The 72,089-nt window shown below is 40.0% G+C and overlaps 3 protein-coding genes across 7 annotated transcripts; 1 reads left to right on the forward strand and 2 right to left on the reverse strand.

The window, feature by feature from the left end:
* The first annotated feature begins 40,850 nt into the window (after positions 1–40,850).
* Positions 40,851–42,381, forward strand: mrps25 (mitochondrial ribosomal protein S25). The gene is made up of 4 exons (XM_088332308.1): positions 40,851–41,092; positions 41,169–41,275; positions 41,457–41,544; positions 41,885–42,381. Exons 1-4 carry the CDS (start codon positions 40,959–40,961, stop codon positions 42,072–42,074), a joined length of 519 nt encoding a protein of 172 aa, XP_088188434.1. The 5' UTR covers positions 40,851–40,958; the 3' UTR covers positions 42,075–42,381.
* rbsn (rabenosyn, RAB effector) lies at positions 42,329–56,456 on the reverse strand. 5 transcript variants are annotated; one of them, XM_088332303.1, is made up of 13 exons: positions 56,358–56,445; positions 55,209–55,425; positions 54,860–55,110; positions 52,775–52,909; positions 50,349–50,449; positions 50,227–50,272; positions 49,989–50,150; positions 47,076–47,326; positions 45,727–45,797; positions 45,568–45,654; positions 45,395–45,497; positions 44,579–44,683; positions 42,329–44,492 (listed from the first exon to the last, which is right to left on the reverse strand). In XM_088332303.1, the coding sequence occupies exons 3-13, from the start codon at positions 55,029–55,031 to the stop codon at positions 43,479–43,481; spliced, it is 2,247 nt and encodes a 748-aa protein (XP_088188429.1). In that variant the 5' UTR covers positions 55,032–55,110; positions 55,209–55,425; positions 56,358–56,445; the 3' UTR covers positions 42,329–43,478. The 5 variants fall into 5 exon arrangements, with proteins under 5 accessions (XP_088188429.1, XP_088188430.1, XP_088188431.1 ...); XM_088332304.1 differs by having other exon boundaries at positions 55,181–55,425; XM_088332305.1 differs by having other exon boundaries at positions 55,209–55,277; positions 56,358–56,430.
* A 4,057-nt stretch (positions 56,457–60,513) lies between these two features.
* Positions 60,514–62,811, reverse strand: trh (thyrotropin-releasing hormone). Its single transcript, XM_088330043.1, has 2 exons — positions 62,442–62,811; positions 60,514–61,117 (listed from the first exon to the last, which is right to left on the reverse strand). The coding sequence occupies exons 1-2, from the start codon at positions 62,668–62,670 to the stop codon at positions 60,609–60,611; spliced, it is 738 nt and encodes a 245-aa protein (XP_088186169.1). The 5' UTR covers positions 62,671–62,811; the 3' UTR covers positions 60,514–60,608.
* Between the last annotated feature and the right edge of the window lie 9,278 nt (positions 62,812–72,089).

A 72,089-nucleotide genomic window follows, 5' to 3' on the forward strand; every position in this document is an offset into this window, starting at 1 on the left:
GTAAAATGTTACGCATTTTGGTCTACCGTCTGTTCTGGTTCTGACATATAAAGCACTTTGAGTGGTAGTTTATTGTCTGAAAAGTGCTTTATACAGGGAGTGCAGAATTATTAGGCAAATGAGTATTTTGACCACATCATCCTCTTTATGCATGTTGTCTTACTCCAAGCTGTATAGGCTCGAAAGCCTACTACCAATTAAGCATATCAGGTGATGTGCATCTCTGTAATGAGAAGGGGTGTGGTCTAATGACATCAACACCCTATATCAGGTGTGCATAATTATTTGCCAACTTCCTTTCCTTTGGCAAAATGGGTCAGAAGAGGGACTTGACAGGCTCTGAAAAGTCAAAAATAGTGAGATATCTTGCAGAGGGATGCAGCACTCTTAAAATTGCCAAGCTTCTGAAGCGTGATCATCGAACAATCAAGCGTTACATTCAAAATAGTCAACAGGGTCGCAAGAAGCGTGTAGAAAAACCAAGGCGCAAAATAACTGCCCGTGAACTGAGAAAAGTCAAGCGTACAGCTGCCAAAATGCCACTTGCAACCAGTTTTGCCATATTTCAGAGCTGCAACATCACTGGAGTACCCAAAAGCACAAGGTGTGAAATACTCAGAGACATGGCCAAGGTAAGAAAGGCTGAAAAACGACCACCACTGAACAAGACACACAAGCTGAAACGTCAAGACTGGGCCAAGAAAAATCTCAAGACGGATTTTTCTAAGGTTTTATGGACTGATTAAATGAGAGTGAGTCTTGATGGGCCAGATGGATGGGCCCGTAGCTGGATCGGTAAAGGGCAGAGAGCTCCAGTCCGCCTCAGACGCCAGCAAGGTGGAGGTGGGGTACTGGTATGGGCTGGTATCATCAAAGATGAGCTTGTGGGGCCTTTTCGGGTTGAGGATGGACTTAAGCTCAACTCCCAGTCCTACTGCCAGTTTCTGGAAGACACCTTCTTCAAGCAGTGGTACAGGAAGAAGTCCGCATCCTTCAAGAAAAACATGATTTTCATGCAGGACAATGCTCCATCACACGCATCCAAGTACTCCACAGCGTGGCTGGCAAGAAAGGGTCTAAAAGAAGAAAAACTAATGACATGGCCTCCTTGTTCACCTGATCTGAACCCCATAGAGAACCTGTGGTCCCTCATCAAATGTGAGATTTACAAGGAGGGAAAACAGTACACCTCTCTGAACAGTGTCTGGGAGGCTGTGGTTGCTGCTGCACGTAATGTTGATCGTGAACAGATCAAAGCACTGACAGAATCCATGGATGGCAGGCTTTTGAGTGTCCTTGCAAAGAAAGGTAACTATATTGGTCACTGATTTGTTTTTGTTTTGTTTTTGAATGTCAGAAATGTATATTTGTGAATGTTGAGCTGTTATATTGGTTTCCCTGATGAAAATAAATAATTGAAATGGGTATACATTTGTTTTTTGTTAAGTTGCCTAATAATTATGCACAGTAATAGTCACCTGCACACACAGATATCCTCCTAAAATAGCTAAAACTAAAAAAGCCCCACTCCAACTTCCAAAATATTCAGCTTTGATATTAATGAGACTTTTGGGTTCATTAAGAACATGGTTGTTGTTCAATAATAAAATTAATCCTCAAAAATACAACTTGCCTAATAATTCTGCACTCCCTGTAAATACATTTGATTTGATTGGATAGAGCATTTGGTTTGCATCTTTTTTTAAAATCATAACTTTCAATAGAAATAACCTAAATACTTTTTTGAGATACTCAAAAATCTATGGCGGGCCAGGATTAATTAATCCAATAGGCGGGATCAGGTCGGCGGGCCGTATGTTTGTCTCGGCTGATTTACACTGCAGTGTGACAATCGCAATTACTAGGTTTGACTTTGCATCAGAGGTAATTAAGCTCTGCAGTCTGGACTCGAATTTGAAAACGAAAGAGGGCCAGCTAAAAGAGGCGTGAAGACCAATATGAACTGGAGACCGAAAATTAGCATGCAAAATATTTTTGACACACAACCTTGGCCTTAACTGTTTTAACAGGCTATGCTGGCATAAGTTACAGAAAGTGAGAAGAATGGCTTTCTGTGACGACAAAGACCAAACTACTGTCTGGCACAAAAAAACACAAGTAATTCCTGTCGTAAAAAGAAACAATGCTAGTTTTCAGTGTAGATGAATACACAGCTAGTTTCGGCACTAAAAGAGACAATGGCAAATGTTTCCATTGAGCGAAGCAATGATAGCTCCTGGGAAGGAAGACAACTATGTTGGCTTTCGGCAAGAAAAAAGGGAAACGGTAAAAGGTTCTGTGCGCAATGGGGCACGACTCTCACAAATATCTGTTTGACATGTTTATGATGCAAAGTACCAAAATACATTTTGGTGGGATGCAATTTTAAAATTGTAAAACGTAATGCTATTATGCTTGCATCATAAAAATAACCGAGGGATTACTGTACAGCTATTCACAACGTATAGTTTGGTGTGCCCAATATATATTCCATACCCAATTGAGTGTGTTTTTTACATTTTTCAGTCAAATATATACATGTAAAATATATGCATTTTATGTAAACATTCCTTCTTGTGTAACTTCTGGTCATGTACTTGTAATCTATATGCAATTACGAAAAAAATCTATGCTAGAATTATTAGCAAAATCTACTGTATGAATACTACTATTACTACTACTACTACAATTACTACTACTACTACTACAATTACTACTACTACTACTAATAATAATAAAAATAATAATAATAAGAATAATATTAGGGCGCTAAGGCAGCTGAGTGGATAGAACGTCCGCGGCACGGTTCTGAGGTCATGAGTTTAAATCCAGCCTCCCTGTGCGGAATTTGCATGTTCTCCCCGTGCTTTCGTGGGTTTCCTCAGAAACTCCGGTTTCCTCCCACGTTTCAAAAACATGCATGTCGGGTTAATTGGCCGGTCCAAATTGTCTCTAGGTGTGAATGAGCGAGTGAGTTGTCTCTCTCTCTGTGTCCTGCAACTGACTGGCAACCAGGACAGGGTGTCCCCTGACCACTGGCTGTAGATAGCTGGGATGGGCTCCAGGGCCCCTGCGACCATACTCAGGACAAGTAAATGATAAATAATGGAAGGACGGATAATAATAATGATGATGAAGATGATGATGATGATAAAATACTGGTAATGGTTTTAACCAGGTTCTGAAGTAATATCCTTTCTGTGTTTTGAATGTTTGATACTTTTTGTAAAGATAGCTGAGAATTGTTTAAATATGTAAAGTAACAAACCATGATTTGCTATGCTAATTGTTCTTGGTATTTCATATGTAAAACATGATAAAGTTGAATACAAGATATCATACATATTGTTTTGTTTGTGTATGCAGCATATCTAAGTTACCCCAGTCCAAAACATTCTGAAAGTTTCGGAGTAATAACTTTTGTATTATAGTAGTTTGCCTTTTTGGGCCTTATCATAACTGATTGAATATCAAAATGAAAAACATTAGTCGATATTTATTGCATGTGTAACACTTGTTTACAACACTATGTGAGTATACTGCTTGTTCTGTGGTGACGGACTCGGGTTTCACAACCAGCGTTTGAACCATCTCTGATCACAGAGCAGTGGTCATGGAAGCTCATGTTACCTTGAAAGGTTCAATTAGAAGGCATCGTATAGGCGCTACGTGACATTATAGAGCAGCCATCAAGAGCAAAACAGTGACCTGTCCCCAGGAAAATACCTGCAATGACCGTTAACCTCTCATTTTAGTTGAAAGGGGTTCAGCACCAACAAAATGTATCACTGAATTTGAGAAGGAGAATTGACTAAATTTGAACCCTTTCTTGACTACATGCATCTCTCTACTCTGGATCAAATTTCTTCCAACATTCCAAAAACATGCATTGTTGGTTATTTTTAAACTCTAGCTGCAAGAAACGCGATGAAGCCAAAAGATGATTTATCGGAGATAACCTCCAATAAGAGCAGGAAAATGTCTTCCACTCGATGGCATAAGAAACATGCTCACAATTTTAGCCATCACACATTTGATCGAGAAGTAATAATCAGTTTTGTTAAAAAACAATAGTTTCTGGCTGAGACCTCCTACGTACCATATGCAATTTTACTTACGTAATCATATAGGTGAGTCTGTGTAGGTGTGCTTTTTTTCCCAGTGTACCCTGGTTTACCTCCAAAGCTCAAACAGCTCAAGTGTCAAAGCAAATAGATAACTGTGCTCACAATTCTCCAATGTGGAAGGTGACCGTTTGCCAATTCTACAAAGGCTGCCTCTCCAGCGGATTTAAAGATGTGCATATTACTCCTAGTGGGCATTAATCAGACCATAACTGCATTCTTTTTTTTATGTTTTAACACTTAACGGTACTAACAAAATTGGCTAGATACATAGCATTGTTTATAATTCATTGTAGTGGTAGTGGTGCATGTTTTTTGTTTAGCTTTTGTTGGAATTAAATAACAAAATGTACCGTTTACCAAATTGTTCGAATTAGTTATCCGACTCCATTAACCAAACACAACCTACATTCACCTAACAATTTATGCGCGCTCGTTTCTTGAGGGAAAAATAAACAGGAAAGCCTACATTTCCACACGGGGGCAGATTTAATTCCCCTAACAATTTAACTAAGTGTACTCCATCGAAAACGGACAAATTAGTGACGTTGGAGTCTCTGGGAAGCCTTTTTCTCAAGTCCTTTAGCTTTCTCCTATTGGCCATCTTCTCCCCGCAAAATGGCGTGCCCATTCCTCCCATGGGCGCGCCAAGGAAGCCCCCTGGGCTTCACCATCTCGTAGAAGAGCGTCGCAATGTCTGGGATACTCAAAACAACACCGAGCGTTTCTACGTAATCAGGGCCTTTCTGCGTCAACAGGGTCTGGATGTGCTGATTATCTTATCAGCCGTACGTCCCGTTCCCGCCGTTCCTGTTAACAACATTTTCCACCAGGGTGCCCTGATCTCGCACCACAACCCAGTCAGTGACTATTTTTTGCATTAAATGTAATTTATGTAATTTGTATTCAATCATATAAAAGCAGGAAGGGAGGCAGGTGTGCTAAAAAGGATAGTTTTAATAACCTTATAAACATGAAAAAGTGGAAGACAGAAGTGACTGGACAGCCTCTGCTACCGGCACAGTCAGTAAATACCACTTTCTTGATTATTGTCAGATGCAGGTAATGGGGAACAGCTGTGTGAGCCGGTCTGCCTACATGTTGGCACCCTCTGAAGGATGTTACTGTGCCTGATCATGACATTTAGGAAGTTATGACACGTTTGTTCTGTGGCTATGGCAATGTGAACTTTGCTTGTTCTGAGGATGTACGTGTTCACCAAAACTCATTAAACGTGAACATTTTGAAGATTTTAAAATCAATTTTGTGATTTTACGAAAATGATCTCACTTGTGTCACTAGAGATTAGAAACAAAAATAGACTCGGTTCTATATTTCAGTAAAACCAGGGTCATTTGATTGCTGATGCAAAACCGAGAGTTCTCATTGAAGAGACTGACAGCAAGCAGCACTTATCAGGATTTGTACGGGTGCTTGAAATCCTTGAAAACTCCTGAATTTTAATGTTGTACTTTCAAGGTCAAGAAAATGATTGGTTTTCAGGTGAAGTGCTTTAGAAGGCTTGAAATTGTTGCCATTGCCATGTTTCTTGGCAGTCTGAGTTCAAAGACCAAGCAATAAATCAAGACAAATGGTCAATAACGTGTGTGAAAATAATACCGATGTGCCTTCTCTGGTGGCTCGTCATTACAGCATTGTCATGTGAACCCTATTGGTTGCACCCAAGAGGACATGTGAATTTAGAAAACCGACTCTTTTGCCTCGGCTATTTCAACTCCCATACAGCTACTCAAATTTTTATTTTTTAAATGATTAATAATAATGAAACTGTGCATCAAATTATTTGGTAATTAATATTTTAATAGGTTTTGTAGATATCCCTGAAAAACACATCAAATATTAATTAGAACATTCACAGATCTTAAAAAAAATTGTAAAATATAAAACAATTTTAGCTTTTTACACATTGACATTGACTAGAATGACAATAAAGTAGATCTGAATCTGAATCTGAATCTGAATTGAACAGATTTAAAGTGTAACAACAACACAAAATCACTCAAAATGCAAAACCATAAAATAAAAAACAAGAATATTAACTCTTTATGCCATATATAAAAGCATTAAATGCAAAATAAAATAATTTACAATTTTATTTTAACCAATTTAGACACAGACCCTCTGAAAAACACGCCCCAAAAAAATTAAAAGATTGAACACACTCAATCAAAATAATTAAAGTGAGTTAAAATATGGCAATTTTTTTTTTGTTTTTATACATAGAGTACTTTCATTTTTTGTTCTGTTTTTTGTATTAAACACAATTATTACCCAACACCGATAGAGCCCTTTCCCGTGTTTGTAAACAAGTGTGACGTAGCCAAGCTCCATGTGCATTATTGAGGCAGGATGGCAGAAATCATGTCAGTTTATAGTAGTCCATTGACACAAAAAAGATCGTAGATCATAGTAGGAAACACTCCAAATAGCGCAAAGTATGCGGTAGCAGCAAGAAGGTGACTTTATTTAAATCGTCAAAGTAAAAAAAAAAAAAAACTGTCTTTTGATCGGCGCTGGATTTATTTCCTTGCAGATACTGAAAAAATTGGAAAATTGGCCCTGAAAGTGCTTGAATTTCTGCCATAAAAAGGTGTATAAACCCTGACTCATATTCTGGCTAGTGAGTGTTTTTTTCCTACTTATTGGTTTACTCAGTTATTTTCTCCTCATGCAACTGAAGATTGTGTTGTCGAATGAAATAATTCATTTCATATGACTCCTGACTGAGTACGTCATGTCCAGTCACCACTCCTAAATTGTCTTAAGGGCAGTTTTCAGAGATGTTGTGAGGCAACATGAGACAAGCCCCATCTTGTCAGCATTCCACAAGCCCAAAGCAGAAAAGATGCGTCTTGACAATCACAAAAGCAGGGCTTTAGAAATTGAGGTTTTTGTAATTAATCGAATGGTATGAGAAACTCCAATGTGTGCAAGATAAATTTCATACTGTGGGCTAAAATAGGATCTCTGGTGGTAGCTTGAGCATGCAACTTGTTTCAACAATTGTAGCATCTAAAGATTGAAACAGTGTATTTGTACACCAAACAAATTCACATTTTATGTAGAAAGTATGCATCCTTGCACCATCAGATTAAAAAGACAATTAGTGCACTAATCACTGCAGCTACCTGGTGAAACCCATGTGAGGAAAGAATATTGCGATATATAAATATATATATATATATATATATATATATATATATATATATATATATATATATATAAACTATTGTTGCCTACACCTCTCTGATTAACCACCCACAATTTTGCTCTTTTTTGTACGATTGAGAGATCTGTTATGTCTGACCACTTTCAGATCTCAATCCGTCTTGATAACTACAGTAATAAGCAATTATGGAATCAGTGTTGTTCGGTCAATGTTTGTTTACAGCAGTGTCACGACCAGAACGGACTTAGGACCCAGATGCGTAACATTAAACACAAGTTTATTGAGATAAAAAGGAAAGGCAGCGCCCGCGATCCAGTACTCGCTGGATGCGGGAAGCAAGCCGCTCACAGAATCGAACTTGTTCCGAATGCGGAAGTGGATCTTCCACAGTGGGATATCGTGGTGTCGATAATGGGAAAACTGTTCGATAGCCAGGAAGTTAGAGCAAAACGTGGTCGGGGTTAAAAAAACAGGTCGGAGCCGGAGACGTACGGGGAAATTAGGAATGGACGGGTGAAAAACGGGTGCAAAAAGCGGGACAGACGGGAGTCAGATTCAAAGTGCTAGCCTTGTAGAAACAGGTTTGCTGGTGGACTGGTGGGGAGCTTAAATAGGACGGAGAACCAAACAGGAAGCCCGCAGCGGCTGGCGCCAAACGAGTGGGCACAGGTGAAGTTAATCAATCATTATGACAAGCAGTGGTGATACTTGGTTGGTTGGTTGGTTGGTCTGTTGGTTGGTCGGTCGGTTGGTTGGTTGGTTGGTTGGTTGGTTGGTTGGTTGGTTGGTTGGTTGGTTGGTTGGTTGGTCGGCTGGTGAAATCCCTTGCCCACTAGGGCCATAGATGGGCCATTTCCTTTGGTGCATCTTGGGCAAGTACAGCCTGATGATACTTACAAAACAAATTAAAAATACAAATGCCCTAACGCACATGTTTCAAATTCAGGGCCCGCAGGCCAAATTTGGCCAAACGTGACCAAAAACAACATTTCCGACAATGCCTATTGACTACAATACCTGTGAAGTGATGGCTCAGCGCCACTACACGCCAGTGTTTCCATATACATGCCGATGAGTGGAATTGGGAAATAAATCATCCTAAAAATGCTTGTATCAAGAATTGCTCGTATCTTGTTTTTTTCTTATTTGTTCTCTGATTTCCCCTTCTTTTCTAACTTTTTACTTATGTTTTTCCTTGTTTTTTCCTTTTTTTCTTATTTATTTCCTGCTTTTGTGTTTCTTTTTATCCTAGCTTTTTAATTATTATGTTTTGCTTTAATGTTTTTCTTCTCTTTTTTCCCATTTTTCCATTTTTTATTTGATTTTGTGTCTTCTTTTGTTTCATTTTTTATTGCTGTCTTATTTCTTTTTTGCAATTTTTTCCCGTGTTAAGTCATTTTGTGCATAATGTTACAAAATAATTGGTAATGTATGGAATAAAGCAACAAACACAATCTGAAGTGCCGCAAAATCTGTTTCTCTAAAAATAAAAAAAAAATTAGGAAAAAAAAGAATTCCCATCACTACGTCCAATGCTGGGAGGGGCTGCACCGAGGGGACTGACGCACAAATTGTGTGCTGCAGGGGGAAGGAGAGTCAATACTAGTGGTTCACTGACATACCCGATATGAACGAGAGGTTATGTGCTGCCCAGACTGCGGTCAGTATTATACCCACTTTTCTCTATGTGGACACAGTGTGTCCGTGGGTCGCCAGAACACCGCCTACCCACCCCCTTATACCCCTCTGGTAACGCTCCTGGTAGGCTTGCTACTTTTGGATTGCCCTTGTCAATAAATAAGCTTCTTCATTTCACCATCTCCCTCTAGAGACACACTGTGATTCCAAACAAAGCAGCACTAATCAGCACTCCCAACAAGCTGGAATGCGACCAGTTTCTATTGGGGGAGAGGCTTAGTGGAAAAGGGAGATGGGGTTAAGAGAAGCAAACGAGTCCAGGCTTGTTTATAGAGTTTGCTTTGCAGAACACCTCCACCAAAAAACAGCAAGTGTTGGAAGATTGTATGAGAGCTGGTCCTTTCGAAAAGACAATTTGTCAACGTTTGCGTATGGTGAGAAACAAATAACCATACCTACTGTAATTGACTAACAGCAGTTTGAGACCAACACTAAAGTCTACTTCAAGCCAATGAGGTCTAAGTGAGATTGTTCACCCAATTTGATTTGTATCTGCTTTTTCATGACTGTCCATATAGCTCAGTATGTCTTTTTGTGAAGGTAAATGAAGATAAGAAGTAATCTTAGTTAATCTGATACCTTACTACTCAACGTTGAAAACATGACTGCAAGAAAAAACTACAATGGTGATCCAAAAAATGAACTCAGTTCTGAATTTTCCTATGTTTTTATAGAAGAAGAGTCAGTATGTTTGCATGCAATGACATTTCAGTTCAAAACCAAAATATTCTACATATTCTGGTTTTATAAAGCCATGTAAATGCACATAGAAAATTTAAACAATCTCTCTTTTGAACTGTTATAATTCACTCTTTCCATAATATTTTGAGTTATGTAATGCCCTATACCAGGCATGCCAAACATACGACCCACAGGCCGGATCCCGCCTGTTGGATGATTTAATCCGGCCAGCCATGAATTTCTAAGGAACAAGTGTCTCGGTAATTTTTATCATGGTCATTTTTTAAAATAAATGCAAGCTAAAAGTTCTCTCCAGCCGCTAGAGGGAAATATTGAGTTTGTATAGCGTGGTGAGTTGGTTAAGGTGTAAAACTACATTTACCCAACTGTCAACTGGTTTATTTGATCATATTAGTTTTTTTCTCCATTAGTTGTGAAAAAATGTGTTTGGAAAAGATCCCTTTGTATCCGGGATTTTTATATGCAGGGTAGGTCACTCATTAAGGCAACATGATAAAGCATAATACTGAAAAACGAAGAAAAATTGGAGTGGACATTCTTTTACTGATCTGGCCCGCCTCAGAACAGAACATCTGGATCCAGCCCCCAAAGGTACTGTGAGTTTGGCTTTGCTTCCCTTCGACCATTATTGTTCTTCTTCGTTGGTGCAGCAATAAATCTTAGTCATATCGTAGTGAAAGAATTATGCACGCTAAATGTGGCTAACTCACTAAAAAGGCCTCTGAAACATGCTATTTTTCTTTTAGATCGCAAGGCCAAAAATGACATTGTTATATCTATAGATAGCTGAGAAAGCTGTCCAGTGTTGCGTCCTCATTTGTGACACAAAGACTCATGGGGTCAAGGGATCTTCTGAACCGTGAACCGTGATAGCTATAGATATATCATGGAAATCTTTGCTTCCCTCAAGCAACGTACGAGAACATTTTGTGATCACACAAGACAAAATGAAGTACACTTTCGGAGCGGGAAGGAAACAACTATGGTACTCCTTTGTGGTCAGAGACATGAATAAAAACATCATTTATTTAATGGAAAAAAAATGAAACACCCATCGATTCTTGCTAGCATCATTATGGGAGGGTCCCAGGCGTTGGTTATCTCCTGAGCATGGCAGAGCCCATTTGTATTCTGGGAGTGTTGGCAGTAATCTGTATTCAAATAGATGCTGAAATATTGATAACTGAAAAAAATTGCGCTCCTTATTGTCAAATGCTTTGGGGAAAAAATGTTTTAGCAGCTTTGGTGGATTCCTAGCTGAGCAAGTTGGAACAGCTGCCACTTAGGTAGTAAGAGGAAGGGTGTACCAATGGAGAGAAACAAACACCTGAGGGCTGCCTCACGCTATCATGCCTTAACGCTCAAACAAATACATTGAAATTGTTGTAACAGTCAGAGGGGTCTAAAGCAAATGCTGTAATTCCAAATTTCATTTTTTAAATACTACATCCCCTTTTCCCATGCACTACTATTGGTAGGTACCAGTGAAATGCCTCACCTATCGTCATGGAAATGTAAACTATTTTATAAATCTTTATTTGTGGGGGTGTCTGCATGTCTATTTGTGTGTTTGTATGTGACGTATAGGCTTTGAAACGGCTGAACTAGTTTTTACGATGATTTATAAAGTTGTACTCTAGACCTTCCTTAGTGTATTTAGCTAGGTTTCGAGTCAAAGCACCCCCAAAATGTTGCAACAAAATCGATAAACTGTTTTCATGTTGTCTACTTTCATGGGATCTCTAACGGCCAAATTGGATACCGCAGCCCCTGCTTGTTATGCGCGAGATTCAGCAAACCACACAAGGCCAAGCCAGTCTGCTTTTTTAAAATTAAACAAAGTAAATCATTGTACACTACCGTTTCAAAGTTTTGGGTCACGCAGACAATTTTTTGTTTTCCACGAAATATCACTTTTTTTATTAATCAAATGACCTGCAAAATACAAATATTAGAAATAAATAGAGTCGAGACATTGAGAGGGTTAGAAATAATGACTTAAATCTGAAAAAAATTGTTTAAACTTTAAACTTTGCTTTCGTCAAATAATTGATTGTTCTACGCAAACCAGACTCCTGAACGGTAGCGCATTAATTCATTTAACTTGAATTATTTATTTTTTTCAATATACTGTGAATATTAGTAACACAATTATTACTCGGCTGGGCGTCGTCAGATTCAGAGTGAGGTGTGCAATTCTCTTGCCTCATAGCAGAGGGTGAAAGTCAGTCTGATTTGGCGCACACTACAGCTCAAACAGTAGAATTAGCGATGATAATAGCAAGCTGACAGCAAGTCAAGTCATTCAGTAATTTGTCATACTTGCATGAATTTTTTCAGAACTATACTTTATTTCAAAAGAAGCAGCAAATAGACTTGCTCTGCTCAATCAACGAATGAGAAGTAGGTTTATTATTTGTAAATTTGACTGTGCCTCACCCGACAGCAAACGTACCTAAAATCACAGGTAGGTACTAAGGGTCTGTACTAAGGATCCCTTTTCGGATTGTTGTGTCTGTAAACTGTTTTTTCTTGAGGTCTGATGTGGTGAAACTGGGAATTACAGACAATCCGTCATACTTGTCTTCATCTTCATAGCTCTGTGGAACGTCTTGTGAACTATGGGAAAGGGATAGGACTAAACGAGTGTTGGTTGTAGAATTATTTTTGACCTCTTCAACGGATAGATGGGCAAAATTTATTTCACAAAGTGCTTGGAACATGGTCTCGTTGGTTAATTGTGAGTTTTTACATATATTAAGTGTGTTCATGTGAACTTCTCGATACTAAAGTACTTGCATCTGAAAGTAAAGTATAAGGTTCTTTGGGCTTTGCAAATCCTAGTACAGGTGCACTAGTCAGTTTTCTAATTATTTTGTCAATCTCTTTCTGACAAGCAGAGGGCCGTCTAGTGCAAAAGGTTTCTTTGGGATTGTTGTATTTGGCTGCTACATACGTGTGTGCTATTCCTGTGGGGGTGGATATCCAACAGCAAGTTGGTTCATTTTGGAATAAGTATTTAGATATGATCTGGTGAAATGAAAACTTAAAATATTGTAGTTTGATTGTCAATGAAACCACAAGAACTGGGACAAAACATTTGTTGAGGCTTTTTTGGGAATGTGGCCTCACTCTTTTCCCACTGCTCCCTCCTCCCTTTCTTAAACACTATCCCTAAAATCCAGCTGTTGTGATCGGAAATAATGCCTTTAAAATGGATGTTCCTTTCACAGAAGTTTGTGTGTTTTTTTAAAGAAGTGCGGTAGTACCCAAGCTAGAAAAACTACCTAGAATTAATAGCTTTCCCTGTGTGGAGATTGTATATTCTCCCTGTGCTTCCGTGGGTTTCCTCCGGGCACTCCGGTTTCCTCCCACATTCCAAAGACATGCATTTCAGGTGAATTGGCCGGTCCAAATTGTCTCTAGGTGTGACTGAGCGAGTGAGTTGTCTGTCCCCGTGTGCCCTGTGATTGGCTGGCAACCAGTTTAGGGTGTCCCCTCCCCACTGCCCGGAAATGGTTGGGATGGGCTCCAGCCCCCCCCTCGACCCTAATAAGTATAAGCGGTACAGCTGATGAGATGAGATGAGATGGAAATTGTCTCTAGGTGTGAATGAGCGAGTGAGTTGTCTGTCTCTGTGTGCCCTGCAACTGGCTGGCAATTCAGGGTGTCACCTGCCCACTGCCCGAAGATAGCTAGGATGGGCTGCAGCGCCCCGGCGACCCTACTGAGGATAAGTGGTGCATATAATGGATGGATGGACAACTTTATCTTCAACATTATCTTCCTTATACTTCTTTATAAAGGCAACTGTTTTGGAAAAATCAGAACATCTTCAGAGGTCCTCTGAAAAAGATGGGACAAAAATGAGCTGTTTATAGATGGAGTTCATAAAATATCCCCAGACCTTTATTATGGATGAATTTTACATGCGTCTTCCTTTATTTAGCCTTCCTTGCGAGTCTTCTCACAAAAGATATAAAGTGAAAAACGGGTATTTTGAGTTTCGAAGGACTTTTTTTTTTTTTTTTTTTAAGTCTTCTCCCTTCATTTTGCATACCTGTCAACCTGTACGTTTTTGCCGTACAAAGTACCTTTATTATGCATTTTAAAACGTGTACGACGTACAAGAAAATCTGTACCGAAAAACGCAAATTTGTATGGTATACACCGACTATCACGAAACGGCAAATCAATCAAGTCAAACGAGTGAGAGGAAGTCCGTCTCTTTTTAAAGAGCCGGCTTTTTCGGCTCAACTCATTAAAGAGAGCCGACTCTCAAACGGCTCAATTGCTTTGATGCATTATATTATGATTTATTATGTTGCATAAAGAAGTCAAGAAAAAAAGGAATTATAAAAGGATAAAATGAAAAAAGACAGGTTTGTGGTTATCCCTTTAATCACTATATTGCCAACAATAATTCAATCCAGAAAATGAATTAATAATTTGCATAAGAAAATGTATTATTCTACTTCATTATATTTGCATGTATTTTGTCCTTCTACAGTGAACGTCCAAGCGACTTAATTTTTGAACTTTTTTTATAATAAACCTCATTCCTATCGAGCAACTCAGTATCCTACAACAAAATGTTAATCAACAATATATATGTTATAACAAAACACATGTACAATATAACATGTTAAACTACATAAATAAACACGTTTGAAAAAAAAATGGTGTAAGATTATTTTGTATTTTGTAAGGGGAAATACAACAGTTTGTAAGGGCTTGGAGCCGTGGAGGTTGACAGGTATGATTTTGAATATTCACTGAATCACTAAACCTACAAAAGCATGCCTGGGTGTGGTTGCTTTCCTTAGTAGGGGAAAACTGTGGGCGGCCCCGTTGCGGGGACTTGCATCCTATTGGTTGAACTGGACCTCTAAGACACTGGATACCTGAGTCAGGTAAAGATAGTGCTTTTTGCAGCTTACCTCTGCAGTCACTCACAAGATTAAGATTAATTTGAGTGTTTGGTTTCCAGAAAAGGTAAGTATTACTTTTCAAATTAAGAGATGTAAAGAACTTTGATTATAATCATGCTTTTGATTCTTTTTTTTTTTTTTTTTGCTTTAGGAGACATATTCATGTTGTCTAAACTGCCCTGAAAAGTCCTGCACATGTATGTTCCAAAATTACAATTTTAAGATAACAAGAAAGATTCAAGAGAGGAGAGATTGTGATAATCATACGTCAGATTCCCAAGGGATTATTAGGTTTTGACCAGGAGCCGATTTGGAACCACAGCAAAATAATTCCCGGGTCTTATAGTGGTAACCTAAGAAGATGATCCAAATTTTGATCAACGCACTATTACCGTCACGATGTTGTCCTTGCAGTCACCATGCAGTTTCAACTTCTGGACCTTGTGGAAGAGGACTTTTTCATTTAGAATTCAGTCAGTTTTATTTTATCTTCCTATTCAACGGGAACATTCCATGTGTTCTATCCTTCATTCCACCGGAGTCTGTATGTGTACAAAATCAGATTTCAGTGGCGTGAAGTGTATGAGACTTGGGAGGTGCACATCGGACCAAAGCGCTCATCTCCGTTTATTTATTTTCTGTGTAGTTTTATTAAGTCTTTATGTATTGAAAATAAAGTGGACCAGAATTGCTGTGTCATGCTGCAAGAAAAGGGAATAAAGTTAACATTTTTGTTCAAAGATTTTGCCAGAAATGTTGATCTATTTTGTCTTTTGTTTTGTATTATCTTAACTACCTTAAAAATCCTGATTTATGTGTGTTGGGTTGCTTCGGTGTGTGTGTTCTTAGGTGTGTAGTAACGAGTTACATTTACTCCGTTACATTTACTTTAGTAAGTTTTGGGACATTTTGTACTTCCAAGAGTACTTTTAAATCACTGTACTTTTTACTTTTACTTGAGTGGATTTGTGATAAAGAAACTGTTCTCTTACTCCGCTACATTAATAATAATAATAATAATAATTTCCTTGTATTGTCATTCTGTGTAACAATGTACACAGAACGAAATGTCGTTTGCACCTGACCCGTTGTAGCGAGCCGATGCAGCCGCAGCCAACAGAGGGCGCCGCCGACCACTTTTTAAGTCTTAGGAATGACTCGGCCGGGGCGCGAACCACCGACCTCCCAGTCTCAAAGCGGGCGCCTTACCATCTAGGCTACTGAGCTGGTTAGGCGACATTGAAGACGTTACTTCGTTACTTAAATCCCCTTCACGGAAGTACACATTTGTCTCAGGTCCGACCGTGCATTAGTGATGTTTCGTTCGCAAACAAACCAGCTCACTTAGCATAGTACATTATTTGTCGCACTGAATAGTCAATATTTTTATTTAACATAGGGAACCTAACATCTTTTGTGTTTTTCAGAGATTTCAAATTGCTTGAAGTTGATTTTAAAGTTGCTTAGTATAGAAAAAGTTGAAATTTCAAATGAAATACACAACACAGCGACATCTTGTGGTAGAGTGAAAAAATACATGCTGCTATAATTTATGTAATAATAATAATAATAATAATTTCCTTTGTATTGTCATTCTTTGTAACAATGTACACAGAACGAAATGTCGATACACCTGACCCGTTGTAGCGAGTCGATGCAGCCGCAGCCAACAGAGGGCGCCGCCATTATACCAATTAGGTATGTCTCGGCCGAGGCGCGAACCAGCGACCTCCCAGTCTCAAAGCGGGCACACTACCATCTAGGCTACTGAGCTGGTAAAGTAGAGTAATGTATGTTTTTTTATTATTCCTTCATTTTGTGCATATAGTTACATTATTATTGCTAATATACTGATCAAGTCCCAGCTTTTTTCTTCTTTTGTTCACTTTTTTCACACAGACACACGCCATTTATACAAGTTCATGGGCTAGCTTGTTACTTTACCTGCACAGCCTGTTAAAAAATACTGGGGCGTTAAATATGCTCGGTGGATGGATCCCTTAACCACTAGGGCAGTAGGGGCACAATTTTCTGTGATGTGACTTGAGCAAGTACATCCCTTTCCATGCCAACAAATATTTCCACCCAGTTTTGAACTAAGAGACTTTTCGTGTGTTACTTGTGCTTCATTTATTTCTTTGATTGATACAATTATTATTTAATTGTTTATTCCATCCATCCATTATCTGCACCACTTATCCTCAGTAGGGTCACAGGGGTGCTGGAGCCCATCCCAGCTATCTTCAGGCAGCGGGCAGGGGACACCCTGAACTGGTTGCCAGCCAGTCGCAGGGCACACAGGGACAGACAATTCGCTCACTCTTTCACACCAAGGGACAATTTGGAGCGGCCAATTAACCTGACATGCATGTTTTTGGAATGTGGGAGGAAACCGGAGTGCCCAGAAGAAAACCCGCGCAAGCACGGGGGAGAACATGCAAACTCCACAAAGGAAGGTTCGATCTCATGACCTCAGAACTGTGCCGCACACGCGCTAACCACTGCGCTGCGTGCTTTATTGTTTATTAAAATATTCAAATTTAACTTGATTATTTGAATCCATCCTAATTCAATTTTTGTTTACTGTTGATTGAATGGACTTTGATGATTTGATTGAATGATTGTTGCTTTTACTCAAGTAACTATTTGGATGACTACTTTTTACTTCTACATAAGTAATAATTTTCTGAAGTCACTTAAGTAAAATGTCTGGCTACTCCAACCACCTTTGTGTATACGGTATGTGGTTTGGTTTAAACAATTTTATTGACACTATTAACAGCAAATAAACAATGTGAGGTTGGAACATTTTTTTTGACAATCTTAACAGCAATTAAGCATATTCACAATTTTGTTATATCTGACAATATGACGTTTTAACAATTTTTCCGACATCTTTAACAGCAATTAAACACGCCATTTAATGATATCATATGCCAACAATATGAGTACCGGTAGATATTATTTTTTGGTTTGAACAAATTTATTGACACTAAAAACAGAAAACAATCATGACAATCTCAACAGCAATTAAGCACATTCACAATATTATATTCCAATATTACGTTTTTAACAGCAAACACAAAGTGAGGTTTGAACAAACCTTCTCGAAAATCAAACATATTCACAATTTCATTATATAACATCTTTGTTAGTGTCAATAGATCCGTCCAGGCCAAAGTCGATTGTCCTCGGTCTGAACAAATCCACCGACACCAACAGCAGCAAAACACACCCATCAAGCATATTCACAATTTTTTTATATTTGACAATATGACGTGACGATATGACGTTTTAACATTTTTTCCTGACATTTTCAACATCAATTAAACAATTTCAGAGTTATTTTCTTGTAACAGTAGTTAACCAGCGTGTAAAAGGCAATACTATTGTGCAAGGGCATAGCTCTGCCATCCCACCCTCCCAAGCAGCATTCTTCCAGTCCTGTATACGGTATGTATGTTACTTATAAGCTCCGAAATGACTGAACTGACTTTCGTCAAAGTTTACACCGTTGTACTTTAACCCTCCGCGAGTGTCTTTAGTTAGGTTTGGTGACAAAACTCCCCCTAATAAATACCTACAAAATCAATAAAAATCTGCTTTTGTGTCGTCTGCTTTTGTGGGGTCCGTAGCGCTTTCATGTGGCTAAATTGGGTACTGCAGCTCCAGAACATCAATCTTCTATCTGCCTGGCAATGCTGGCCCATGAAGGCCGCTTTATTAATACATTTATGCACTTTTACCGTTTAGTTTTTTCAGCAAACATATAATAATAATAATAATAATAATAATTTCCTTTGTATTGTCATTCTTTGTAACAATGTACACAGAACGAAATGTCGATACACCTGACCCGTTGTAGCGAGTCGATGCAGCCGCAGCCAACAGAGGGGGCCGCCATTATACCAATTAGGTATGTCTCGGCCGAGGCGCGAACCAGCGACCTCCCAGTCTCAAAGCGGGCACACTACCATCTAGGCTACTGAGCTGTAAGTCATAAGATTGAATAAGTAGTGGTTTTTAAGTGTGTATGTCCGAATGGGCATTTTTATGAGTCACAGGCCGCATTCGGTTGGAAAATTTGGCATAGGTCTTCGGCCAGGAGGGAAAAAAACATTGATTGGATTTTTAATATCTGGTGACACAAAGTCTCACATCTGATACCTCGGCAACACATGAGAAATGTAAATACTGTAGGCCCACCCAAATGTTCTCTTTCACTGATGGATAAAAATGGCGCTGCATTGCCGGGGTGATAGAAGATTGCTTTATTTTTATGTGAGCAGTAGGAAAGCAGTTTTTATTTCTACTGTACTACATTATATCATAATTATGTTTTATTGTTCAAACTGTGATATTAATTTTACAAGCAAGCACGATGCATTAAATGCTTTAATGAAAACTTGTCAGTTTTAATTGCGGTCATTATTTATTTTCCTTTGTTGCATATGATTAAGTTATTTTCAATAAATTTCCCTTCGCAGAGTGCAGGAATTAGAGACATGTGCCTGTTCCTTTAACACGTCACAAAAGCAAAGGACGTAATGTCATCACCACAAAGTTTATTTTGTACAATTAGTTACTTAAAATTTGGGAACAAAATAGTTTTCCCACAGTGATATAGGATCTATGTAGTATACATATTGTCACACAAACACCTTGCCCATCATTGCGGAGGTCCGGCTCATCTCTGAAAAGGGGGATGACTCTGTATACTGAATAACAACAGCGACCAAATATTGAAGGCGCAGTATCTGAGTCAAATCGGGAGGCTTCTCCTACTGGTAACCACAGAAACCAGTACTGTTTCACTGATTCAGCCGTTGCTGCTATGCATGCCTGCACATTCATGTCAATACATTTTATATTTCTATGTTAAGTTAAGTACTTGCCCTTTTCCTCGCAATTTGCTACTCCTACACAATCCCGGCAACATTTTGCTTTGCTGTCAATGTTTGATAAAACAAAAATGTTTGTAGTTTGTCATTTGAACATAGTAGCAATGGGATTTTGTTGTGTGAAACTGGAATGGGGTGGTTGATTAAATATATACTACTCTTGTCTTGGTTTTCCTGAATAGAAGTGCCTCATAACAAATGGTAATTATCGAAAAATGAAATATGACACGTTGTTGCTACAAGCTGACCAAAAACTACACACATACACAATGTAAATACTCATTGTCCATGTATACATGCACTATTCAATGGGCTTCATACAAAGATTTAAAAACAAAATCTTGGAGAGCACAGCTACAGTGCAACAGAAGCCCCAAAACACAACCTGGTAGGGATACAGGATTAATCAGGGTTCTCAAACGCGTGGCATGCGGGCCAATTGCAGCCTTCATACATGATGTTCCTTTCATATCAAGGCGAGGGCCTTGATATGAAAGGAACATCATGTATTATTTGACCTCTAGATGTCGCAGTATTCCATCCTCCATTCGAAAATGAGGATTGTTAATAAACAAGAATACAATCTATAGAGACACAAAGTTACCATGAAACAGTTTTTTTTCTATTATTCTTTTGCCCAGCCTTTTGCCACTTTCTATGTTTTTGGGAGTACCAATAGAGGCAAAAGAGTAGTGTGACAATAATGTCATCTCCCTTTAGGTTAGGTTCATGTCATATATAATAAACAGAAAGTTCTCAACCTACGAGTATTTTGAAATATGCAAATCAATATATATTTTTTCAATATATGACAATTCTACACTAGGAAGCAGTGAATAATACACACTGCCCCTTTACCTGCAGTCATAGTGGATTATGGATTAAGTTACTACAGATTGGTTTATTTTTACATTAATTCTTTAAAGTGTTTTTCAATGTAGAGAATTGTAAAAAATCTATTGATTTTTTTAACTATATTTGAGTAGAGTGGCGTGTTTTTAAAAAGCTTTTTGGTGAGAAAACAGCATTTGGCCCAACTTCATTCGGACCCTAAATCTGGCAGCCCCCAGGTAAATTGACTTCGAGACCCCTGATGTAAATGAAATGGATACCAAAGGAACTTATACATCCAGTATGTTGAAGCCTCCAAACATAACCACAAATAAATTAGTCGCCATGAAATAGTTGAAGTGATTTGGCGAGGCTCCATGGAAGCATTTTGTAACAAACTCTTGACACTTGTGCTTATTATTGAAATAAAACATTTGGTAGCATGCATGTATATATTATTGTGCCTCCTAATAACTGTTCATCTTCAAACTGGTACCAACTAATTTAATACAAAGTTATTTGATATGAATGAACGAATGAATAAATGGAATTTATTGTCATTACAGACGCTGCCCTACTTACCAACGAGTTAGGTTCCGGATGATCGTTCATAAGTCAAATTTGTTCGTAAGTTGCTTCAGTGCTAAAATTAGTATGTTTGTGGTTTATACAAGTATGTTTAAGGCTTGTATGAGTAACATTTATTGTTTTGGCCTAGAAAATAAACATTTCATAAAATAATATGCTCTTTAAAGATAAATAAAGATAAGTTTAACTTACTTTTGGAAGATGAGCTTCAACAGTTAGGTGACTTCCTCCTCCGTGGTAGAAAGTTGGCGAAAAAAAAGCGATCCGACTATTTTCTCAACCGCATCAATCTATTTTATTCCACTTTTATTTCAAAAGAAACGGCTCGCCTCTTCTTTACACTTTACACCAACCATATTGAGTGGATGCATGAGATACTAAACAATTAATGTTTACACATGAACTAGGAGGAGGAAGCGGATTTCTTCTCCAGGGTGGATGCTGGGTAACCTCTCACAGTGCCACACGTCGGTAGCAGCGGAAAGAAGCACTACAGTACTGTCCTGTACTCGGAAAATAAGTATAACTTATAGCAATGTCCAGATATTTTTCGACATCCCGAAAAAAGATGTTTGGATATACCTTTTTTTGTAACTCAAATGGTCATGAGTAGGGGAGCGTTTGTATATTAGTATAACAAAATTAAAGTGCAGGTAAATCAACTTATTATAATAAAACATAATCTATCTTGATTTTTAGAAAGATCTTAACCCCCTAAAGGGATAAAGTACCTTTTTGACCCTTCCTTATGTTTGGCTGCTCAAGTTCCCTTATTCATGAATGCTTTTTTTCTAACACATTTCACAATGTTGTTTTGGATTGCTTTTATGAGGACCGACTGATCTAATTAGCTTTAAATAAAAGCTTTGATTTGTTTGTACAATGTTATGTTGATAACAAAACTCAGTAGATGAAATCACAGCACGTCGAAAAAGGAAATTAGATCAAAGCTCCGTCTGCCTCAGCGGTTGTGCTTTTACAAGCACCTCTTTAATCCGGTCAAGAAATCTTTCTTGAAAACATGAAACAGCGGCGTATAATTGCTTCATTATCCCGCGGTTTGCTTTTAACTGCCTTTTCAAAAGTGGCATATTTTTTTGCTGCCAGTTTCTGGCATGTGTTGTGGTCCGACGAGACCTGGACGAAGGTGTAAATGATCTGACGGTGGACTCGACAGAGCGGACGCAAACCGCCAAAGAAACCATCTGCTCCTTTGGTCGGGGCGATGACAGGGAGAGTCACGGGGGGGATGCCGACACCTCTGATGAAAAATGGCTGATTCTGCTGCGTCATTTATTTCGGGTCTAAAAAGCTGGTGCTGACGTTCAAACTCAACGGCAACTTCAAACTTTTTAGAATCACTGCAGAAAAACTTCCTCTATTTTTGTAGACAACATCTGCAGCGAAGCTCCCTGCTCATGTTTACCGGTTTATCTTTCTGATGTTTTGGACCCCCCGGATGCTCCTTCGCTTCTGTGCTTCACGCGTTGTCACGGTATGTGTCAATAGCGCACCACATCTAAAAGCGAATAGATTCCCCATGATGGAAGTTAGGTGCCATTGCTCCCACAACGGAGTTGACATCCTTCCTGCCTTCCTTCCTCTTTTGGAATGCATGTGTAGCACGTATGCTATGCAAAGGAAATAAAAGCTCTTGGACACGCTTTAGGTTTGATGAGCGGTAAGATTAAGAGAGGAAACACCAGAGTCCAAATTAATTTGAACAATCAAGACAATAGACAACAATTAATATAACCCTTTGTAAAAGAACAGTCTTATTTGGTTTAAGGTACTTGATTATAAATCTTAAATTACCTAAATGGTTAATCTTGGTTTTCTAACCCTGTTATTTTTCAATTTCGGTTCGATAACCCGTCATGTACTCGAATTTCTGTTGATAACCTATTATTTAACATTTTGATGTATGCACAATGATGGCATTTTAGAATCAACCTAAATCTGTTTTCAAGTCAGAATTCAAAGTCACAGAATAATACAGTATACAATTCAATGACATTTCAAATAGATGACAAGAGGGTTTGTCAAAAAAAGCAAAGGAAACATGATTTTTATGTTTTCCAGTTTAGGTAACCTCAAATCCATGGAAATGTGCTCTAAGCACTCACTGGTTCTCAAAATTCAGCAATCCTCAGTCAAGACCAAAATAATAATCCAATTTCTACCGCTACCTTGATGTGAAGCCCTATGAGGAATCCGATTTTTCTTGGATTCCTGCTCTGGGTACCTCTGAGATTTCCAATTGTCCATTGAATTTTCCCAGGAGATAAAAATAGTTGGCCAAAACTCATCTAGATTGGGTCTTTTGTCTTCTGTGAATCACACCTCAACCAGGTAGAGTCAGGTTTTGTTTGAAAAGGGAAGATTTGGTTTGTCAAGCAATGTCTTGCTAACGATAGGTAATCGTAGGTCCTGTTTGTCGTCTACCTTGGCATGGGTGTCCTGCCTGCAGAGAGCAATGAGGTAAGACGCGCTAAGAGCACGCGCTATGAAGTCAATCATGTGGACTTTTCACAAAACTTTATCAAGACAGGGGATGAAAAATCGTTGTATGCAAATTGAAAAAAAAATCATTTGATAATTTAGCTATACAATGAAATATTTATTACACTGGGTTTCCAATCAAATCTTAATACGTGATCTACAGTGGGACCTTGGTTATCGCTGTTAATGGGGATCAAACCACCCCTGAAAAGTGCAAATCCGTGAAGTAGCGACGCCCCTTCAAAAATGCTTAAAAGAAAAAAATATATATATTATTCTATTCTATTATTATTATTTATTTAGACCTGCGAAGCTCTGAACCCGCGAATGTGGAACCACGAAGTACAGACGCCCCTTAAAAAATGCTTAAAAAAATAAAAAATAAAATGTTTTATTTTATTTTATTATTATTATTTTTTAGGCCCGCAAAGCTCTGAACCCGCGAACGTCGAACCGCGAAGTAGCGAGGTCCCACTGTAAATGTTAAACTAATATTTAATTTATTTGTTGGTTTATTTCTATCTCTCTTTTTAACAGGGGTTACATATGTTTGGCAGACTTCTTACTTCTGAGATTCAACACAACCCATTGTTTGAATTTCTGGTTGAGTTCTGGTTCATTCAAATTAAGTCAGTCAGACTAATGGAAAGATTAATAGAAATAATTATATTATATTAAATCCGTAATGTGCAGTATGGGCAGGGAGGTGAGGCAGTGCCTCGGCTGTCATCAAGGAAATATGAAACGGAAACTATATAGAACGGTTACATTCGTTAATTATTGAATTGTTCAAACAGTTGTCTACTCTTTGGCTTGTTCCTGTCGGGCGCGTACAATTCCAGTTTGAACGAATAGTGTGCCACAAACAGTAATTGTATTGAAGAACCACATACTTGCAAGGTTTTATTAAATTGTTTTTTGTTCACGGTGATAGTTCATGTGCATAGCTACATTTATTGTCCATCAAATGTCTGCTGCAAGATCTGACACTTGGTCAAAACTTTGAAATATTCAGGAAAAAAAAGGCCTGGCATCTAAATGTTTGTTTTCTCAGTAATAATCCATGGATATTTGATGTCTAGGTACTTTTTACATTTCCATTTTTAAATGAACTTTACTTGAAAATGGTGATTGTATCACAAGTCTGGCTCCTCCTTACCTGTCCGACCTTCTCCAGGTGCACGTCCCCACTCGCTCCTTCAGATCCTCGTCCTCCCTCCGCCTGTCAGTGCCCCCTGCCCACCTGAGCACCATTGGAGCCAGAGCCTTCAGTCGCGCTGCTCCCAAGCTTTGGAACAATCTACCTCCGGACCTCCAAAACTGCACACCTCTCTCCACTTTTAAGTCCCGTCTAAAAACACACCTGTTCAGGACTGCCTACAACACATAGCTTCTCCATTTCCTGTGTTTTTATGATTTTATGTCTTGTTTTTATTTATTATTTCGCTTACAACTTTTTAAATTGTATTTTTTTCATTGTCTGTACAGTGTCCTTGGGTGGCCTGAAAGGCGCTTTTAAATAAAATGCATTATTATTATTAAGTCTGATTGAGGAAACAAATTCACACGTACATTTTTGCTAGGTATGGAAAGGTGGTGTTTGAAGAAGAATGTGCAAAATCGTGCTGGAATTCTCAGTCGAGTCATTGGAGCAAAACACCAATTTGACCGTGTTTTTAATGAGAAATTGCCATTTTGAACTTGGGATCCAAAATTTGCAACATACCTGTATGTCTCCCTAAAAACAAAAAACAAGAACCTGTGTCTTCCAAGCAAGATGTACATGGTATGACAATCTATGTGTCAGGACCAGAACAGAGACAGGACCAACTTGTGTTGCGTTTCTCTCAGTTTTATTGGAAGAAAGGAAAGGGTTGCCCCCACGATCCGGTGATCGCTGGGCGCGGGAGGCAGGTTGCTCTAAATGCGGAAATGGAACTTCCGTGGCGAGCGATGCCGGTGTCGGGAACGGACAAACTGGTCAATAGAGCAAAAACGTCGGGTTTGGAAGCGAGTCGTAAGCCAGGAAAGGAGAGTAGATGTGGTCGGGACTAAAAAAGGTCGAAAGCCAAAAGACGGGAGAGTAGACGTGGTAAAGATCAAAAACGGGCCGAAGCCGGGGAACAGACAGGAGCAAAAAACAGGTTGGAGTCCGGGTAAAAAAAAAGCTTGCCTAGTGTAAACTGGTGTTCACAGACGGACTGACGACAGGTGACAGATAGACGTGGGTTTGAATAGTGACAGGGAGCCAATCAGAGTCCGAGGCAGGTGGCGCCAAAAGAGCGGGCACAGGTGCATCAAATCAGTAATCATGACATCATGTGGTTATCTAGAGTTTTGGTAATATTGTCCCACATGTAGGCATTGTTCTTATTTCCATCACTTCCTTCCAGAAATTGTATTGGGGTCACATGATTGACCAGAGAGAGACAGAAGGTAGAAAAGTAATAAAAACTGCTGGGTCTCCTTAAAAAAAGAAAAAAAAAAGAAATGTTCTTAACGCAAATATTACTACAGTGTGGACGCCGTCTGCAAGTTGTATAGAGATTTTGAATTTAGACTTCAGGGACTAAGAATGAATTCGAGATGTACTTCTACTTACAAATTTAATTGGCTCTTGGAGTAGCTTTGTAACCGGAAACATTTGTAAGTAGAGACACCTTTTCAATGTAAATGCTCTAGATTGTCCCAAGCTCCGCAAATGTTTTTTTTTTTTTTTATTAAATCAGAAGAGCATCAGAACACAAAACAAATACATGTTAAAATTGGAATACTGCACAATAAATATAAAACGAAAGTAACATAATGTAATAAACAAAGAATAAAGGAAATGATGAAAATATCCATTTATCTTTTAACTGGCCTCTTTGTTTACTTATCCTTGGTAGTGTTTTTTGCCTTGCCTTTCTTGAAAAACTGATCCAATGACGTCTTCTTTTACTACATTTTGACAATCTGTCAGAAATGCGCGAGGCAGACATCATCATAATGAGAGATATCCAGACCCATCAACACTTTTTCTGGGTGATATCTTTCCACAAATTCTTAAAATTTATGGAATTTTGCAAAAATGTGTTTAATTAGGTTTGATGGAATGATGGCGGTGTTCTTCTCCTTGTCATCTCTGAACTCCTTCCGCACGTCTGTCTGAGTCTTCATACCATTCCATGAGCTCTTGCTTATTTTCGAAGGCCCAAAAAAGTATTTTCTTTTTTTTTTCCTGTTGACTTTTCTGAATGTCGTTCGTGAAGTCCATTGTGAATAATAACCCTTTGTAGACTGCTTACAGAGTGACACGTGGACCAGAAGAAAATCCAGGGATTCATGCATATGCACTGGGTTTTCAGGAGTTTACAGAGCGGGAAGGAGACACAAAGAGCATGGTGGGATTCTCGCATAAGCACCGGATGCCAGGTAGATCTCTGGGAGCGGCGAATGGCAGCGTGTACTGTACTGTATTTTTGACTTTGTATCCTGAAACACCTTTTTAACTAGTGGCAATATTTTCCTGTTCAGGTACTTTGTAACCTAAAACCTTTGTATGTAAATATATTTGTAAGTAGATGTATCACTGTACTTACACATTCACTGCAGAAGGGCTGGCGCCCAGGAATTTAACAAAGCAATAGTTACAGGCCTATTTCTGTAATTCCCCCAGGATACAGATGAAACCTTTTAAGCAAATGGTTCTTCTTCAACATCTCCAACCTTTGTGCTCAACTATTTGTTGTTTGAGTATATGTGGTGCTGTGTTAGCGTCTGGTCTGACTCAGCATGACTAAAATCCTACGAGTGTACTCCAATTGCCCATTGGAGGTGGCATTCTCGTTTCTCTGTGTACATTAAAGGAATGTTGCTGGCCCCCGTCTCCACTTTTTACGCATTGTTAAGGATATTCCATCTGAGCCGGCAGTGACATCGACAAAGGGTTGTTTGAATGAAATGTTCCCACTACTGTTTTGCTCCTTTCCCGATAGCTTTAGCTAACATGATTCGATCCTTGGTGAAAATTGACTTAACAGACAGGACGTAAGTGTGGTTTATGCCTTATTTTTAAAAAATCAATTGGTAAGTTATGAAAAACTATGAACATGAACAACAAACATTTTATACTCGGAATATATTACTGATGTGCTCCTCGGCTGGGATCCCTGAAGCGCGTGCCGAGTATTTTAGATGAGTGGTTAATGAACCACAGGTCGAAGTTTGATGTTGATGACGTAAGCGGTGACGTTTGAAGTCCCACAAAACGGGTGTACCATGTGACTGAAAGCGGCAAAGGAACACCCCCAAAGTTGAGATTTCTTCTTAGTGCTATGTGTTTTTCAATAGCAGGTAAAATTAACTGCACGAAACAAAACACCTGGGTCAAAAAATATTGCTTTTTAAATAAAAATGAATACACACTTTGTTTTAACTCCTTATTTCACTTTTTCACCTGTTGAATAAGCACAAAGTAACACAGAACAATTCATGATACACCCTTACTCTGCTATGCTCTTTATACTCTCTTTGAATAGGTTTTTTTCATATTTTACACTCCAAAGTTTTATTGCATGCACCAAGCATGTTATTCATTTTTTCGTCTACATGATGGAAATGAAACGTCTCGAAGCTCTTACGTGTGTGTAGAGCCCCTGCAGGCTTTCGCTGCTTCATGGGGCTTCATTTTGCCAGCACTAAAATATAATTATACACAACAATAAACAAGGAATATCCCCCTAAAGCAAACGAAAAGCACAACTAATGTATTGAAGAAGTCATATAACTCATAAACTTACAGGTCTAGATCGTCCAAGTATTCAATATTGAGCTTGGAGCCTGTTGCTGTGGGAATTGTGTGTTTGCCATGTTCTTTTAGACTATTTCCTGATATGTGAAAGACATGCCCTAAGCTGGCTAGTACAAAACAAAGGCGAACCAAATGTCTGCCGCAGGGTGTTCAAATGAAATTGTGGGGGCAGAACAACTATCGTGATTGGAGAAAAATGTAGGTGAAATGTACTGGAAAACGTCAACAGAGCCAATAAAGCAGCCCCAACAGAAACACAGTCATTAGTGAAGCATTTTCTTGTGTACAATGTGTCGCAAGACTGAAAAGCATTTTGGCTCTCGTATGGGTTGGAGGTGACCTGGGGCTGACAGTGCATTGGAAGTAGTTCTTGGCGACAAGGGTGGTTCCGGTGTTACAGTGATAGTGATTCCAGCTCTGTGCCTATCTGGAATGGCAGAGGACTAATTATGCAGCCATGGCACGCACTTATGCCAGGCTGGGAGAGTGATACATGGTCCTTTTAACTAAAAAAGTACTATGGTGCCTCTATTTCCAAGTTTAATTAGTTTTGGTAGTAGCTTTGTAACCTGAAACATTTGTAAGTAGAGAGGCCTTTAGAATGTAAATGTGCCAATCTGTTCCAAGACCCGCAAAAGTAAAATATATTTTTTTAATAATGCCTTTTGTGTGTCTTTAAGGCCGTGTTTTTCAACTTTCTGGAGCAAATCTTGAGTTCCCACTGTGATAGAAAATATTATATAATTAGAGTTTCTGCTCCAGTTTTAAATTTTAAATTGTCAATAAAGGCTAAAATGTACCTTAAGTTAAACATGAAGTTGTTATCATCGTGTCTTAAAAATAATTGATTTTATGTGGCTGCTTGACTAAAAAGGTAGTTTTTGTTGGTTTTCTCTTGAGAACACAGGGGGTTGGGACACGCTTTCTTGTGGTGTGTCTTGGGCAAGTACAGCCTTGTGACACCCATCCCTCTTCAGACCAACATATGTTTCTACCTGGTCCTCGAACCGAGGATCTTTCATGTATTAGTGCTAACCACTGCACTATGGTTGTACTGAATTAAATCTTGGTAACTACTCTCAATTTATCGTTTTTATGTTTAACTCGTTCTTTTAATAGTTTTAAGAAAACATAAGAAGAACAATTTATGATTAATATACATTCGTTGCTTGTAATGAAGAATGCTCATAATGCCAGAGTTGTTCTATTTTGATTTTTATTGAATGTCTGCAGTAAGTATGCTTGTAGTGCCAAGGTTTCTTATTTGCGATCACTGTTGGCATCATTTTCACTGTTTGCCGATCGTGTTGCTTTTCTTTGATCAACACACCCTTTAGGGTTGATCTACTTTATGTGACCTAGACGTTTCTAAAACAGAAAAGGTCTGGGGAGGGACCTTTAGAACATGCTGGATATTGTACATCTTGATTGTTTTTTTCTAGACCTCTCTTGTTCTCTTTGCGGGCTCAAAATCCATTTGTATCTTTTTTTACCTATTTTGAGTGTCTATTATTACAATAAATGAGTTGAAAGATGCAAACATGTACTTGTACTTGCCAGTAGCATACTTTTTTAATACTTATTGTCAGTAAGTTTTTTTCCAAAATAAAAAAAAAATTAAAAAAAATACATGAATAAATAAATATTTAAATAAAATACTCATGTAAACTTCAATTGAGCAACTGGTTGAAAAACACAGCTCTAAGGTCCACAATGCCATCCTCAAAAAACGAAACAAGCCTAAAGAAGACATTTATTCTCGTCTCGGTGTCCTAAACGGAAGAAACGCCAGTACCAGAATTGTTTTCGTTACAAGATCCCCCCTCAGTTTATATCAATAATCATGAGAATGCAGAGGTGGGTATTAACGGAGTACATTTACTCCGTTACATTTACTTGAGGTAGGTTTTGGGACATTTTGTACTTCTAGGGAGTATTTTTAAATCCTTATAATTTTACTTTATTTTTACTTTACTCACAGAGATAAAAGAGTGGATGTCACTCAACTTCTTGCGCCTTAACTCTGAAAAGACCAAAATGTTAGTTATTGGTCCATCGAAATGCCGTGACTTGTTAACAAAAACTGCTCTGAACATTGAAAAATGCAAGAACACCCAGAGTGACTCAGTTAAAAATTTAGGTGTCATATTTGACCCCGATCTGTCCTTTTAAACACACGTGAATAATGTTACTAGAACAGCTTTCTTCCACCTTCGCAACATTGCTAAAATTCGTCCTATGTTGTCTCAGTCAGATGCGGGGATTATAATTCACGCGTTTGTTACTTCCCGTCTCGATTACTGTAATGCACTACTCTCCGGTCTCCCGAAGTCCAAAATCGAGAGCCTTCAGTTGGTACAAAATGTTGCAGCGAGGCTTTTAACTAGGACAAGAAAGTTTGATCACATAACCCTGATTTAAGCTAACCTGCATTGGCTCCCTGTTAGCTTAAGATGTGATTTTAAGGTTCTCTTGGTCGTATACAAAATCATGCATGGACTTGCTCCCTCATGTCTTTCAGATTTAATTCCCCCCTATGTTCTGGTCCGGAGCTTTCGCTCTGAAAACGCTGGTCTACTAGTGATCCCAAGAGCCAAAAAGAAATCAGCAGGTTCAAGAGCGTTCTCCATCCGGGCCCCGGTGCTGTGGAATTCTCTTCCCCCTGAGATCCGATCTGCCACCTCAGTTGAAATGTTTAAATCTCAGCTTAAAACACACGTATACTCTATAGCATATGAATAACCTATACTTTATGTTGATAAGGGCCCGGTCACGCAGCCGTTTGCGTCTGTATCGCGGGTAAAATTTTGCGGGTTTTTTTTGCCCGTGGTTGCCCGCGATGGAAAATGCGCAAAATTGGCCAACCCGCTGTTCATCGGTGGTATGCCCGCAAAACAGACGCCGGCGACTGTTCCGCTTCCTCATCGCGTCATTCCCGCGTCATTTTCTCGTGTGGACCACGGGTATAAAAGCTGCCGAGCCGGCGTTATGCAGAGAAATGAATCTTGGCCGAAATTTGCATCCCCTCGCTACTACAACCACTTTTACCTCGTTTTATCTCACTTCTATATCACTTTTAGGGAATTTAATGGCGAACATATAACCAAAACCACTTCGTCTTGCATTTGTTGGGAATGTAATACAACTTAAACCATTCCGTCTTTGTATTTGTTGTGAATGTAATCGAACGGTAATGCACGCCGTATACAAATCACTTTTGAGCAGGTAACATGTTTATTTTGCCTTTTTCTATTCAAATCGCTCGTATTGAAACTGTTATGCACTCTACCATAAAGCTTATTTCTGCATAGAAAGCTTTACGGTAGAGTGCATAAGCCTAGATGGTAAGGCGCCCGCTTTGAGACTGGGAGGTCGGTGGTTCGCGCCCCGGCCGAATCATTCCTAAGACTTAAAAAGTGGTCGGCGGCGCCCTCTGTTGGCTGCGGCTGCATCGGCTCGCTACAACGGGTCAGGTGCAATCGACATTTCGTTCTGTGTGCATTGTTACACAGAATGACAATACAAGGAAATTATTATTATTATTATTATTATAACAGTTCTCAAAAGTGATTTATATACGGTGTGCATTACCGTTCGATTACATTCACAACAAAAACAAAGACGGAATGGTTTATGTTGTATTACATTCCCAACAAATGCAAGACGAAGTGGATTTGGTTATATGTTCGCCATTACATTCCCTAAAAGTGAGATAAAACGAGGTAAAAGTGGTTGTAGTAGCGAGGGGATGCAAATCTTAACATAACACCGGGCTGTAGAAATCATAACCGCTCAAGACACAGTCCCGTGAAGATCAAGATTTCAAGCTATGGCACCGAAGAAGCCAATATGTTATTATTGTAATCGTTTTTCATTTTTATTTTATTATCTTGTTATGAAACGAAAAATAAATGTTAAGAAACAAAAATGGATTAAGACGAGGTCACTACGGTGACGGGGATCCATGTTCACCCCCTTGACGTCTCGAGCACAACTGACGTGTGCTCGGCAAATCGCGCTGTATATACGCGGAGAAAGGCGTTTGACCGTCACACGCGTAACACGCTAATTTCACGTAATAACACCGCGATACAGGCGCAGAACATGCTATGACCGTGCTCCACCCACGATTACCTGCTGAAATTTCGCGTCCTACCCATGTGTAACCACGCCCTGGCCGCGGCCAGAGCACGTCGTTCTGCGTCATTTCTGCGTCATTACTTCGTGTGCCGCCCGCGGTAAACACGTGGTCTAAAGTTTTGAGCAGCGCAAAACTTTTTCGAGCTGCCAACCGCGTGTGAATTTCCGACCGCGTGTAAAGCACTGCTGTATCTCGTCTGTATGGCGATCTCAAAGCGTCCAACAGCATTTGCTTCACAGGCAGAAATTTCTGGCCGTGATTCAGACGCAAACGGCTGTGTGACCGGGCCCTAATATGTGTATCATTTGCCCCCATGTAGATTTTAGATGAGGGAATGGTGTCATAATACTCTGTAATAATAGTTTGCAATAGTCTTTGATCTATGCAGCCCTTTGAGACTATTTGTGATTAAGGGCTGTACAAATAAACATGACTTGACTTTTACTTGAGTAAATTTGTCATGAAAAAAAAGTACGTTACCACGCTACATTAGGGAACATTGAAGATGTTACTTTGTTACGTAATAAATCCCCTCCACGTAATTATGCGTCTGACTGTCTCCGCTAACACATAAGAGGGGGAGCACTCCTGGCCAGTGTTCCCTCTAAGCTGCACGCGTGCGCAATTGCGCACTGCTCGCACATTCTCACCACACAAGAAAATCAAGCCAGCACACAAAAATGAGGGCTCAAACTGACTAATTAAGAAGCGACTTAAGTCAAAGTTACAGTGCATGAAGGTAAAAATACACGGGTTCCCCTGACGTTGTGTCCTAATTGCGGTATTTTGAAGTCGAGTCGAAGGAGAACGAAGTTGAGTAAAGTTAGTAGAGTTTGTCGGGGAACCGGCTTCTTCGGCTCGGCTCACCTAAACGGCTCTTCAGGTTGTTTTTGCTTCTATAATCCCAACATGACCAAATGTGTAAAATTATGCACAAAATGACTTAAAGGAATGGGGGAATAGAACATAGAAGAAAAAAATACCATAATGAAAAAGTATTGAAAAGCTGAGAAAAAAAGAAACAAAAACAAGAGAAAAAAAGAAGGAAAAATTTAGAAAAAAGCCAGAAAAAAAGAAAAGAAAGAAATGTAGGAAAAAACGTAAATAGAGAACAAAAAGAAAAAAGTAACAGCTCGGAAAAAATAAACACAATTAGATTTTTTTTAAAGGAATTTTTAAAAAAGTAGAAAAAAAAACACGGAAAAAAGAAGAAAAAGTTTGTGTTGCATTCAAATAATTTCCAATTATATCAAGTGAATCTTGTTGTCAACATTGTACTTCCACTAAAAAATGTGATTAAGTACAGTTCTGTATCTTACAACTGACTAAATAAGCACCCAAAAATGTTAATTTTATGTGACAAAATATGTCAGGAAATAAAAAGAAATGGATATCTTGTGAAAGAATTGTTGTAAGAACAAACGACGTTTGTTGGCCGTACAACCTTTGCAATAGTACATGAGTCAATTCATTCAAAAGAGAAAAACAATTTTGCATTGCCGGAAACTCAGCAAAATGTAACGTGATGTCAAGTTTTTGGACATGTTTGATAATTAATTATCTTGCCACACTTGGGATTATGGTTGCTCACTGTTGTTTCAAGCGTTGCTCACCGACTTTGTGTGAACGCTCAGACCCGTGGAAAATTAGAGGGGAACATTGCTCCTGGCCTTACATTAAATGCATGTTCCCCTTAAAAAAGGTGCGAAACACCAGCATCAATATGCAACGTCTCCTTTGTTCGAGTTCATGGGCTAGCTTGTTGTTTTGCTTGCAGTGCCTGTTAAGATAAGTATTTGGGCTTTTTTTATTTTTTTGTTGATTGGATGATCTGATTGGTTGTTTTTAAAAATCAATATATATGACCTAGCTACTGTTACTCAATACTTGAGTATTTTTTTTCACCAAGTATTTTTTTATTTTTCAAGTAAGTATTTGGGTGACTACTTCTATTGGAGTAACATTATTCTGAAGTAACCGTACTTTTACTTGAGTACCATCTTCGGCTACTCTACCCACCTCTATGAGAATGACATTTTGACCAGATGTTAGTTCACAAAAGAAGGCTAAAGGTCTCTAGGTTACGCTTTTTTTCTGTCCCAGAAGGAAGCGCCACTTGTAAAATAACAAGAATAAAAACATTCAAATCACAAAACTGTGACCGTTTCCACAGACGAGCAACTGCCACACCATATTTCCATGTGTCTCGTTAGGGAGTCTGAGTGTCGCTAAGGCAAAAGCCATTGTCATGCAAAGATGAAGCAGTTGCAGATGTCACGCTTGATCAGAGAAGGAAGCTGCCACTAAATTGGCATTTAGACTGGCAGAAGGCAAGCAGGCCTCACAACTCGTCTATTTCCACGCAAAGCACTTATTTAGAACAGTCTGTCGTTTTTGTTATCTACTGGTCGGTGGAGCAGCTGCAACCTGGCAAAGTGGACTCCGCGGAGGCCGCAAGATCCATCTCTTGTCACTCAAGCAGTCACGAATTGTGATTAAAATACAGAAAGATTGCAAGTTGCTGGATGCAAAGCTCCGCGGCGTAGCGCTCTCTAGCCGAGTCTCAAGGGATGTGCGGTTGGACCAAAAGCTTTCATTTCACACTCCCCTTCTATTTGCATCTTCATCTTCAGGACCACTGGAGTGCAACGGTCCCTAGTCAGCAATTATTTTGAGTTTGCTCAATATATGTGGATCATAAGCAAAATAGATCATAACACTTTTAAAACCCCTCCTGCTTTCAAATAGCTTGAGAGGGGCTTTTAAGTTTTGTCTGCTGTGATTTCCGTGTAGGGGAAAGCGCAGGCTTACATTTCTTAAGAGTCTACAACTGAATCACAGTGTCATCTTGTGGTTCTGTCAGGTAACGTCTGGGGTGACCTTAAACGGGACTCAATCGATATCGTGATACACAAAGGCATCATATTATCTCTGTCACTATCTGTGACAGTGAAAAATGTCATCTGGAACGTTTATTGCAGATTTTGTCACTCTTTCAAGTCTCCACTAAAAATCTGCCCACAGCAGCAAAACCTTTGTTCTCATGTCCTTGGTTACTTGTTTGTCAAAACCTGTCATAGTCATTTTTACTTTAAGTAGAGTCCTTAAAAGTTGTTTACATTTTAATACAAGAGCATAAATTAGTACATCTCTAATACATTTGAAGCCAGAAAATGTCTTATTTGCCAGACTAAAATAAAGTGTAACTTCCCATTCATGATAGCAGGTTGGCACTTGTGCCCTTACTGTTAGAATGCCAAAGGCTTGTTGTCTCACCTATTGGGGTTTACTAACAAACATTGCTTTGAAAACAATATGATTAAGTATCAGCAGAAATCTAAATGTAATATTTTGTGAAAGGCTGAATTGCAAGTTAAGAGATGATATCAGTCCAAGAGGACACACTATAATGAGGACTTGATTTACACTCTAAATTTCGGATCAGAAAAAGCTGATTCCTCACCAAAAATCCAAAGAAAAATGAATACTGTTTTAAAGAATCTGTGGTACCTTCCCGGATTTTGCTGCTCCATTGTTTCACAGCCAGGCTGTGTTCAACACTCCAGCTAGACCAGGGGTCTCCGACCTGGTGCCTCCAGGCTCCCGGGTGCACCCTAAGGGCAGGTGAAGTGTCTGCGGTCCTGTTCTGAAAATACCTGACAAAGGCAGGGTCATTGTGATCTTCTACTAAAATGATTTTTTGGGTAGTAGACTGAGATCAAAAATAACCTTACTTCCTAATTATCTCTTTTTCTCTTTTTTTCTTTCTCTTTTGCTTCCTGTCTTTCTCTTATTCTCTATCTCCCTCTTTATTCCCCTTTCCTTTTTCTCTTTCACACTAATCTTTCTTTCTCTCTTATCTCTGTCTTTTTCTCTTTTTCTCTTCCCTTTCTCTCACTCTTTCTATCCCTTTTGTCTTTCTCTTTCTTTCATTTGTTCTTTCTCTCTTGTTTCCTCTTTTTCTTCTTTCTACGTTGTAAGTAGTACAAGATAATTAGTTATTTTAGAAATGCATATAAAACTGCATGCCCTTTTTCCTTCTTACACTGCCAATGGCCATGAAGTACTAACTAAATTTAAGTAAATGTAAATGTTCTGCATTTATATAGCGCTTTTCAAGTCAATGGAGACCTCCAAAAGCGCTTTACAATGTGCTTCACACTTTCCCTTTTTACATACACTAACTAACTGATAGCAGCGTCAGCATAATAAATTTGCTTTAACAAAACAGTGTTTTATTTGACCACCAGGTGTTGCTGTAACATGTAGTGCATCGGAAAACGAGTGCTAAAAAGCATAAATAAGAATACAAACTACGGAGTCTCAAAGTGACCAAACTGTATCATTTTTCTTCATTTCTTTTTGTCCACCATGCCATGAGGTTTTTTTGGGCACCCACAGCAGCAAGATGGCGACAATCAAGTCAGCTGCCTCTAGGCAAAGCTCAGGTTACTTAAAACGAATTAGAATCTTTAAACCTGGTAGCCTTAAAAATGAACAGTTATATGACAGTTTGTTTTTTTGCTCATTATTTAGCTCAATATTGTTTTTGGAATGAGTGAATTTTTTTTTACCGTTCAATGGTACTAAATAAGCCATGTCAAGCATACGGCCCATGGGTCAAATCCACCCCATTGGATGATTTAATCCGGCCTGCCGTAAATTTCTGAGTATGTCAAGAAAAAGCAAGTCTTTCGCCCATCTCTATCGAAAGTAATGCTTTTGTTAAATGAATACATACTATACATGCTCCTTACCACCACTAGAGGTCAGTGATGGTGTAAAAGAGCTGACATCCAGACTGGTTTAAAGACAATATTGTTCAGTACTTTCCTCAGCAACAGTAGATTGATGTGATGTTAGTGCTCGTTCACTGCTATCTCTTATTTTGTTATTTGTTTTTTTTATTTATTTCAAAGCAATATGACAATTGAGGCAAGCATATTTTTTTATTCACAGCTTCCACTTGTTTTTTTTTTTTTTTTTATGTTTGTGGTGAATTGGTTCAAAAGTAAAGATGAATTTACTCAACAATTAAAGTAAACAAATCATCAACACATTCAATACCAAACATGAAAGTCATGTTTTTTCCATTGATTGTGAGGAAATGTGTTTTGTTTTGAAAAGATCCCTTATCATCTGTGATTAGACTTTGTAAGGTAAGCTACAAATGTAGGCTGAATTCTAAAGCATAGTACTATAAATGAAGCTAAATATTTGCCGTTGACCTTCTGTTCATATCCGGCCTACCTGAGAAAATAAAGTCTAGATCCAGCCCCTGAGCCAAACTGGGTTGAATAAACACTATCCCTTGAAGCTGAGATCCAATGTGATTTAGCATTAAACATTTAGACATTTACACATTTTAATTTGAGTGTTTTGTTTCTATTCTTTTGTATAAACTTAAGAGAAGACAACTTTCAGGCCTTGTAGCAGATAATTTTATGAATAAACCCATTACGCTGACACAGCACAATTAGGATTTGTGAGCTCATCGCTTTCAAGCGCTTGTGTCCATCACCTACCACCTCCAAATGTGTTGTCTTATCTTATCTGTCTTATTGTCACTATCCAAAATGTCCCTTTGGAATGATGTGGTCTGGGACGACCTCGTCCCCTCACAATGAGAAAGCAGTCCTTGGTTTAGCTTCCGACTGGCTCTACAAAATGAGAAGGGTCATTTGCAAGCCTGTTGCAAGACGCACTCTCATGACACAACACAGAGATACCCTCTGACACTGCACATTAGTCTTGCTCGTAGTTGCAAACCACCAGGCGTGTCGGAGAATACGGCGCATGAATCGCAAGGCTCAAATGACTAATGGCGACCATGTTAATGAAATCATCGCATTAACGAATGCACGGCGGGTGGAAAATATGAAGAGGAGTCGTTTCTGAGATTGTAGCGTAGTGTATGTTCGGACAAGATATGCGTTTTATAGGGTGCAAACGTCTGCGTTACCTTAAAGAGACAGAGTGAAATATATAATCACTAGATGTCGCTGCATTGGGTCATGCAACCCGAAAATGAGTACAAGGAAGAATCCAAACGAGGGGACCAAACTGAACCGAAATCTTCTGATTTTAGATCGGTCAATTGAATCAAATTTATCCGGAATAAGATTAACACAATTGCCGTGAGCCACGTACAGTTTGTGAGAGGAAGAAAAGAAAGGGTGGTGTGGGAGGGGTTAGGCCGAACAATTATGTCAGCTTCTTCTAGGTGAGGCTTGTGTTAGCATCCACCATTAGGAGCAGCAAGCTCAAGGACAGCTTCTTCCATCCGGCTGTCAGGACTCTCAACTTTCTCACTGCACTACCCCCTCCGACCCCTTTGCCTCTGGCCAAATCAATGCAAAACTGATCTATTTAGATTCCGGCTATACTTTGCACATTTTTCATTCGAAAACCTCATTTATTTTTATACTTTTTTTTTACCATGTCATACCTGTCACGCTCCACGGCTCCATGCCCTTACAAACTCTCGCATTTTCCCTTACAAAATACAAAATAATCTTACACCATATTTTCTTTTCAAACGTGTTTATTTATGTAGTTTAACATGTTATATTGTACATGTGTTTCGTTATATCATATATATCGTTAATTAACATTTTGTTGTGAGATCCTGAGTTGCTCGACATGAATCAGGTTTAGTATTAAAAAAAGTTCATGTAGCTTAAACGTTCACTGTGGAAGGAAAAAATACATGCAAATATAATGAAGTAGAATAATACATTTTGTTATCCAAATTATTAATTCATTTTCTGCATTTTCTGTCTTTTTTCATTTTCTCCTTTTATACTTCCTTTTTTCTTAACTTCTTCATACAACATAATAATTCGTAATATAATGCATCAAAGCAATTGAGCCGTTTGAGAGGAGGCTCTTTTTAATGAGTTTAGCTAAAAAAGCCGGTTCTCTAAAAAGAGACGGACTTCCTTTCACTACATCAAACCGCCCGCTTCGTTTGCAACGAAAAAACGATAGCGAAATAGAGGCTACCGCGGCGAACTCATTTGACTTGATTGATTTGCTGTTTCGTGATAGTCGGTGTATACAGGATGGTACCAATAATTGACAAATTTGCCTTTTTCCATACAGATTTTCTCGTACGTCGTACACGTCTTAAAATGCATAATAAACGTACTTTGTACGGCAAAAACGTACAAGTTGACAGGTATGCATGCCATGTGGCTATTTGTTATTTGTATTGTGTCCTATTAATTGCATGTTTGCAACCGGGAAAGAGGAAGTAATTCCATCTGTGCTCTACGTTGTGTTTATAGTCCATTTGACAATAAAGTTGAAGTTTAAATCACATTTCAATGAAATAACTAGTAACTCTAACCAATTACTTTTTCAGTAACGCGCTCAATACTATTAGTTACGCACGATTAGAAGACAACACGTAACGGAAATTGTGAACTCATCGCCATATATATCCAAGTCTATAGTACAGGGGTGGCGAACAAGTTTGACACAAAGAGCCGAATTTTTTAACTGTGAGAGACAAAGAGCCACACCACGCACTGACCTGCCATGACAGATGGACACACAAAAACACACACAATTAAAAACATATTATTTCCCATAACACACTCCTTTCCATACAAGACAACAAGTATTGTTCTTGTGTTGATTTCAAGGAGAGTGTCCACCCTCAATACACACAAAAAAACTAAAGATGAAACAAGGCAAAGAGCCACAGTATATGGAAAATATGATGAGGCAAAGAGCCTCATTCTAATTGGCCAAGAGCCGCATGCGGCTCTATAGCCGCGTATTCGCCACCCCTGCTATAGTACATGAGAAATGCGGGGGCAGGTTGCCCTCTAGTGGCCTTTAGAATGAACTAGTGTAGGCGCAGAATGTGGGGTGAGAATGAATGGTGGCAGCGGGGCGACGAATGTCGCGAGAGTGTGGTTGTGTGCGGGATTTAGGAGATTGGAGTTCAATGTATTAAATAAACGAGTGCAGATTTTGGCGCTCTCCAAAAAGAAACCTGTGTAGTGGGTTTTACATAATTCACCCAAGAAACCATTGTTTAGTTAGCGAGTTCCTAGGGGGACTCTTAATTCGGCCGGCTCGAGCCACTCTCGTGTTTGTTTTGTGATTGCAAGTTTAAATGTCATTAAAGCAGCTTTCGTTGGCACCTTTGTTTGACACTCTGCCTACGACTCCCGTCTCTGCTCGCTACACCGTACGTGTTCTCTGGGAATATTGCATCAAAATGGTGTGATCCAGAACCCCGTTAAAACTACATTCTACATTATCCAATCGCTGCCACCAATGATAGAAAAAGACAAATATTGTCGCGGAAAATACGTTTTATGTGATGAAATGTAATCGTGTTGAGTTTAATTAATGTTCTGGTGAAGGGCTGACATTAAACGCGTCCACTGACCCTCTGCGCATGCGCAAGGATTACAAACCTGGCCAGTAGCAAAAAAAAAATCTCACTGGACGCGCAGGGAACGTCATCAAAACGCGCTGAATACGGTAAGACGCTTGTGTATACATTTGAATGGTCTTTGGCTGCTAGATACGGTGTCATCATGCCCATGAAAGGTAGATTCCCTATAAGAAGAACACTACAGTATCTACAGAAAGGTGACATAATCTTTAAAAATCGAGTAAAAGTCATGACAGTGAATTACAACACGAGTGGAGAACTCAGCGACGGAGCAAGGTCAGCATCGCGTAACTGCTCCATGTAGTTCATTTCCTTGCACTTGATTGTCATTCTTTATTGTTTTGCTCCGCAGGAAATTTGTTTTCTTCAACATTCCGCAGATTCAATACAAAAATCCCTGGGTGCAAATCATGATGTTCAAGAACATGACGCCGTCGCCTTTCTTGAAGTTTTATCTAGGTTGGTTGCCTGAAAACTGCACGTGCATTTCAGCATTTTCTTCACCGAAGGGTGTAGCCCCCAAATCGTCTACGAATTTATTCATACACTGCTTTTAATACATACAAAGATTAAGGAACGTTCGTAAACGTACACATTGTTACAAAAAGATGACTTACCTTGTTGTTTTCATTTTCTGCAGAAGACGGCGAACAGGTGCTAGTGGACGTGGAAGGCAAAGATCACAAAGACATAGCACAACACATCAGGACCATTTTGGGAAAATCCCAGTAAGTAGTGTGGAGGCAAAACCAGCATCAGTTCATATAGAAGCTGTAGTTAATTTTAACAATAATATGTGACCATGTAGTGGGTTTTACATAATTCACCCACGGAACCATTGTTTAGTTAGCGAGTTCCTAGGGGGACTCTTAATTCGGCCGGCTCGAGCCGCTCTCTTGTTTTGTTTTGTTATTGCAAGTTTAAATGTCATTAAAGCAGCTTTCGTTGGCACCTTTGTTTGACACTCCGCCTACGACTCCCGTCTCTGCTCGCTACAACCATTTAAATTTTGCTACGTGATCGTGCTGATGACTGACGAGCGCTAAACTTTTTTTTTTTTGCATTTAGGACAGTGTTGGAGGGGGAAGCGAAAGTTAGGATGCAGGCTTCCAACCCGGCCAACTTCGGTCCCCCAAAGTACTGCTTGCGAGAGTGCATCTGTCAAGTGGACGGTCAGGTCCCCTGCCCCGGCACCACGCCACTGCCCCGAGAGATGACGGGCAAGTACCGTGCCCAGATGAAAGCACAGCAGGAGTAAAAACTGGACATATCCTTATTGAGAAACGCTGGATGTGGCGTTAGTGGACAAAGTTGGACAATACACAAAGATGGCACATCACATGATGACTGTGGTACATCCTGGACTGTGGGATTGTGAATCCAAGCTTCAAATCTCATTCAACTTTTCGGTAGTGGAATGCTGGGTGTCACAGCAGTGGCATAGCTGGTTGGACTTTACATATATGACACCCATCATTTGATACAACAGAAAAAAAGTTGACACACAAGAGGCATATTTGATCTTGTTTACTTGTGCTGAGATGTCAATAAAGTGTAACAAATAATGCATTTGATTTATATAGCTCAAAATGAGTCACGGAAAATTAATTCAGTTAAAACAGATTTCACATGATTTAATCCACCAAGGACATGTCTTCAAGTGCCAAGGCAGAAGTGAGGCACCTAAGTTTTTTTTTTTTTTTTGTGAAAGAGAAAAAAAAATTACAACGTCCAGATATCTGGTCAAGTGCTTAGACTACTTTGTTAAATTGCTGTTCAAGTGGTATATGAATAGACACTTGATTAGTAACTGGCTCCTTTGCCTAACTGTTGGGTATCCATCTCCATGGCATCACTTGTTTGCCACCAAACTGATCCATTCATGCATTCACTTTTTGATTTGCATGACATATCTAGTGACAACTGCACCAAAAATTACCACAAGTAGCACAGCTTCCGCACATAGCAACAAATGGCTAATTTGCACCAGTCCACTGTCAAAGAACCAACATGAGAGTTGTTCGAAGGATGAGTACTGTTTTTTCGAATCCCAACTCAAGTTAAATTCTGAACATTTTTCCAAGATATTTTCGGTACTCTTTTTAAATATGCACATGGGTTAAAACTGACACACGTTTTTTCCACCAGTTCATAATAAACAGACCTATGTCAGTGACATAATTTGGCCAATTGGAGTCACTCTACTCTAGGAATCTTTAGTAATAGGGGCCAGATGCATTGGGGAATGAAAACAGTGTAGAATGACCCTTGAAGACAACAAAAACCTGGCTTCCAATACAAGCCCCAGACCTTAAAGAGCAAGATATCCAAAGACAACATAAGCTGCTAATTTCTGGGACGAACCTTTTACCCTTCAAAGAAAAACCTTGGCTGCCAAATTTGTTAATCAGTTAAAAGTAATAATGCATGAAAAGAACAACTAATATCAGCGTGTACTCAAAGCGAATACTGACTGGTATCACTGCTGCTTCCAAACTTATAGGAGCACAAAGTTCACATATGGGGCTGGACTAAATCTTTTATGTGTAGGAGTCCTCCCCCAGCACACCTCATGAGGACATGGAACGTACAAATCGCTCGGCGCTTAGTAATATATCAAAAGTGTTTGCAATAAACGGCCCACACCAGCAGTTGCGTGGCTTTAGCGCTTGTGCGCCTTCTGCTCTTTCAGGGTGTGTTGCAGCTCTCTTAAGTTCTGTGACAGCAGCTCCACTTCATCCGCTCGACCGCTGAGCTTGGCGTCGAAGATGTAGGCCCTGATGTTGTCAATCTGCTGCAGTAGCAACTCTTCCTCAATCAAGTCCACGTTGTCGTTGACGTCGTCATCGTCGCAGTCAAATGGATTGGTGGAGGCGCCTAAGTTGGAATCATCTGCAAAAGGGTTACCGCCGTCTGCATTGAGATCACCTTCCTCATCCTCCTCAAAGGGGTTTCCAGGAACACACTCGGCCTTCACATCATCTTCTTCCTCATCAAAAGGATTGCAATCTCTTTTGCCGTTGACCTCTTTCCTGCGCTCCCTCTTGATGTCCTCACAGAAAGGATTGGATGGATCTTCTTCAATAGGAGTGGCGAGCTCTTGGTGATGGGTTTCGATTGGATTTTCTACACTTGGAGGTGTAAGCTGCCCACCCAAACTTCTGAGCCTAGGTGGGGACTCCTCACCTTCCTTGGTAAGAGCGCCACCATCAGAGTCCATGACGAGCTCCAATGTGGCCTCTGAGGCAGGAGCGTCTCCTGTACTTTTGTTATCGCTATCCTTCTCCACTTCCCTGGCTTCGAGGAAGCGCAGATCACCCCAATGCTGCAAGTTCTCCTCATCAGCCAGTTTCTGCGAGAGCGCCATGGCCAGACTAGTCTGCTGTTGGTCATACTCGTCTTGCAACTGGCGCAAATTTTCCTCCAACATGTTCACTTCGTCCATTCTGTGGGCTTGTCTTGCCTGTCGCAGGAATGATTTTATGTTGTCGATCTGCTGAAGGAGGGGGTCTTGGTCCTGGTCTTGCAGTGCATGATAAGGGTCAGAGGAAGGCAACCAGCCCCCAGCTTTGCTCACTCTTGGTGCCCTGGGGGCATGCAGAGGCTCTCCATTGAGGCCAGAATGTGGCCGGCTCCTCTCTGATTCCTGTCGCCTTTTTAGGACCTCTTGGGCTGCCTGTGGAGCAAAAAAAAAAAAAAATGACGACTAAACACCAACGTCCACCGTTCTTTTTAATAACAAGTATGGTTCTGGCCTCTGACCAGTCTTTCTTGTTGGAGTTTCCTCTCTTGTTCCTGTTTCCGCTTTTCTTTCAGCTCTTCATATTTCTCCTTGGTTGGTAAGGACATAAGCCCGAGCAGTTTTTCCTTTGAGGAAAACGACAAATATGGTTTAATTATCAGGACATTGCCATGTTCATGGATATGGAAAAAGTAGTGGTTCTCAAACTGTTGTTCATAAGATAACTTTCAAACAAGTGTTTCACCTTATTAACAAAATTGCATCCTTTAGAGATGGGTACAGATACCCATCATTTGTATCAGTACAAAATCACTTGATTAATACAAAGCAGTAAAGATTTTTTTTCAGAACAAAGAAGGCAAATAAATCATACGTTCGTTTTGAAGATTTCTTTTTAAATGATCAATAACCCAAGAAAGTACAATTTAACATTTATTTTTTCTCTTTTCATCCAGATGCAAAGTTACAATGAATTCAAAATCCACCAACTTCATCATACAATTGGAATAACAAAGATAAAAAAGGGTTGATAGAAAAAAGCCAGGGTCTAATTTGGTCCCGTCCACCCAACTGCCCTGACACTTTTTACAATAGTTTATTCAAAAAACAACGTTTGTTTCTTTTACTTCTTTTGACTCATTGGCCAACAGCAAAAGGGATATAACTTTAATTAAATTTAACCATTTGGATTTTACATATACTATTTTTTTGAAGACTCAGCAATAACCACAAATGGCACAAAGAAAACAAGGGTTTAGGGACATTCTCATAACAGCTATAATTATTTTCCTTTTATTTTTGGGGGGACAGTGCAATGTTTAAGAGACTGGCCTCACCTGGACAAACAGTGTGGCTGTATAGCGCACCATCCTCTGCAACTGCAGAACCTTGGGATGCGGCGGCGGCTGCTCTTTGGCACCCAAAGTCAGAATCTTCTTGCTAAAAAAGGGAGTTGGTAGCATGCATTAAAAAAAATCAAATGGCGCGCTTAAAAGAAAAAAAAAGTGACCTCAGCGCGTCAATTAATTCATAGTATTTCTGCACTTCCAGTCGGAGTCCCCCCGCTGTCTCCAGACTGTAAGTGGTCTCGCCGGCACTACGAAAACAAGGTGGCCTCAAATCACAATGACGTAGCTTAAAAGAGGGTGCTTGCTTAAACAGGACTTACTTGAGTGACTCAGCCATTCGTATGTATTCTGGGGCCTTTTCCTCCACCTTCTCCATGCATGTCCTCAGCCTCTAGCAGGGAGACGGCAGAATAGGTCAACCCAAAAGATGGCAGCTTCCAAATTAATTTCTGCAGCGCCCTCTTGACAAGCACCAAATACAATTACCCAACTCTATTTACTTTGGGATGTACTTTTAAATAACCATGGTGATAAGATTGTTCAAACAAGGTTCTATACAAATAACATTCAATTTTGCAAAGTCTGGCCTAAGCACCAAATAGTAGGTCAATTTATTGTGAATATATTGTCAACACTAACCATAAACGCTGAATGAAAATCAACACAAACAATTTTGTGCATAAGAAGTAAAGTAAGGTTTAATTAGACTAAGGTTGAGGCTGGACGTGAGTTGACTCAGGAGCCCATGAGTTAGGCTTTAGGAGCAGTGTGGCTGTAGAACTTTACTAATAAGATTTATCAAGCAAACTTCTCAACCTTCGATGCATTCCAGTTCAAAGTCCAAATTTTGATTCTTGAAATAGATCAGATAGTAATAAGTACATAACAATAAAAACAAAATGCACCAGGACCAACATCATCTTATTATAAAAATGCGTCAATGCATTTCAGCTTATGCATCAACTGCGAACAAAAACAAAAGCAACACCATATGCAAACAGTGTCATGCTAACACAAAATACAGTGACAACTGTAGTTTTAGCTACTGTTAGAAGACTGACCCCTTTCAGGGTACCTACTGTATTGGATGACATTATTCAGTTTCCATTGCTACGCGGATGACACTCTTCTATGTCTTCCTACGGAGGAATTTGCCACAATAAACGGGAAATTTGGAGGCATGCCTCACTGAGATAAAAGAATGATTGTCGCTCAACTTTTTGCGTCTTAACTTTGAAAAGACCGAAATCTTAGCTATTGGTCCATCCAAATGCCGTGATTTGTTCTCAAAAACTGCTCTCTCTTCTGTGTTTACCCTGGAATACCATGTCCAATCTCATTGTAAACAATGTTCACAACACTGTTAACAATGACGACAAAGAAATTTGTAATTCTAATTGATGCCAGAAAGTTGTTTGGGAGGTGGAAGCGGAAGTATTGCATTCCGGGTGTCCATCCCAAAATAGTAGCAACAATGCAATGACAGAAGCGTGGTTAAAATAACAGCACTGAGGATCACAGTTTGATTTCCATTGGAAAAATAAGAAGGGACTGACTGATGATGTACATCCCTGACAAATGACAAGGAGGTAAAATGTGGTCAAAGGCCCATAAAGACCTTCTCAGCTTCAATTGTGATGAAGGTTTCAGGAGCCACGTTTGGACTAACCTGGTAAAGCTTGACTATATCGGGTACAAGGTCTTTCTCCTCCAACTTGTGCTGCCTTTTCAGCAGCTGGTCCATACAGTGGTGACAACAGCGAATCTTCTCATCGTCCTTATCGTCCAAGATGGATGTTACGCTACTTAGGCTGCTCAAGCTGCCTCTCCTGGAGCCAATCCCACCACTGGTACCAGACCACTGACTGCGGCCTACGCCGGGGACACTCAGAGCCTCGCGTGTCCCGTTGATTAGCTTTTCTGCCAAGGCAAAAGCATTTAAAAGTCATTCACCACCTAATGAAATTTACAGATAGCCCCATTTCAAAATTTACATGGGCATAAAAAGTAAGAAACTAAGAAGTTTGCTATACTGAATATGAGACTGCGAATGTTTTTTTTTGTTTAGCATAGAAAGGAACTGTTTTTGATAAGCTCAATTTTTAATGGTCCTTTTTGGGGGTAGGGACAAAGGTCAGGGTTTGGCTGAAGGAGAGATTTGACATTGTTTGATTCAAAAAATGTTCAGTAACCTTTTAAAGACTCCGTAAAGTTTTATCAACAAAAAAAGAGTCAAGGAAATATTTTTATTTCTAGTCCAGGGGTGTCAAACATTTTTTAGCTCAAGTCCACATGGTAGAAAAAGCATTCTCACGGAGCCGGACTACTAAATGGCATAAAGTCTATTAGCTGGATGGCTCAGGGTTTTTTTTTTTTTTGAAGGCTCACACTTAAATTATGATTCGGGGATGTAGATTTGATTATAAAACAATTATTGTTTTTTTTCACCAAGATTTAATCTCTTGTAGTGTTTATCAATTTTGCATTTGTAAAAATACAGTGGCAAAACAACATTTGAATTTATTTACAGTCCAGTTTATATCTTTTTGTGAAACTCATGCGGCCCGGAAAGTGACAAAAATAGCACAGGCCAATTTGAAAAAGTGATATAGAAGATTCCAGTCTATCTACTTTTTATTTTTTCATGATAATATTTAATGTTTTATGTTGAATATGGAAACTTCACTGTTAGAAGTTCATATCTATTATATGGAGAAAAAGTTATAGCATCTTAAAACTTCTGCAAAGACACCTCGGTACTATTTTTTAAAATTTTGTATTTTTTGTATTGCCTTAAACAGCGCGTCCTTGATTTTTATTTTATGTAAAATAATACCCGAATAGGTTTTCTCAATGTTTTCTGGTTTATTAATGGTAGTCACCAAATACAGCAACAGTGGGCGCTTTACGAGTGGCGCCTGGCATTGGCAACATCTAGTAAACATATTTAAAACTGTAGGTCATTGTGGCTCATTTTTCTCTTGTGGTTCTCTCAGTATTGTCTTGCTGGGCACATAAAATGATGTGGCAAGCCACAATTTGTTCAGCGTGCCATGAGTTTGACACAGGTTCTAGTCGATCCGGAACAGTCAACATCGCATCGCATACAACTGGATGCCCAACATGTCGCTTGAGTTCATTCTTAAAGCAATAGTATCTAGTGCAGGGGTCAGGAACCTTTTTGACTCAAGAGCCATAAGAGCAAAATATTTAGATTTTGTATTGGGATAGAGACAATATATTTTGAGACAAAATTCAACAAAACCTCTAAACCCACTCTCCAGACAGTTATTCTCCGGCACATTCTATTTCGCTGTGTGAGATTTGATGATTTTATCAAATTCATAAAATAAGAATAATACCAGAGCCTGGGTTCCAAATGTCAACAAATATACCTCTTTAAACTTGTCTCACTCCAGCAATTACTTGAAATGGTTGAGGCTCATTTTGAATGTCATTTTTTAAATAATGGTTTCAAAACAAGGTGCAAGTAGTTATTTCGTAAATACGTAACAAAATTCTGAAAACTAGGATCCTGACGTACTGCATTTAATTTCAGCGTAGACGGCACAGTGCGAGAGACAGGAGGGAGTGCTTGCGCTCTTTGCAAAGCTCCACCCATCCCTACCACTCACCCAATCGAAATGCTCTTGGTGCTTGATAAAGTTAAAACGTATATAAACTCTATGTTGGCAGAATTAAACAAATAAAAACAAGCATTAAGGTAAATAAAATTTATTAGCATTGTCCGGTGGCCGATGGGCCACCACACTCGCCCCGGCTGGGTTCCGGCCACTCTGCACGCCCCCGTGTGTCTAGTTAACGTCATTCACACAGGAAACAGAAATACACCGGAAATGCGACTTCAAAATAAAAGAGTACAAGACTGATAAACGTACAAGAGATGCAATTAGACTGATTATTGAAACGTTACTTCATGTGTGTGTGTGTGTAAGATTGTTTTTATACTTAGGAATATGAAAACAAGTTATATGCACACAGTGAATTCTGAGAAATGTTACAACCAAAACGACCAACCTATCAGTGCTCTTCTTGGGTTTTGTCGTATTTACAGTTTGTTATGTGGATTTCATCATAAGGAGTCTCAACAGTGAACACGGATTATTTATTGAGCTCCTATATAAAGGATTCTTTAGAATTGGTTTAGGGTGTGACACCTTGACTGTTAACTGTAGTAAAATGTCAATTAATTCATTCATTCATTTTTTTGGGGGGGCAATGCTCCTATGTTGACATCCAGGAGTACTTCCACAAACATGAGCGCATCGCATGTGACATCACGTATCCTCTTTTTCGCAAGCGGGACACTTTTGTGGCGGTCACACAGGAAATAAGGTCGCATACAGGTCACATTTAGTTGGAATTTTGAACGATCAAGAAAAACATCACATTTCATCAAAAAATTGTAATTGTGCATTACGCTCTGCAGTGTAAACTTAGCCTAAAGCCGCCTTTCAAGACACTGAGAAAGAACTCTCAGAATGAGCAACAAACATGTAAATCATTAAACTTGATCAAGTGAGCGGCGGAAACGAGGTAGGACATTAGAATCAATACATACGAGCGAGAGGCAAAGGGACAAAGTCCACGCATTTCCTGCACATGATGGAACCACACAGACGACAATGGTGCCGCCGGTTCCGAATGTTAAACTTGCTTCCGCAGTCGGGACAAAAGGGAACATCAGAGTCGTTGACCCAGGACACCACTGACTTTTCGATAGCTGTAAAAGGAAGAAAGTTAAAAGACGCAGCTGCAGATGTTTCCAAAGCAAGACAAGGTCTTCGCCATTTACCAACCTCGGATTTTGCCTGCGTCGGAGTTGGTCCTATCGAAGGATGTCAGCTGAGGAGACATTTTATATTTAAGTTCTAATAACTGAGAGAAGACCAGGAAGGTTTATACAGCGAGTCAATCTTACCTTTTCTAGCCTAATAATGAGTTTGTTGACCTCGATGACATAGTGATCGATTCTTGCAGCGCGCTGCTTTTTGAAGAAATCCAAGTGACTCCGCGTTGCTCCTGCAGGAAACGCTGATTAACGTTTCAATTTTTTACAAGGTATGGGCCATCTACCAGTTTAGAATACCAGATCAGGGTTTATTTTGTCCCTGACATTATAACTGGCAGTCTCAAGGGAATATGATTAGTTGCAAGATAAGATTGATAAACAAACTTTACAACTTCTACAACTTTACAGATAACGGATGAGGCCAGATGATTTTTTTTTTCTTATTCTCAGTCGGGCAAGCAGAAACAGGCTGAGCAGTTACACACAGAAGGAGGAAGGAATGGATTAATCCAACAGAACACACTAATGACAACTGGATTCATCAAAATTTGACATTTTGAAAATGTACACAAAAAAAACAATGAAATGTATTAAGGCTAATTGGATCCACTCTCTGCTGATTGATATTTACAGTACATGCTATTTGGTAGTGATGTGCTTCTCGGTTCAAATCCCTGAAACATGCGCCAAGTATTTTAGATGAGTGGTTCATGAACTGCGAGTCATAGTGTGTGTTGATGGGGTAAGCAGTGACGTTTGAACCCCAGCGAAGAGAGTGTACCACATGACTGATTCAGAAAATGATCCGCTAAATTTGAGTGTAATTCATAATAAAAGCGCAAAAGTAACGCTTTGGATCTCCCTTAACTTCACCTCAGTCCAAAAACTGGAAAGAACGTCTGACATGAAATGAGTTATATAAAAATGAATAAGCACTTTATTGTCCTTATTATTTCACATTTTTCACTAGTTGCATACGCACAATCATAGACAAAGTAACACAGAACATTTTATGTTAAACACTCTTCAAATATATATAATACATTTACAGTATATCATTTTATATACATAATTATATATTAATCAGAGAATTATTTACACCCCTGATATTTCATTGCATACATCACTACTATTTAAGTGACGAACTGTAAATATTAACTTAGTATTAAACATGATTCAAACTTGTTATTATTGATATCTGAATGTTTTGCCCAGACTGAAATCTTAATTACTCAAAATGACTGATAAGAGGGATATAAACACATATTTATTTATCTGATTTTTCCAGGACCAAGTGGAGGGAGAGAATATGGGGGCAGTGGGTGCTTGTGATCCTCAAATTGAGCTATCAGTTTTAAAGAAGATACCATAGAAACAATTTATTTCAATTTAATGTGGTGCAAACAAAAATATTGGGCTGCAACAACAAATTGCTAAACGATCAAAATTGATTATGTAAAGCGTCAGAAACTAATCACCTCGTCGTTCCATTGTGTTGCGCAAATCATGAGCCACTTAGAACGTTATTCAATGCAAATAAGTGAATTGGATTTCGTTGTGAAGTTGTAGTACCACTTTGGTCCAGCCTTGAACACGTTTCTCTAAAAGTATCTTACTTTTTTTACCATTTTTTTTAACATTGCATCATTACAAACATAATTGGCTTGAAACAGGCAAATACTACAAAATTAGCAAGGGAACAGAAAGTGCTGCAGAGATACAGAGAAAAAATATGAAAATAAATAATAAAAGATTTAAGTAAAAAGAAAAACAATAATGATGAAAATATTTATGTGAACACAAGGGGCAGCCTTTTAAGCATATTGTAAATTATTTGGACATAGGGAATTTTCATCATATTCCAAAATAAACCAAAACACCAAATTCGTTAAAAACTGTTTTAAAACTGGGTTTACATATATTAGATTTTTGCCAGATAAAAATTTTGCTACACATAAAAATTTGATTCATGGCACTTCATTCATTTTTGTTTTGTGTGATAAGTCCAAATGTAATATGATCTTTGGATAAGGCGGTAGGGAAAGCGTATCTTACACATTTGCAGGTGTATAGCATACATTTGTATGTCTCATCTCATCTCATTAACTGCACCGCTTATCCTCAGTAAGGTCGCGGGGGTGCTGGAGCCCATCCCAGCAATCATCGGGCAGTGGGCAGGGGACACCCTGAACTGGTTGCCAGCCAATACATTTGTATGTATATTTGTTTATTGTTATTTGTCAAAGACTTCACTATCACTATTTTTCCAAATCTTTAATATTTGAATAAAGAAGGAAATCATAAATGCCTTTATTAAAAATCAGATTCATCGAAAGAATAATCGACCTATTCATCGATTAATTAGAAAAAAAAACGTTAGTTGTGGCCCTAAATTTTTTTAATATTTAATCTTTTAAAAGTCTATTTACCTAAAAGGATAAATTCATCAAAACATCTAGGACCTTTTAAACTGTCTTAATACAACTATAGTTTTGCTGACTGTGACGGAATAGTAAACTAGAAAAAAGGTCCATGTTATGTTGGTGAAATCTCACCCAGCTCTTGGGGCTCCCACATGTACGGGTCCACTCCACCGTAGTAGAAGGACTCATAAGCGCCAGCGTCCCCTCTTTCGTCACCATCCCGCTTCAGCAGCTTGTCTTTAGCTTTCTTTGCTTTCTGGACCAAACCTAAAAATTCCAGACACCAGTTAATCTGACTTGATAGGTTCACTTAAACCAGAGGTCGGGAACTTATGGCTCGCGAGTCATATACGACTCAAAGATAAAATGTAACCATTAAACATTTCTCTGGGACATTCCAAAGTCATATGGTTAAACCAAGGTACATGTGAAGACGAAGCATCACTGACACAAGCCAAGGTTCAAACCAGTACCCTGCATATAGGGCACACTTTTAACCAGTTTACAGTCAGGGTGTCGTACTAACATACCCCGTTTTGGCAGTTGGTCACAAAGAAATCCTTTAAATTGAAGCTCGGTAAACTATGCACGTTCACGGTAAATATACTGCATTTTCCGCACTTAAAGCGCACCTAAAAGCCTTTATTTTTTCAAAAGCTGACCATGCACCTTATGATACAGTGCGCCTTATATATATATGAATCAATATTGAGTTGCAAGGTTTCGCAACTAAGGCAAGCAGCCGCCGACTAGATTTTCCCCCATAAGCGAAGTTGTCCGCGGTGTATGCTGGGATATATATACACCGGCGTCTCATTTCCTAACCATTGTGTCAATCATCATTTGAATCGATCACTATTGGCTAAAGTTATTCGGAGGCGGGTCCTTTTTAGCATTTAAAGGCTCGCATAGGCTTCAGCGGGGCAAAACAAAGCCTGCAATTGGCCGAAAAAGATTAATGTGAATCACATGTTAGGTTGCTCTACGACAATGGTTCCCAAACTTGTGCAGGCTGGCGCCTCCTCGGCTCCCCAGTGGAGTCCTTTGCTGTCCACACAGCGAAAAAGAAAATGGAAACTAAGAAATGGTTGCCATTTCTTGAATCCCAAGAGTTAAACCTTCCTAATGATATGTGGAATAACGCATTTGAGTGATTGGTGATATCCTACAGACACCGTGTCCGTATGTGTCTGAGACACGAATTTGCTTATTCGTAAGCTGTCGGATTTTTAAGGGGTTAATACGTTTGACTGATACATAAGACTGTTTTGTTGACGTTCCTACTGTAGTGCCTTATAGTCCGGTGCGCCTTATGTATGGAAAATGTATGACAAAAAAATATTTTTGGGGGGTGCGCCTTATAACCTGGTGCAATTTATAGTTCAGAAAATACGGTACTTATGATGAAAACCCCCAAAAAACATTGCAAAAAACACACAAAACGCCAGCAAAATTTGATTGGGTAAGCAGTAGACGAGGGCGGGTCCCTGCACACATTCTTAGTTGGGCTGTGGAGCTTCTGCCTGTGCCATATTGGCTACTAGATCAAATTTGTCATCACCATAAAACGTTAACAAAGTTGTATTCTCAATGTATTTGTGAAAGATGAATAAAGACTGACTTGGGAATAGTAATCATGAGTATTTTTTTGCTTATTTTAATTTGGACAAACAAGTACATTCCAGTCCAATTTTTTAGGGTTCCTAAAAAGATTTTTTTTTTTGTCAACAATTATCTGACAATATTTATTTTGTATACCATCTATTAATTTTGGTAACATATATTGCCTTTGTCAAAATAAATTGTAAAAAAAATATTTGAGAGAGATATAAATAATTAAAAATGTTTAAATAAGCCTTTTTATCCTGGACAGCTTCATGCTTTTATTTGAGTGAAGTTAATCTAGATCAAGCATTCTATTCTACGTTTTTTTTTTAACTTTTGACATTGTAGATCAAAATTATTTCAGAGAATCTCTGTCCTTTGTGGCCAGACTCACCCAAAGCATTAATAGCATAGTCTAATTTGAGTTCAGTGGTAGAAAAAAATAAAGTGTGATTTTGCAGAGTATATATCAACAATTGGCTTCTACTGAATACATCTATTTAGCAATATTACAGCTTGATAAAGGTGTACTAGAAATTGGGCAAGCCCGAAGCGCGGAGTCGTTCATCTGTCAGGCATGCCAGCACTATGTTGACCAGAACGGTATCCTACTTTTCAGTTGGCCCCTGACGTGCCAATCCTCCCCAGAATGCTCGTCTTCGTAATGCTCCTGGAGTTGGTAAAACGATTGCAGGTCCTTCAGACAGAGAGGGCAGAGGAAGCCCTCTTTCACCTCACCAGCCGCTTCCTCCTCAAAAGGATTCGGATATCCGCTAGCGGCCATGACAGAAGAAATGCTGCATCCACGCCGGAGTCACGCCGCTGTCCAGAGGGAGGCTGGCCATGTTAGCTCCTCCTTCAGCCTGCAAAATACACCAGATTTATTGTGTGCGTTTGCTTTCTTTTGACTTGCACTGGTCCATATTGTGTTACCTGTTGGACTACAAGTATCTATACGTACAAGCATCTGTTGTCCCTTTTGCAGACAGAACCGAATAGCGTCTTTCTCAAAGTGGCGCGTGTAGTAGCCCTTACAAAATAATCATTTTCACAGAGGGTTCCAGCATGAGAAAAGCCCACCAATCACCATGCAGGTTGTATCTTGAATTTTCTAAACAAAGGCTGGGAGATTTGACGTATTTTCTGTTCCCGAAAAAAATAAGTGCTCGAGTCACAGCCTGTATGAAGACACCAGAGTAAAAAAATGCCCAAAAATTATTGCATATTTTACATGTAGTGAACCATGCGTACTTTCAATAAATGCATTAAGGAAAATTAATGTACATTTCTTGAAGTATTAGATGTTAGAGAAGTTGCTACCGGTATAATTGCAGGCTTGAAATGTCTTTTAACATCCTTTTGTAGGATAAGATTTAATTTTAATGTGCTGTGCCTAAACAAAAAGCTATAAATAATGGCAGTGAAATTGTCAACTACAGTGACCGTGCAAATGCTTGCGCCCTTTTTTCAATGAGCGAGCCCGTTTAAATAATTTGTTCATTTCAGTCTTTTGACAAGCAGCGACTTCATTACATAAATAGAACTTCTAAGGTCAGAAATTCATTCAAGTGCAAGATTTTGATAATGCAACTCTTTGATCATTTCCAAGACTTTGTGGAGATGACAAACTGATGTGGGTCACAGCTTTTAATTAGTATATGGAAACAGAGAGTTGATTGCAACGCATTTTCAATTAAAAAAATACTAAAAAGTAAGTATTCCAATCAAAGACCATTATGTTGATTCTTTGGGCACCAGCGAGCTGGTTTCATTGCGTTCTCAGGGGAATGATTTGAGACTTCTAAGGAAGCATTTGGAAAAAGTGGCGAACATACGTTGTGGGCGTCACCCTTATAAAAAAAACCATAAGCATACCTTTTCGTAAATTTCCGTCTAAGGAGAGCAAAAGTCGCCCAAAATTACCCAAGTTAAGCGAAAGAGTTGACAGGGGGTGGCTGGCAACGTCAGTGTAAATTGCCAGCAGCGACATCGGCTAAGCGATGCTAGCGCAAAGCTCCTGTCCTTGGTTCCTCGTCGTTGCAAATATAACAGACAACACCTCGCACACAAAAACAGCTCAACTCAAAAGTATAAATTCTTTGGTACTTACATTTTTTGCCAGCCGGTGTTTGGCAGCTGCACAACATCACCCTGGCCTTGTAGGGCGAGCCCTCAGCCTGCCCGCGCGGTCATGTGACGCAAAAATCAGTAGGTGCGTACGGATAGTGAGAAGGGACAGACATCTCCGCAGGATCTAGGAACTACAACTAGAGAAGCCGACGTGGGACAAGTTTTGTGCCACCCTTGGATTGTTATAATTTGGGTTATTGAGTGATGACGTAGAATAATAATGACTTTGAAAGTGTTGAAAAATGGAAATGGACGCCAATGAATAAAACTATAGTAATGAACTTACTTAAGTATTCACCATATTTGTTGTTAAAAAAATCAATTACCGTAAAACTTAAAGGGACAGTTCGTATCAAATGACCAATAGATGTCGTTGTATTTTCATATGCAAACAAAAACGAGTTCCAAAAAGCACACAGAAAAAGGAAAATTATTGAGTCTCAAAGGCACCAAAGAGTATAATGTTTCTGCTCATTTGTTTTTGCCCGGTTTTTCATAAGGTTTGAGGTTATTGGGTACCCGCAGCACCAGTATGGACAAATATTTGTAAGCTTCCTCGAAGTAAAATAATTGCAAATTTCTCAACCTACAAATATTTTGAAGGAGTTTTTAAAAGTTGAGAGTGTAATATTTGTTTCCATTAAGTATGTGTTAAAAATACAAAACTAAGTTCAAACAGCCCTTGTGATTCTTTTTCCACAGCACCTATCTGCTTTCATCTTATTATCAAAGCAGTTGGGGGTGGAACACACAAGGTTTGAGGAATGGTGGCAGGGGGGACTGCTGGATAGTGACGGTATGCTTGTCCCAGCTGATTTGTTTATCTTTTTAAAATGTGTTAGTATATCATAAAAATGGTGAAAGTAAAAAAAAGTATATTTCAAATACAGTACAAAACATCAACCCAAATCACAAAAGAAAAATTTTTATTTTTATTTTACTATGTCTAAGAAATAAACACACTTGCACACACATCATGAATGAGCTGACTGAGGCTGTAATGATGACCCAAGCCATGAGATAGCAGCAGAGAATAACACACTTCCCAATTCAGTACAGATCCTTTAAAGGGAAAGTGTGTAATATTTAGTGCCTTCTAGTGGAACAAAAAACTTTTAGCAAAAAAAAATTCATTTTAATATTAGGCAAAAATAGATAACAAAAATGATGATAATCTTGATATGTATTTCTTTTACATAGAGGAATTCCTACCTAGAAGTTGCTGCCATATTTGTCTTGCATCTTGCTGCTACACTGTGCTTTTTTTCACTGGTTTTCCTTCCCATTAGACACTACAGTGCTATTTAGTGGTCAAATATCCATCACTGGGACCTTACAGAATGCACGTTTCAATATACTTATATATAGGTTTTTTTTTTACCACTAGCAATCATTAAGTAATACACACTGTCCCCTTAAGAGTTTTGGTGCTCTAAAGAGCTGCAAGGAATCTGTAACGTTCATCCATAGCGGAAGTGACGTCATTCTGCGTAAAATATTGATCAATATGGCAGCTGATAAGGAAATGTGGACACTGTTTAGGCATATTCTTATATGAGTTTCTAGCTGGTCTGAACTTTTCAGATAGCTCTCCGAGATCTTGCAGTGTCTGTCATAGATTCTATATGGGAGCAACAGCCCCCTGCCCCTGCCCCAGTTCCTATGCCCATGTTCATTGTAATAAATAAGTATATAGTTTATGCAATGGTGACCACTTTAAGTGCCATGATTTCGATTCGCAGACAGAATTACGCAATAGGGTAATTTATAATTGTTGGTTGTAAAAATTTTTGATTTGATTTTCAGGCCTTGCTGGAAGCTAAAGCTCTTGTTGGTGATAGGAATGAGTGGAGAGGTGTTGTAAAAGGATAGTGAGATGTTTAGACGTGTTCCAAGGGATGGGCAGGCCACCTGTATGATGCGGCAGGGGTAAACCAGTGAAAGCTGTCGGGCCCTGCTGTTAAACAGAAGAGTGTGTTGTGTCACCCTGACCCGAGTGACATGGCCGCATTCTTGTGTCCCGTTTCATCTGGAGAGACGAAAAGCATGACGAATTTGGGCTCCAAGGTGCTTTACTTGTTTGGGTGTTCGGGCATTTTGGTTGGCCATGGTCCAAATATTTTTGTGTGTGTTTTTTGCTATTTTTTTATTTTTTTTAATTTTTTTTTTTGTTTTTGTATGTGTTCGTCTTGCTGTCGGTCATCCCTCTCGAGGGATATGACCATGGTAGATAGATAGATAGATAGATAGATAGATAGATAGATAGATAGATAGATAGATAGATAGATAGATAGATAGATAGATAGATAGATAGATAGATAGATAGATAGATAGATAGATAGATAGATAGATAGATAGATAGATAGATAGATAGATAGATAGATTGATTGATTGATTGATTGATTGATTGATTGATTGATTGATTGATTGATTGATTGATTGATTGATTTTAGGGCAATGTATCTGCTTTCTATCTGTGATGCTGTCATTAAATGATGATGATATTTTCTTGTTCATTTTAAGTCTCTTGCCCTGCTGTCCATCCTATGATTTCAACTTCCTATTCATGTCTGCAAAACCCGTCAACACTTGTCATGAATGTAGCTTCAAAAAATTCGCTTAAGCTCATCTGGATGGAGAAGGATGTCCACACAATTTGAAAAGATTGACGGCGTTGGAATTGATCATCAATGAATGTGTGTTGATGGTGTTTAAATGTTTAGTTCAACTGTCCTATGGGGCAAACGACAGAGATTCATCTGGATAAAAATGGATGAAAAAATGTCAGTAAACCCCTAACGATTCCAGCCTGGATATTCCTCTTCATCATTGTTTTTTCAACGAAAACGCACCCAGTAGTACAGCGTATCGTTTTTCCCTGTGCCGTGCTTATAAAGAATGGCGTCAAAAACACCAGAACCTTTGTCTTGCAATTATTCGTTTGCAGCTGCATACAGCTCACTGCGACTAGTCCTACATTTCTATGACTGCGATGGAGTGTCACGCATGTCTTAATACAGCATTTGAAAAACCGCCACGAACCAAACTGAAGGATACATGTAAGTTATCGGAAAGTTGTATTCTCTATCTTTTACCTTCCAGCTGCTTGTCCTCACTTAGTTCATGGGCCATCTTTGGGCAGGGGTCTGGGTATAACCATTAACACCAAACACACATATATATATATATATATATATATATATATATATATATATATATATATATATATATATATATATATATATATATATATATATATATATATATATATATATATATATACTTAAATTACCAAATGGATTTATGTTTACGGTACATGCGAGAAAACCCACTCAGGCACAGGGAGAACTGAGAACTGAGGACTGTCACTAGAATTGAACCTAGGCCCTCTGAACTGTATACTGTACACACAATAATCGTTCAGTCACCGTGCTTCCCTTCATGTATTTTTGTTTATTACAAACATTTAAGTGGATTTTTTTTTCTTACTCATAGAATTTGTCGAATACAAAAATAACTATTCCTTTAAAATCATGTTCCTTACCTCACTTTCTAAAGATAATTGCAGATTTAAAAAACGTAATTATACCATAACTTCTTCACTAGTCATTGCCTTAGTTTAGCCCATCACATCCGAACACACAAATACATGCACGCACACGGACATACAAGATATACATTTTACAACATCCTGATGCCAATCAATTCAAATCAGGCCGGATATTTAAGCCCGATTGGTCCACTTATTTTCAAGACTTGATGCAAAAGTTTTTTTGCGTTAATTTCTTGACTCTCTCCTATAACATTTCAGGGGTCATTGATTTTTTTCTACAACATGCACACACACGCACACACACACACACGTCTCGGTCGCTTGGAGATGTCACTTGTCGTCCAACCTCTGATGACACACGGCGGATGTTGTGGACTCGTCAGTTTGCAACATGATTCCAGCCACAGATTTCCGCTCTTAGGAGTGGGTTGAATATTGAATCTGAGCTCTGAAATATGAACCTTGAATACGAAAAACATAATTTTCCCCCATCCCATAAAGCAAGTAGGCATCGCAAATATATGTGTCGAAATGTGTTAATCAAAGACCAAATAGACACAAAAAGTAAAGAGTTGGACTTTTTTCTCGTTTGTTTTAATTTTGAGACATAGTGACGCACGCACATTTAAGTTTGGAGATACAGCTCAACCGACGACGTCAGTGACAGCGAGGAGGACTTTATTGTCCCTCGAGGGAGGCAAATCTTTTACCCGGATGCTGTCTTTTCTCCTCGACATGTTGGGTGTTGGCTAAAAAGTTGAGTAGCAATTTGGTCTTGGTGCACGTTACAAGGTCCGTGAGGTCCTCACAAGGACTGTCGGGGGCCAAAAGGCGCCTTCGCAGTTCTGGAAGGTCCTCTTCGTCCACGTATGCATAATCGTCTCCGTGCTCTTCCCAGTTCTCGTCGGAGTTCTGTCGCTTCCCGGGATGCTGACGCCGGATACGGGCCACCGCGAAGCGTTTGCCAGGGTGCTGTCGCTTGGAAAGCTCGGCCCGGTTCAGTACGGCATTCGGCTCCGAAAGGCGCCTGCCTGGGTGCTGCCTCCTGGCGATCTCCAGATATGCATCGTGCATGCCAGCATCGCCTTCCTCGTCCATGTCCCCATTTCCACCCAAGTCCTCGTCCGTGCGCTCTCTCTTACCGGGGTGCTGCCTCTTTTGTAGTCTCGCTCCGCGGGAGGTGAGACCTGCCAGGAGTGGAAGGAGATGGTGAAGTTTGACGTTACGCGCTATCCCCGCAGACAGGCGACTCATGCGCAATTACGCGTCTTGCACTCAAGCCAAAGTTGGAATCCAAATTGTGCGCACTTTACATAAACATAAATATCCACAAGTTGAGTTATTTTAATATGAGTTTTAAATAATATATATAGGATGCTTGTTTGTTGGATGTAATGTAATTTTCGCTACGTGCTTTCCCCGCAAACAGGCGACTCATGCGCAATTACGCATCTTGAGTGCAAGCCGTCATTCAGCCACGGATGCGTTGGCTGTCAGTCCTCAGTTGGAATCCAGATTGCGCGCACTTTACCGGAACAAAAACACCGTCAGGTAGATATTACCCCTTAAATAAGACTTTGAGAATATGATTTTTCATTCGGTTGTTAAATACAGTAAATCTTAACAGTGACGGGAGTTCCTGCTCTTTTTCGAAAACCGTCTCTTTCAACTCCCAAACAGTTGTGCAGATTTGTCTTGTTCTTAATAATATATATCCAACAATACGTAATATTAAGCACAAATTTCATTATTATTGAAAATGAATTATGCTCCCATATCATAATAACATCTACTGCTTTATAATTTAATTTAAACGTCGTAATTGTTTATAGTACATTAAGCAGTCAGCACATGGGTAACGCAACTCATATTGTATAGACCAGCCACAGAGAGAAGAGAGAGTGAGAGCGACAGAGAGAGAGAGGGAGAGAGAAAAGGTGTGAGATAAAATATAGAGAAAGAGAATGAAAGAAAGAGAAGAGATTGAGAGAGAAAAAAGAAAGAAAAAGAAAGCGTGAAACAAAGAAAGAGAGAACACATAGAGAGAGAGAAAGCAAGAGAAAGATAGAAAGTGAGAACAAGAAAGAAATAAATAAATAAATAAATAAATAAAGAAAGAAAGAAATAAAGAAAGAAAGAAAGAAAGAAAGAAAGAAAGAAAGAAAGAAAGAAAGAAAGAAAGAAAGAAAGAAAGAAAGAAAGAAAGAAAGAAAGAAAGAAAAAATAATAAAGAAAGAAAGAAACAAAGACAATGAAAGAGAACGAGAGAGAAAGAAAGAGTGAGAAAGAGAGAAAAAGAAAGAGAGGGTTTCAAGCTCCTTACTGATGGGGAGCTGGCTCTCTCATTCACTACAAAGAGACAGCTCATCGAGCCATTTTGTTCCAAATGACCCATCGCCAATTCCTAAAGTTCTCACATTCCACTTTGAATACTTGTTTGTCTTTTCTATTAGAATGTGGATGTAAGGTGTTTTGCGGGTAGCATTCCTTTTTTGCGTGGTGGGTACTAACCGCGATATTCGGGTTGTGATGGCATCTTCCCCAGAACAGAGCGGAGCAGGAGGCTCTGGGCTCCACGCAAGAGAATGTGGTCCACGATCCCGGAGCCTGGGCCCCCGGCAGCAGGGACGCCCTGTGCTCTACCCGTCATCGTCAAGTTGAAAAGAAGAAAGGAAACCAGGAAGACCAAGCGTGCCCACTTCATAGCGTGTGACTGGGAACCCCCGTTTAGACCAACCATCCAGTCCTGACCTGAAGATAGGGACCTGTGCCAGAAGGCACCCTTACCTGCTTCAGGGAAAGGGAGCACAGTTCAGTCTGGTTGAAGCAATCGAAGGCAATCGTCCTTCGGTGTTTCCGATCACCACGTTTGCCAGGAGCCTTCCAGTTCGAGTGCGGCCACGACATGGCACGCAGCCTTTTATAGTGGCTGCTCCCGGCTTACGTCACGCTTGGGTTTGCTGTTGGCCTCCCTGCTCAATCCCCATTGATGTCATCGATGGGGCGGACAGAGAAAGGGGAGGGCCCTTTCACATGTAGCGTCATTGAAAGTGCTTGGGCTTTACTGAAATGCGGGTACATTTTAAGTGGATCGTGACTTCAATCAGGCTGCCGTCGAAAACTTGCTTTGTCACTGTTGGGATTGGTTTAGTATACCCCCACCAACTGCTGTCAACTTGTAGGCTCACCCCTCTCCAACACAGCTGAGCCATTAATGCAAGGTCGCCGCGTGCAGCGATTGTAAATGATTGAATAAACAAACAAGATGCTCAGCACATTCGATACACTTGTTCTATTTGATCTAAAATTGTATCACCTTCATCAATTTTCTTTTTTCTCAGTTATTACTAATACTCATCTTATTATTGACTTGCCTGATCAAAGGCAGTCTACCACAAGGCCATGAAGGGAACTGAGTTTGGGAATACATAGTCACTGCTTGCACTATACAGGAAACATTTATCTTTCCCATATTATGGGATAAACCTTTACATCATTATAGTTGAAATATTGTTTAAATTGATATATTTTCAGTAAACGCTTTAATGCAGAGCCCGAGTGGGCCCCTTTGTCAGCGCGGGAGTTTTGCACCCAAAGCCGGCCAACTTAGCTATGGAGGAGGAATTTGAACGAATGGAACAGCAGTGAGCTCTTATGATGATCATTTATTGGGATAAAAATCAGGTGTATGTTCACGGGTTAACAGAAACAAACTTAACCATTTTAACTCAGAGGAAAATTATACAAAGATCCTTATGTAGATGAAAACGTATTTACACATGTATTGTATCTAATTTGAAATGAATATTGCATTTGCCTTTCCTGGCAGATTGTTAGGCTTTACACTCATAGCTTTTATGAAGTAGCTTTACGATACGCATTTTAAGTAGGCAGCTTAAAACATTAAAAGAAAATCCTAAGCACAGCACTGGTGTCTGCAACGTTTTTGAAGACAATCTCATTGACATGAAAATTTCCTTTTCAGTGTACATCAGCATAAAGACAGTGAGCTCCTTGGTCTACAGCAGAAAATCTCCGCTGACATGCAACCCGAGTACAGGAAAGGGTCAACAGGAACCTATATGCCAGACCAATGAAATTGTAGACATCTGTGAGGAAGTTGTATTGTGAGAGAACCTGCTTATTTCTTCTTTTTCATTTCCTCTTTCAATTTTGTTTTCGTTTTCCCAAGCTTTATTTTTATTTTTTTTCTAGCATTTTTCCTATTTTTCTTATTTTTTTACCTGATTTTTCCTTCCCTGTTTCATTTTCATTGTATTCTTTTGATTCTTCCATCCTTTTACTTTTATTTTCTTCCTTCATTATTGCCTTTGTTTATTTCTTCTGTTGTTGTTATTGTTGTCTTTTTTCTTTTTTCGCTTTATTCCCCACCAAAAAGAGCATAATATTACATATTGTTTTTTAATTTATAAATCTGAAGAGGCTTTTGGGAACCGAAAGAGTTGTCTTTTCAGTGAGCAGTGCCGAAGTAACCGCTCCGGAAAAAGCAGATGATTTCCCATAACTACGAGTTTATTTGTGGCATTTAAATGGTAACCCTGCAAACGCGTAGCACAACACACAACTGGGACAGGCAGATGACAGGCAAAAAGTGCAAAATGTATATCTTCCTGGGTTTATCAGCTCCACCTTTCACCGTTGTGCCCTCCGTTGTACCTGACTCATATCATTCGCACTGTTCTGTGTTAATTTTACGGCTACAGAAAAGAAAAGTGGTGGCTGGGCCAAACCAACTTAAAATTTGGGAGGCGAGAATTCCCCCAGATGGTAAAATTCACCTCATCTGTTGCTCTGAATGTGGCCAGATAGCTGACAAGAGAATGGATGCAAGAGTAAGGTTGGATAGTGCAAGTGACAAAAACATGTTAAAATTATTTTTCTCCTCCAGTCAGCCCAAACTCGACCTTGACATGAGCCGTGCTTCAGGAAATTTCCCATGCTTCCTGATTGGTCACTCCAGCATTGTTTAAGTGTATTCGCGTAAAGTTTAGAAATAATAGTGTATGACCATAATACATTTACTGTATAAAGTATACTGCACTTAAAGGTAGTACTTTTTGAAAAGCTGCGCTGCAGTGACTGGAACGTTGATGGCGCTCACCAGGTGTCTTGGACAAAGAAATGCTTGATTGTGACCAGTAGCACACAGCAGAGGCTGGCTATTTATGACAGCCACCTCTATAGGAAATCACTTAAGATCATTCAGATTGCACATCACAGACGTGTTCGGCATTCGCACAAGCATCTTGATTATCTTTTTTTGGTGCTTAAACTTTGGAAGATGACAAGATCCACAAGAGTAGCCCTTTTAAGGTGAAATGTTCTGTCATCAGGGTTCCAGTCAAAGCTAAGATGCACTTTGTCTTTTCGTTTCTTTGACTTTCTGTTCTCAGAATTGAGTCTTGAATAGTTGACGACTCAAGTTGAATAGCAAACATGGCCATCCAGTGCCATTGGCGGCTATGAATGACCAAAATTAATTTTGATTTGTACTAGCTGTAAGTTAAGGAGACACTACAGAGAAAATGCAAACTTAACCTGACCATTAACGTATAAAATAATCCAAATTGATCGATAAATAAGAGTTGCGTAAGCTACTGAATATGCCCCTGCACTTTTTATTTGGTTCCATATATTTGCTAATTAATTCTGGTGGTCAGGACAGACACTGAAGATCAAAATTAAAGAAAAGCTTATAAAAAATGAATCATTTTGGAACAATACCATCTTCTCTGTTGCACAGTTAAATTACATTTTATTTGGTTCTATCGTGGTACTACAACACTTTTTTACAAAAATTACAAAAGGATTTCACGAGAAAAAATTGTTTTCATAAAAACGCCCTGACCAAAATTAGAGAAAAACAATGACTTTGGCATAGACTAAAAAGTAAGATTACAACATAGTCTCTCCAGCGTATCCTGGGTCGCCGGCGGGGCCTCCTGCCGGTGGGACATGCCCGGAACACTCCCGAGGGAGGCGTCCAGGAGGCATCCTTATCAGATGGCCGAGCCACCTCAACTGGCTCTTCACAATGCGGAGGAACAGTGGCTCTACATAGAGTCCCTTCCGGATGACTGAGCTTCTCACCTTATCTCTAAGGGAGAACCCCAACACCCTGTGGAGGAAACTCATTTCAGCCACTTGTATCGGGGATCGTGTTCTTTTGGTCATAACCCACTGTTTATGACCATAGGTGAGGGTAAGAGCGTAAATCGACCGGTAGATCGAGAGCTTTGCCTTGTGGCACAGCTCCCTCTTCACCAGGACGGACCGGTACAGGGTCCGAATGACGGCAGACGCTGCACCGACCCGTCTGTCGATCTCGCGTTCCATCCCACCCTAACTCATGAACAAGACACCAAGATACTTGAACTCCTCCATTTGGGGCACGATCTAATCCCCATCCGACGGGAGCATGCCACTGTTTTCCGGCTGAGTACCATGGTCTCGGAATTAGAGGTGCTGATCCTCATCCTGGCCACTTTACACTCGGCTGCAAATCGCTGCAGAGAGAGCTGAAACTCAAGGCCTAAGGAAGCCAACAGCACCAAATCATCTTCAAAAAGCAGTGATGCAATGCTGACGCCCCCAGACCGGACTCCTTCCCCACCGAGGCTGCACCTGTCTATGAAAGTTATGGACAGAATCAGTGAAGTGGGCAGCCCTGAAGAAGTCCAAATCTCACCAGAAACTGATCCGACCTACTGCAGGCAATGCGGACCAGACTCTGGCACCGGGCATACAGGGACAGCACAGCCCGGATAAGGCTGTGCGGTACCACATACTCCAGAAGCACCCCCCACAGGGCCTCCTGAGGAACACGGTCGAAGTCCACAAAACAGATGTAGACCGGATACGCAAACTCCCATGCACCCTCAAGGACCTTGCAAAGGGTGTAGAGCTGTACTAGTGTTCCACGGCCGGGACGAAAATCACACTGCTCCTCTTGAATCCGAGATTCGACTTCCTGGTGGACCCTCCTCTCCAGTACACCTGAATAGACCTTACCAGGGAGGCTGAGAAGTGTGATTCCACTGTAGTTGGAACACACTTTCCGGTCCCTTTTTTTAAAGAGGGGAACCACCACCCCAGTCTGCCAATCCAGAAGCCCTGTCCCCGATGTCCACGCGATGTTGCAGAAGCGTGTCAACCATGACACGCCCACAACAATCAGAGTCTTAATGAACTCCGGGCGGATCTCATCGACCCCTGGGGCCTTACCACCAAGGAGCTTTTTGACCACCTCAGTGACTTCAACCCCAGAGATATGAGAGCCCACCTCAGAGTTCGGCTCTGATTCCTCAGAGGAAGACGTGTCGGTGGGATTGAGGACGTGTTCGAAGTACTTTGCCCACCGATTCACAACGTCCTGGGTCGAGGTCAACAGCGCCTCATCCCCACTATACACAGTGTCGATGGCACACCGCTTCCCCCCCTAAGACGCCGAATGACCAGCCTACCTCGGGAGATGGGCAAAGTTCTGTCGGAGGTGTGAATTGAAACTTCTTCTGACAGGAGATTCTGCTATCGTTTCCCAACAGACCCTCACAACATGCTTGGGTCTGCCGGGTTGGACCGGCATCTTCCCCCACCATCGAAGCCAGCTCACCACCAGGCGATAGCTCTCTTCACCGGAGTGTCCAGAACATGCGGCCGCAGGTCCGATGAAACGACTACTAAGTCGATCATCGAACTACTGCCTAGGGTGTCCTGGTGCCAAATGGACACCCTTATGTCTGAACATAGTGTTTGTTAGGGCCCGGTCACACAGCCGTTTGCGTCTGTATCGCGGCTGAATCACGACCAGAAATTTCTGCCCGTGAAGCAGACGCTGTTGCCCGCGTTGAGATCGCGATACAGACGAGATACAGCCGTGCTTTACACGCGGCAAGAAATTCACACGCGGTTGGCCGCGCGAATAAGTTTTGCGCTGCTCAAAACTTTAGACCACCGGTAACCGCGGGCGGCACACGCGGTACAGACGCGGAACGACGCGGAACGACGTGCTACGGCCGCGGCCAGGGCTCAGTTACATGCGGGTAGGACGTAGAATTTTAGCGGGTAATCGCGGGTGGAGCACGGTCATAGCACGTTTGTTCTGCGTCTGTATCGCGGCTGAATCACGTGAATTAGCGTGTGTAACGCGTGTGACGGTCAAACGCCTTTCTTCGCGTATATTCAGCACGATTTGCCGAGCACACGTCAGTTGGGTGAACATGGATCCCCGTCACCGTAGTGACCTCGTCTTAATCCATTTTTATTTCTTGACATTTCTTTTCATTTCATAACAAGATAATAAAATAAAAATGAAAAACTATTACAATAATAACATATTGGCTTCTTCTTCGGTGCCATAGCTTGAAATCTTGATCTTCACGGGACTGTGTCTTGAGCGGTTATGATTTCTACAGCCCGGCTCGGCAGCTTTTATACCCGTGGTCCACACGCGGAAAGGACGTGGAACTGACGCGATGAGGTAGCGGAACAGCCGCCGGCGTCCGTTTCGCGGGCACACCACGGATGAACAGCGGGTTGGCCAATTTTGCGCATTTTCCACCGCAGGCAACAGCGTCTGCTTTACGGGCAGAAATTTCTGGCCGTGATTCAGCTGCGATACAGATGCAAAGGGCTGTGTGACCGGGCCCTTATGGACAAACTATGACGGGCGATACACCACTCGGTTTTAGGTCAGGGGGGGCCGTTCTTCCCAATCACGCCCCTACAAGTCTCACTGTCATTACCCACGTGAGCGTTGAAATCTCCCAGCAGTACGAGGAAGTCGCCAGGGGGCGAGCTCTCAAGCACACCCTCCAAGGACTCCAAAAAGGGTGGGTACTCTGAACTGCTATTTGGTGCATGAGCACAAACAACAGTCAGGACCTGACCCCCAACCCAAAGGCGGAGGGAGGCTACCCTCTTGTCTACCGGGGTGAACCCCGAAGTACAGGCGCCGAGCCGTGTAGCAACTAATATGCCCGCACCGGCTCTGTGCCTCTCACCAGGGAGAACTCCAGAGTGGAAGAGAGTCCAACCCCTCTCTAGAGGACTGGTACCAGAGCTCAAGCCGGGTGTGGAGGAGATTACGGCTATATCTAGTCGGAACTTCTCAACGTCAGACACCAACTCAGGCTCCTTCCCTGCCAGAGAGGTAACATTTCATGTCCCAAAAGCCAGTTTCCTTAGCCGGGGATCAGCATGCCATGGCCCCCTCCTTTGGCTGCTACCCAGCTCTCTACGCACCTGACCCCTTTTGCCCCTCCCACAGGTAGTGAGCCCATGGGAAGAGGGACCCACATTGTCCCTTCGGGCTGTGCCCGGCCGGATCCTGTAAGCAAAGGCCCAGCTACCAGGCACTCGCCAGCAGAACCCACCTCCAGACCTGGCTCCAGAAGGGAGCCCTAATAACCTATGTCCGGGCGAGGGAAATTGTGGACCAACGTTTTTTTCTCTTCATAAGGGCTCTTCTGATCTGCGTTTGTTCTGGCCCCTCACCTAGAACCTGTTTGCCATGGGTGCCCTACCAGGGGCTTAAAGCCCCTGACAACATAGCTCCTAGGATCATTGGAACACACAAACTCCACCCCAATAAGGTAGCAGATCACGGAGGAGCATAAAATTTGCCATCAGATCCAAATGAATTAAATTTGCTTTTATCACTGAAGTGAACTCTGGACCAGTTCTCTTATGTCCATACAACATGCTCCTCAGCAAAGCTCAGGTATGCTTTTTGATTTATTATGCCAAATAGATGTTTGTCTACTGAAATGTGAGCCTTCAGTCCAAATGCTCTAAAACGGTGACACACTGTATAGCGAAACAGTTCCTTCCTATGTTCAACACTAAACTGGCGAGCAATTCTAGCTAAAGTGTGGAAACGATTACCCATTGACATCCTCCGCAAGGTCCACTGTCCTCTCTTGCATTTGTCTTCCGTGGACCACCAGCCTCCTTGGGCGACTTGAATGAGTTTGTAGTTTTTTAGAGATTCAATATTCTTGAAATCACAGATTTGGAACGATAAACCTGTCTTGGTATGGGTGTTAGGGCCATCCCTTTCGTTTTTATCCGGACAAGCTGCTGCCGGGGGCTTTCAGTCCCTTTAGAATGGCCCACCATCTTGCTAAGTCAGGGAAACTGGCAGTTAGAATGCCAGATAAATATGGGTTGACAAATAATCAATGAAACTAGCACCATGTGCTGAATTAGCACCATTAAGAGGGAGGCACCTGAAAGTGTCTAACTTTGATCAGTGCAATACATTTTTTTTTCTAGAAATGCCTTATCTGTTTTGTGAAAGACCGTTGTAGTGGCATGGTATCGACACAATAAATGTCTTTAAACTGTTGAGCAAGGAAGATATATTTTGAAGAATTATTCAGTTGTTTGTACATTATTCTCTAATTTCAATCTCCAACAAATTACCCAAACTAAGAGAAAAAACAGTAATATTTAGCCTTTCAGCTTATTAACATACCAACAGAATTCATCAGATCATACATAGAGAAATTAATTGACACCGCTGGGCAAATCTTCAGGAATGACATAAGTTTCTCATTTAGATCGTTTTGGCTTTTTTCTGTCTGAACATATGGGCAACCTGAAAACATTTTAGTAATGCAATGAAACAGACGCACACACACACACCCACAAACAAAATCATGTCTTGCCCAGTTGTCTGGATAGCAAATCCAACCTTTGAATGAGTTTCTTGGTGCACATTGATATTGTCCTAATCTTTTTTGAAATAATGGACTGTCTGTGAAACATTACCACCGCTACTGACTTTTTCATTGGCAACGCCAGCAGAACGGGGCTATCCTGCTATTATGTCTGGGACCGGAGGCTTACCAGAAAACAAACAATAGTGCATGTTTTTAACTTGGCCCAACTGTGTTTGTTTGGTGCTATCATGACAGTCCCATTGAGTTAGGCAAACAAGGGACATTTGCCCCATCCCATCACCGCCACAGCTTTGTCCCGGTTAAGAAGGATGCGTTGACTTTCCGCCAATGTTCTATCAAGTTCGAGCTGCTGTTGTATCCTGGCAACATCCGATCAATCCGAACTCTCCCGGGATGACGGTAAAGAGCGGCACTGACTGCCTCATCACTCCCGCCGATTGAATTGTCCATTGAAGCGCCGCTACCAGCTTTGAGAGTTGGCAAAGGTCACGGCTAGACAGATATTTGAATTTGAGACTTTCCTTAAACTCCAAAAGGATAATTGAAGACTGCTTGCATTTACTGAGATGGATGAAGATCCATCAGAAAAATTGTTTTGGCTAGAGGTCTTGAAATACACTTTTGCTGGTTCTCATGGTATTTTTCAATCTTGTGTCTTTTACTTATGGAGCAGCTAATAAACTTATATCTCATAAAAGCAAAGAGCTGCCAAAGTAATGAGGCTCCAGATCAATGTTCCCTCTAATTTTCCACGGGTCTGAGCGTTCACACAAAGTCGGTGAGCAACACTTGAAACAACAGTGAGCAACAGCAATCCCAAGTGTGGCAACTAAGTCATTATCAAACATGTCCAAAACTTGACAAAACCGGCAATGCAAAAAAAAAAACGTTTCACTTTTGAATGAATTGACTAATGTATTATTGCAAAGGTTGTACGGCCTACAAATGTCATTTGTTTTTACAACAATTCTTTCACAAGATTTTCTTTTTTTTTCCTGGTATCTTTTGACGCATAAGACTAACATTTTTGGGGGCTTATTGAGTCGGTTGCAAGATACAGAACTGTACTTTATCACATTTTTTAGTAGAAGAACAATGTTTGCAACAAGATTGACTTGGTATAATTGGAAATTATTTGAATGCAACACAAACTTTTTCTTCTTTTTCCCCTGTTTTTTTTCTATATTTTTTAATTCCTTAAAAAAATGTCATTGTGTTTATTTTTTCCTAGCTGTTACTTCTTTGTTCTCTATTTACTTTGCTTCCATTGTTTCTTTCTTTTCTTTTTTTCTGGCTTTTTTTCTGAATTTTTCCTTCTTTTTTCTCTTCATTTTCTTTTTTTTTTTCTTTTTTGTTCTATTCCCCCTTCCTTTAAGTCATTTTGTGCATAATTTTACATAATATTTGGTCATATAGGGATGAAAGAAGCAAAAACAACCCTAAGAGGCGTTTA

The sequence above is a fragment of the Urocampus carinirostris genome, chromosome 3 (assembly GCF_059441175.1).
Source record: "Urocampus carinirostris isolate Australia breed hairy pipefish chromosome 3, RoL_Ucar_1.0, whole genome shotgun sequence".
Classification (NCBI taxonomy): Eukaryota; Metazoa; Chordata; class Actinopteri; order Syngnathiformes; family Syngnathidae; genus Urocampus; species Urocampus carinirostris.

What these genes read in the sequence shown, in the direction of transcription:
- mrps25 (XM_088332308.1), top strand. Translation starts at nt 40,959, where the DNA reads ATGCCCATGAAAGGTAGATTCCCTATAAGAAGAACACTACAGTATCTA. An exon ending in GAACTCAGCGACGGAGCAAG is followed by an intron (nt 41,093 to 41,168) that starts GTCAGCATCGCG and finishes TTTGCTCCGCAG; the next exon opens with GAAATTTGTTTTCTTCAACA. An exon ending in TTTCTTGAAGTTTTATCTAG is followed by an intron (nt 41,276 to 41,456) that starts GTTGGTTGCCTG and finishes CATTTTCTGCAG; the next exon opens with AAGACGGCGAACAGGTGCTA.
- rbsn (XM_088332302.1), bottom strand. Translation starts at nt 55,031, where the DNA reads ATGGCCGCTAGCGGATATCCGAATCCTTTTGAGGAGGAAGCGGCTGGT. An exon ending in CGTCAGGGGCCAACTGAAAA is followed by an intron (nt 52,910 to 54,859) that starts GTAGGATACCGT and finishes TGGAATTTTTAG; the next exon opens with GTTTGGTCCAGAAAGCAAAG. An exon ending in ATATAGTCAAGCTTTACCAG is followed by an intron (nt 45,798 to 47,075) that starts GTTAGTCCAAAC and finishes TCTCCCTGCTAG; the next exon opens with AGGCTGAGGACATGCATGGA.
- trh (XM_088330043.1), bottom strand. Translation starts at nt 62,670, where the DNA reads ATGGTTGGTCTAAACGGGGGTTCCCAGTCACACGCTATGAAGTGGGCA. An exon ending in ATCACAACCCGAATATCGCG is followed by an intron (nt 61,118 to 62,441) that starts GTTAGTACCCAC and finishes CACTCCTGGCAG; the next exon opens with GTCTCACCTCCCGCGGAGCG.